This window comes from Equus przewalskii, chromosome 2 (genome assembly GCF_037783145.1).
Source record: "Equus przewalskii isolate Varuska chromosome 2, EquPr2, whole genome shotgun sequence".
NCBI lineage: Eukaryota > Metazoa > Chordata > Mammalia > Perissodactyla > Equidae > Equus > Equus przewalskii.
The window spans coordinates 77,481,426-77,553,514 of NC_091832.1; the positions used below are offsets into that span (position 1 = coordinate 77,481,426).

The window sequence follows — 72,089 nt, forward strand, 5'->3', positions numbered from 1 at the left end:
CAATGGATTGTGTCTTAAATCCCATATGGTTTGAAGAGATTTTCCATTAACTACAATGGAGATATATTTTTGCATATGCAAGCATCAGCGTGTGTGTGTGTGTGTGTGTGTGTGTGTGTGTGTTCATAGACAGGTAGAGAAAGCTTGAAGGAGAGAGAGAGAACATGAAGGAGGGGAGACAGAGAAGCCGAAAGAGGGTGTGTATGTCTAGATAAATTAGGGATGTTTCAACACTACTCTGACCTGTCAAAAAGATTAGTTTTTGAAATAATAAATGGACAATTTATCAGTACATAGAATTTGCAGAGTACTGAGAAGTTTTAGCATTCTATATTAAATCAAGTTACAAAAATAATAATCTAATTTGTTGAAATGTTTTAACTATATTATCTTACAATAAATTCCTAGTACCACTTACTGTGTAATGGTGATACATCAGTCGCAGCATCATTCTGGGATGCTCCAGTTTAAACTATTTAGCTACTCACAGCACTTTTTAATCCAAGCTCAACACATATGCTCAAGCATTTGAAGAGGTAGTATTTTTAAAAATAAAATTTAAGATTTTGAATACTTCCATGCCAGATTTCATAGTCTTTTAGGAAAAAATTGGACAGGATTTTACCTGATGTCATATGTCTGCAAGCTATGATTTCTTGTCAGGAATTTATCTTTAGTGAAGAGATAGGTATTCAAATAAATAAATACCATATAAACTGTGTCAGGTTCAAAGAGGCCTTGAAGGTGGTTTTGTGTGAGGTAATTCCAAGATTCTCTTTAATTTATAACAAAGTAAATAAAGTTGATTTTTCATCAGGGGTATCAGAGTTGAGGTTGAAGAATTATATGTTGAGAAAAAAATATATGTCTTCTGCATTTCTTTTCCTTTTTACTTGATTACTGCAATAATAATGATATTCTACATTTATTGAGAATGATTTTGTTTATAACAACGCTTCAGAAAGAAACTGGAGACAGACTTAGTAAATTTGTCTGCGTGGATTGCAGTTTACATTAGAAGTACCTGTATATTTTGGGTCTTTGCTGAGTTACTTCTCAAGTGCTTTTTGGAAAGAGATAAATGCACATGCGTTTTCAGGGAGCAGAAACTGGGAATTAGGTCATCTTGGCCATAAAATAAAAAGCAAATTAAGATGAGCCATCCTTAAGGGGATCCTGGAAGACTCCTTCAGTAAAATAATTTTTTCAACATCCCAGTCATACTACCAGCAATACCACTGTGAGAAAATAGGTTTAGTATTAAGAATCCTTAAGAAATGAAAACACCTTTAATACAGTGAATTCAGTCCTCGGTGGGACACTGTAAGATGGCCCTTCTTTTCCTTTTGTAAACTTCCACTTACTGAAATGGTAGGTTATCAATCACTCTACCTTCTTTCTTGCCACAGGAATGGGAAATTGACGTTTTTCCCGTCCCACTGAACTTGATGACTGTCTAGCTTGGCCATATAATCCACGCAGAACCAACCAAGGCTCTTTTAGGGTAAATGTTGTGTATGCTAAGAGAGAAAGTGTCTTTCTCCTTCTGTGATCGCAGATACTAAGTACTGTATCAAGCTACAGATTTCCAGATCCATTTTTGTTCTTCATGGACAGAACCTTCCTGAAAAAAAAATGTTACATGTAAAAAATAGAGGAGTGAGAGAGACATTCCTAATGACATCATTTGAAATCCTGGATCCAGTTGTGCTTGAAGTTTACATAACCACTTGGATTTTCCAATTAAAGCAGCCAATAAATTCTCTTTTTGCCTAAACTAGCCGACCAGGGCATTTGCCACTTAAAAAGAAAAGAATACTTACTACTATAGATATTTTATCCCAAATAGTCAGCTAAATGCTGGCTCAGATCCAAAAAGTATAGATTGGAAAGATGGGAAGAACAGAAGGGAGAGGTTGTTTCGGAACATACATTAATGCCAATGATCGTATGTCTGGAGAGGCCACTGAATTGGGAAGCTTGAAGAAATTCAGGTAGAATATGGAGATACTCATTGGATTCGGGGTACCAGAAGATGGAGAAGAAGTACAGAAAGGAAGGGTGAGAGGGATGAAAATCAAACTTTGCTGTAACTAACATGTTGCTGGAAAGAGCCTCAGAGAAATCCTACAGGTTTTGCTTTCGCTGTATTTTAGAGCCTTGTCAAATAGTAAATAACGAGCCCTCATAGCTTGTGCATTTAGATTTCTATAGTTCTCCAAATTTTGGCAAGAGGAAAATCAGAAATGTAAAGAATGTAGACTGTAACACTGTACTCCAGAATTTTTGTTGTTTTAACTTCACTTTATAACTTAAGCAGTTTTGACAAAGTAATTGGGTAAATTCTATTGGCTTTCCTGTTGAATAAAATGGAACTTTTAGTATTGCACTCAAGCCTGACAGTTTTCTTACATATGAAGACTTATTCAGCTGATAAAAATCTGTCAACAGAAGGTATTGTGTGTATTTTCCCCATAGTTCAGAAATAACCTAATCTCAGTAATATAGAGATTTCAGTGTTACACTCACATAAATTGTCACCTTTGTTATATAACAAATCTTCTGAAACCAATTTTAAATTGGTGGCATCTGCTAAGGAAATACTACCCCTTAGTTTCTTTCCCCCATAATAATTTGGTGAAAATCATAAAAGTTGCTTTTTTCCTTAACTATAATAAATTCCAGAAAATATGTATAGCCATTCAGATCTACCATTTGTTACCGTGCATTATGTATAGTGCGTCTAATTGGTTAGAGGTTAAGCAGAACACATAACCACTTGGATTCTCAGAGTACAGACTTGAGCAAAGGCTGAGATTTCATAGGGAGTATTAGCATTTGTGGGAACACTGTGAGGGAGTGGAAGATAATTAAAGCAGAGCTAATAGCAACAGACTTAAATTTCAGAGGGCCACCTGGATATCTTGTTCTCAGTCACTTTCTCTCACGTTTCATTTTCCTCATTGGAACAAGTCAACAGTCGTTAAATTTTTTCATAACATCTGAGGCAAATCATTGCATTAATTTATTTGTAAGGTGTTTAGAAACCACATATTTTAGTTTTAGCATTCAAAACATTCAGCTTCCGACATTTTTTCTTTTCTTTCTTTTTTTTTAAGTTGAAATAGTCTGGGAATCATTAAGTGCCAAATGCTTTCATCAGGCCCATAAACAATACAAGATTCCATAGTAAATGTAGTTACGTCTCGGGAAATTTCAACAAAACACATTTTCACTCATTCAAAGCAAGGGGGAATAAATCTTGAGGTCTTTTAAGAAAGGCGCACTTTAGATCCTAGGAGGCTGACACAGTACTGGGTTTCACACAAAAAGATCACACAAGCTATCCTGCAGGCTCAGTAAATTCTGGAGGTTCTTGGAAGAGTTGACACGCATCTCAGTACCGGAGCCATTCCTCTTTGTCTCAGTGTTTATCTCTTGACCTAGCAACTTGGATAAAATATGAGAACAAAAAATAAGCTTTCAAGAAGCTACCTAGTTTTAATCAAAGAGAATAAAATGGAAACCAGGTTATCTTCTAAGGGAAAGGCCAATGACCTATGATTTTAGACTTATTTTTGTTCCCCAGAAATATATTTCTACTATGTATTTATATTTGTGATTTATTTTATATTATAATAATTCTTTGGGCTTTAATATGCAAATTAATGGCCTGTAAAAAATTTACCTGCTGGAATACGACTTAATTATGGGCATGATTAGGCAGTAACTGTAAAATTAAGAAGTAAATACCAGTAAACAAACTATTGCCAGTATATATGCTGACGTGACTAACAGCAGAGAAATGTACCCTGAAAGTGGATTCTCCTCAACATTCCTTCGTAGTTACTTGAGAAAGAAAACTCTAGTGAGTCTCTACGGATAGAATCTGTATTGATCTCCTTAATTCACAGGAATAATAATGAGAAACTAATAAAAACATGATGGTGTGCAGCACAGATGGAAGGCCAGTAGTTTTCACAGTATAATAATCTAAAGACCACCTGTCTCAAAATAATGTGGTGAGGGGGCACTTGTTAAAAATTTAGAATTCTTGCCACCATTTCAAACCATTTGATTTGATGTCTCTTGTGGTGGGTGTGAGGAATCTGTATTTAACAGTTTTCTCCATGTGATTCTGATTGTCCTTGAGGTTTAAAAACTACTGGTGTGTTTTGGCGATAGAGTTATCAAGTTTGGTTGGACCTGCCATGTCTTGGAGCTGAGGAAGAAGTGGACTGGAGAGCAGCTGACTTCAAAGAGTCATGGTTCAGTGACTTGTTCAGACATGTCCTGGAGTGGTAGTTCTGGATTTCCTCTGTGGTAGTAAGGTGAACCTAGGAGGCACTAGCCCAGAAAAGGACACCAATGACCATGCCCATAATCACTTCTCAGAAGTGCTCTTTTCCTCCAGGGAAAGTTGGTGACAGGTATAGTACAGCTGATCTACCCAGTCAGGAAGCCCAGACTGCAGAGAAACTCAGAGTCTAGGAACATAGATGTTCAGGATTGTTCACCAAGTAGTCCTACAAGAAGACACAAACATGAAACATTCAACTGAAGAATACATGATTGAGACTAATTGTCCTGGGTTGCAGCCAAAAAGGTCTCAAAGGTTAGCTGAGGACCCAAAGAAACTCATCACTTAATGCATCATCACCAGACCGGCTGGGCACATAAAGCAAGAAGTCTTCAGAGAAGTGATAGTCCACTGAACTAATGCTTAAATTTAATTCAGCCTGTAACAATTTGTAGAAAATGTCTAGCCCGTTTCAGGCAGAGAATTGGGGTTGAGGGCAATGCAATGGCAAGTTGGTTAATAAAAAAACACAAGTAAAGAAATTTTGAAACTGGGTACCTGTAAATATTCAATGAGAACATGGTTACCCTTTGACCTTGTTCCCCAAACAAACACAGTTGAAAAGAAGTTAATCCACACATCATTATAAGCTTGTTAATTTGCTGTTTTCTTATTTAACCTGAGAGGTGACTCAAGGGTCACAAGAATTTATTAGCTTGTTTTACAGAAGAAAAAGAATGCCTTTAAGGAAGTTACAACCACCAGATAACCTGCCCCCAGCTGCCACTGATGCCCAGAAGTATGGCTGCTCGAGGCCTTATCTGGAGTGAAAGAAATGCAGACTTCCCCTTTGTTTCTCTGAAACTCTGAAATCCACAAGTCCCTTGTCTCTATAAAGACCTTCTGCTTTCTTCTTTCATTACAACACATTTGAGAGACTCTATCCTCCTGCCTTCTCATTTTGACCAATTGGAATAAAGCTTTCTGTACCTCCAAGCACTGATGTCTCAGTGATTGTCTTACTGCACATCTGGCACATGAATTTGAGATTAAGAGGTTCAGTATCAATTTCACCAAGTGTGTGTGGAAGTGTGAGGTGTGAAGCGTGGCAGGAGAGAGGCATCAAGAGATTTTGTGCTTGTGGAAGGGGTAGATGTTGGAAAAAATGGTCTCTAACTTGTAAGATATGTTTGCTCCAAAAATTTGCTGGAACTTGAAACTCTGTATTTGCAAAACCTTCATACCTGAGAATGCATTGCAGTTAATCTTACTATTTTGTGGGTTTATTGTTATTATTATTATTTACAGTATATATCTACTCCATTGGTTGCTGATTCTATTCTTGGCTATAAAAGGTTCTGCTTTTTTAATGTGTCAGCCTCAGGTTGGGTGCTTGCCAAATATTTGATAATCCGTTATAAAGTCATTTATATTGAAGATTGCCACCATCACACCCTAGGAAATGGACATTTGATGGGATACAAGTGACTATACTGTCCAAATGCAATACCAGACTTGAATGAGAGAATTTATGGACAGAAGAAAGGCCATATTCAAAAGCAGTAATAGATGGAAATAACGTCCACACAGGAGCTGACACATACTTTGCAATATTAGTAAGAAGGAGCTTCTCCACTAAATGGGACTGGTAACTGGGCCTGCATCTTGAGTTTGCTTAAAGAAAAGAAAATAACTCCTCCCTTTCTTTCTTCCTTCCTATGTCTAGTTTTCTGAAATATGACTCTGTTTCATGGTTCTAAATGTGGTGGGTGATAAATTAGCTCCAGATCAGGAGTCAGAGGACCTGCATCTTCCCTGCTAAAATTCTCTTATGATTGTGATCAAGTTTAAGTTGACTTCCCCATAAGTGGAGGAAGATTTGAATGACTGTTCCACCAACTTAGACAAGAACTTACTAAGTAGCAGGTCACAAAGGTGAAAAGTTAGAGAGCTTCCTTCAGGGAAGTTGAAGTCTATTAGAGGAAGTAAACATGAAAGTAAATGTAGCTCATGTGTCTCATGAGGAATATTCTATCTTTTGGAAATGAAATTAAATGGGTTCAAGCCTCTCATATCGTATCCCATGGGAAATCTACTGCCTCTTATATTTCTGAAAATTCTTGGAAGATATATGCCAACATGGTCAGTCTGGGCTTTGGGTTTGGGGTCGGAGTTCCTATTCCTGCGGAACACTTGATTTAACCTGAATTTAATCTCCTGTATTTATTCTGTCTACTGTAGGACTAGACATGGAACTCGACCTCTTTCCTTTTATGGAGACAGCAGAGCACAGAGGTTGCTTGGTGACAACTTCAGAATTGAAGTTGGGCTATGACACTTACTACCTATGCAAATTGGACAACTCCCTTAATCAGTTTTCTGATTTGTAAAACGGGATAACAATTGTTTTAATTCATAGCATTTTGCGAAAAGTAAATGTGATCATTTAAACAAATATTTAACAAATAGGTTGACATAAATACTCACTATATTGTTTGCTATCATTTTATAAGTCACTTATATTGGCATTTGTGTGCATAATACATACTCTGGAGGTCTGGATGTGTTGGGGAGAGTTTATTACATTGCAGAAACAAAAGCTGTTGATTATTAGATATGCTTGGTTGCTAAGAGCACACTTGTTGAAAACATTTTTCCACTACACTACAAAAGTGCACTGTAATACATGATAATAAATGCAATATTACTAGATAGAAAAACAGAGAGAAGGTAGTGATTAACTCTCTCTTGGGAAAGGAGAAATAGAAAGATTCAGGAGATATTTGAATTAGGCTTTTATGGGTGATAGGAGTTCATCAAATCAACAAGTTACAGGAGGGCATTACAAGTAGAAGGACAGAAATGTACAAATGCTCTAATTTTTCATTCAGTTAATCATTTCATAGAATACGCATTTGGCATCCTGTACAGGAAAGGCAGTACCTTAGGATGTGGGTTTACAGGAGAAGATAAAACCAAATAAAGACAAACCTTGGAAGAGGGCAATGTGTTTACAAGGACAGGTGTTAGGACCCCTCGGAGTGTATACCAGGAGGTCCTAACCTAGTCTGACATCAGGTTTCCTTGGGGATGTCACACTTAAGTTGATACTTTTGTCAGGCTCTACTTTTAAAATTTCCAGAATCTTGCACAGGCTCACTACCGCCACAGCCACCACCCTCCTCCAAGTGACCATCATCTTCACAACAGGCTCCTCATTGCTCTCCCCTCTTCTCCCCTCCCTCCCTACGGTTTATTCCCAACACAGCAGCCCGAGTGTTCCTGATGAAATCTGGAGTCAGTTTACGCCACTTCTTAGTTCAAAACCCTCCAAAGACTCCTCTCTGCTCAGAGTAGAGTCAGTGTTTCTAACGGCCATCAGGGCTCCACAGGCCATCTGGAGTTGTTACCTCTCTGAACAGACCCCCTATGCTCCCTGCTTGTGCCTCTGCTCCAGCCATTCTGGCATCCTTGCTAATCCTCAAACAGGTCAAGCATACTTCCTCCTCATAATCTTGGTGACGCTGATCTCTGTTTAGAATGCTCTTCCCCCAGATATACACACGATTCACCTCACGTCTTCTTCAGATGTTTTCTCAAACGCTATTTTGAAAAACTACCCTTTGCCTGGACTCTATAAGAGTCACCACCACTATCTCGGTCTTCCACTTCCTCTCACCATGAATTATTGCTGCCCATAGTACTTATTACTACCCAACAGACTTCACGTTATTTGTTTAGTGATTGCCTCTATCTCTTTCCTGTAATGTGAACCCCGCGAGCTCACTAATGGACCACCTACGTGTCCAACAGTGCTGGGTACCTAGGAAGCTCTTCCTAAATGTTTGTTGAATGGATGGATGAATACATGAGATGTACTTGACAAGTAAGCTTTAGACAAGTGATGGGGACGGCTGCTTGGGGAGGCTTCCAGGCAGGGGAACAGGAAGTTCATTGTCTCTGAGCTGGGAAAGGCATAGCGAGTTGGAAGGAATAAAAGAAGTTCAATGTAGATGAAGTATAGAAAGCAGAGGAAACTGGAGCTAGACCATCTTTTCTTTTTTCCTCTACGGTTTTACTGCAGTGATTAAAAATGAGATTCACTTACCATGTTTTAGACTTTGTGATGAAAATGGAAGTTACCTCAGGATTATAAAATGGTTAGATTATAGCTATACAGTCAAATATTTTGCTGTAAAGAAATGATGCCTTTTTGTGTTGAAGTTGTGGAGTCAATAAAGTTTCCTGGAAGAATCTGATATTCTTATTTGATGGAGAATGCTCTTTTGGGAACAAATCTTTTAAGTTGCTAAAATGGAAAATGTGGCTTTATAATCCACCTTTTCCTTCTGTACAGTTTTAGAGACTGTCTTTTCTTTGCATTTTGTAGTCAATGTCTCCAGACATTTTTGAAATGCTTTTAAATATTATATTCTCTTTTCTTGGATGTGAGGTTTTTTCTTTGGCTCTTTCTTTCAAGCAGCCTTAGGAGTTTCCTTCTGGTGAATGCTGCCTTGGCTGAGTGACGAGTGCATCTCATCTGGTTTGGGGACCAGAACTCAGAGCCCTGCCTAAGAATCATGGAACTTGGGCTAGCTACTGTCATACACAATATGAAATGGAAAGTTCGCTTTTGAAAAACACATGTGGTGAAAGAAAAAGTTCATTTGTTTAAACATGGGAATAAAACGTAAAAGGAAATATATTCCCCCAAATGAGAGCTCTGATGAAATGGTTGAATTTGGGGAAAAATAAATGCATATTGTGCATGAAGCTAGGGAAAGTTGCTAAAAGAAAATATACTGAAAGCTTTTGAGTTCCATCATATTATTACTTGTAAAAATGCTTATTGGCTCCCTTATGTGAGTTTAAACCATTTCTACATGAGGCAAAAAATTCTCTTCGATTTGGAGCTACTTATCGTTTAGCCAAGAGGAGCTGGAGGGAACAAAGAAATTGAACATTAAGTTCTAATTTGTATAAGTTTGACCCTGAGGACCCCTGGGGCCTTACCAGCATGACCGCTGCTTCCACTGGCGGGATGGTGTTTGTGGAGGAGAACATGAACAGCGGGGACAAGGCCAGGGGAAAGCAAACTGGAATCCGGCTGTAGGAGGGGAGTTGAACTTTTGCTCAATGGTATTAACTCAAGGATGTGGCAACTCTGATCTTCCTTCTGACAGATTTGCTAGATTAAAAAATCAAGAATTGCATATAGAACACAGGTTCAGAATATGCTGGATAACGATCATTTGTGAATTTTTAGGTAGAATTTGCAGCTGTGCAATTCGTACATCTGGTAATAAAGCCTGTCTGCAGTGTGAAGGCATAGTTCTAGGCAAGCTGGCCAGGACTTGGATAAGCTCTAAGATGAGCAGGAACGACATTGTAAAGCAGGAAAACAAACATAAATACTGAGGTCTGGGGGGACAGGAGATTCATATGAATTGCCACATGATGGGAGTATAGAAAAGCTAATCTTTCCGAGGAAATCAGCATTCATTGAAGTGAATGTCATGATCAAGTCTCCATTTTATTTATTTTTATTTCACAAACAACTCAAGGACAGGTAAGTCAGTACAGAGAGGTATAGAATGAAAAGCAAAAGTCTTATAACCTTGTTCTACTCTCCAGAAGTAATAGTTTCATATTCCTCTTCTTATATAATTAAGGTTTAAGACATACTCCTTAAAACTGTTTAATATATAGAGATTTAAATGTTGTACATAAAGTTAAAAAAGGAACCAAGAGAAAAATCATCAAATAATAAAATTGGTAACAGAGAGGCATGGGACGGGGCAGGAAAGTGTCTGACTGTTACCTTTCATAGCAATAAGTCAAGAGAGAAAATTAGGAGTTTATAGACTAAGATGTAGAGGTGAAGTCTAATTATGTGGTTATAGAGAAGCCAAGACCTGAAGGACTGTACATTAAAGTGCTTGTAGATAGCTAAAGTTATGTTTAGAAATCAAAATGGAGAACGGATTGGAGAAAGGAGGAGGAAACCTGAATCAAGGAGTTAGTTTGGAGGCAGTGACAATAAGGCGAGTTGAAAATGGACATCTTGGCCTGTGGCAGTGTAATGCGAACCGATAGGTGGAGGCAGGCACGGTGAAATTGTGCAGAAGTGTTGGAACCAGAAAACCAGGGCATTGACATGGTCATCTACCCAAATGATGATGTAGCTCAAGATGTTAGGAAAATAGAGTAGGAAAGAGAAAGACTTTGATATGTTATGGAATGTAAGGAAGTGACATATAGTTAAAAGGATGCAAAAGGATGAGAGAGAGTGATGAAGAATTTAAAAAAAAAAAATAGGAAGTGGGGACGGAAGAAAGTGCCAACCCTTCCACTTACAACTCAGAGAGAAGACAATTACAGGTGGCACTGCTTCCATTTCAAAGTTATGGGAAAATTAGCACATTTCTTGGGTTACTTAAAGCAATAAAGTAGAAAATGCTTATAAACTAGGGTTTCAGAAATCATAGTTTTGGACTAAAACGAGAGACTGGGTAAGTGTTTGGAAATGGGACCAGGAATGAGATAAGGTGGAGCATGGCTGGATTCATCTGGAGCAAGAGTGAAGTACACACAGCATGTAATATGTATAAATCAGAAAGCAGAGAACTTAATCTGTAATCCTAACATAATCCTAGTGTTTTGTCATTAAAAATGCTTCATATATATATACAACATGCACTTATATTTAAATTATTTATCGGTTATTCATTTAGCAATCTCTTGATTTTCAAATTCTTAATAATCTTCCTTTTAATATTGAACTATGCTTTTTTCACTTAATTTTCCTAGGCTTTAGGATGAGAGAGAGATAGAGGATGAATGAGGGAGCTCGTGCACACAGACAGGTACTGTAACTACCCTAAGAAATGAATTCTGTGACCTTTCAGACAGGTAGACAGACATGTTTTACTGGGTATGCTCAAACTACTTTTCTTCACGTTCCATAAATTAAGAACAAAAATGCTTAGAAGATTTTCACTGAATTCAGCTACGTTTTCTTTCCTCAATGGGATGCGAATCTTCCTAAGTCTGAAGTTTATAGCTTTGGCTCCATTTGATTTACATGAGCAAAAAGAAAAATCTTAGCAGTATTTTTTATAACTGGAGAAGTACATTTCTTCTATTTTCACATAACTCACAAATAGCTAGACAGGTTTTACTTAAGCCCTCAAAAGAAATTCCATTTTAGACTAGACACTGATGTGGAAAATTTGAGGCCAAAAGATTCCACTTTTTAAAGTCTTATAACTAAGAGAGAGAGAGACAGAGACAGAGACAGAGACACAGCGAGAGACAGAGACACAGAGAGGGAGACACCAAGAGAGAGAGCCGGGTAGGGGGAGGCAGACAGAGACAGAGAGAGGTAAACTAATTTATAAGTTAATTGAAATACTTTTCTGGATCATTTCCCTGAAGTTTATACGTACATACATTTTAAAATTTACCTTCCAGTTCTATGTAGTGGTTTTAAGCACTATTTGCTTAATGCATAATGTATATTACTAATTTTAGTTGAATAATTATTTTTGCTTCTGGAAAGCATACAGATCAATATTTTCTCTGGATTATACAATTTAAATACAACTTTTATAACATTAGGAAACAAAGCAGAAGATACAGCATGAATACATGTTAGTTCAACACTAAACATTTGCAATATGTGGGAGGGGGAGTAAAAAAGCAAAGACCAGAGTCACCAGACACAATTTCTTCTGCATGTAGAACTCCCATGGACTTCAAAGGGTTTACTACTCAAAAACCAGACTCACAATATGGGAGAGGGAATGAAAATCTGCCGACAATTGCCAGTTGCCAAGTCTCAGCCAATTTTTACAAACTTGGAAGTTGTCCCCTTTGATTTTTTATCAGTGAAAAATGTCTGGAATGACTGGAGACTCTTCTAAAGTGTTTGCTTCTTTGCATTTATGCAGACTAAAATAAGTTGAAAAAAATGGATTTTCATTAAATGGATCCCAATTATACTCTATAGACATAAAGTATTAATCTCTATATTTTCTTCAAAACACTAAAACTTTTTTGATTTCTTTGTATTCATTTGAAACAATAAAAGGCTTGGTTAGGCTTGGAAAGCTTTTGGCAGTTACAGTGTAGAGTTAATTTCTTTTATAGGAAAAGATGTTTTGGTGCGCATTTTTACTTGTGTTTTTTCACACTGTTCCATCTTCCTGCTCAGGCTGTGATGTGTTTCCTGACTGTAGTCTGCTTTCTACCGCTGAGATAGGAGTCTTCTAATATGCTTACCAATGGCTTTCCTTGCATTTTTCAGCCAGTTCCTTGACCACATTAGGAAAAGAAATGTGAATTTGGGCTACAGGCCACAGAGAACAAACTTAGCTTTGATGGAAAGTATCATCAAAGAAGTGCAGCACAACCACGCATGTATTCTACTTAATTCTTTGGAACACAAATACCTATAAAAAGACCAAAGAAGTCCAAATATTAAATGCAAGCAATCCTGAATAGGCGGCAAAAATAGACACCATCATTGCCAAATGATTGTCTTATTATTTACCGTCAAATTTGCTGGATGAAACCTGGATGAGGGAAATTTTTTGAGTAGTTTGTCAATAATGCTGTTAAATGCAAAGGTGTCTTACTGTCTTTTATTGTTAAGTGCTGCTGCATGTGTGTTTGTAGATGTGTGTTTGTGTGTAAGATTCAGAATATCTTAAAGGTAGATCTGTGGTGATGGCTTTTACAGAAGCAATTGATCTCTCTTGCCCACCAGCCTAGAACCTAGAATCATGCAAAGCCAATGGATAGACACACAAAAGAGATATGTCTCTATTTTTTATGATGCCAAAGCAATTTTTTGGAGCATAATGAACTATTTGTTAGTTTAGTCCATACATTGTAAAACAACCAGCTTACTTCAGTTTTGTCCCTTGAATTTAGAATTTCTTTTTCTAACATGCATATATTGTAAAATATTTCTGGTTTTTTGTAGACACAGCTTTGGTAAGTTTTTGCTGCCCCTTCTGTTGTAGCCTGACAGCTGCAATGAGTACACACATCTGCCATATTGATGTCAAGTGGTACACACTCATTTATCCTGACAGCTGTTGTTGGCAGATCATTTAAGTATCCTGGGGATGGAGGGAATATAAATGATCATTGCACATAGTATACAAAGCTGAGTTTATTGGTTTTGACACTGGTTTCTCATCAACATATTCCCTGTTTTTCTCCTAGTACTTCTGTAATACTAAAAACTTGGTTACAAAATGCAAAACAAAGTATTTCTTGTTTAATTATGCAAATATTCAAGAATTCAATATGTAATGTTGCTGATATGACAAATCAGTGCCAGAAAAAACAGTTTTGTTGAAAGAACAGTTTTTGTGTATAATACCTACCTGAATTTATCACAATCTGAACTTAAAAAATATATAAACTATAATACATATAATATGCTATATATTATATGCAATATAGTATGTAACAATATACAAAGTAATGAATTGAGTACATTGCTCTAATATTGTTTTTAAAGTCTCTATCTATCTCCATCTCTCTCTCTCTCTCTCTCGCTATCTTGTTCTCTATCTTTCTGTGTTAGACCAGATGCCATGTCTCCTAAAGAAGCAACCTGGGATATTAGGTCTCCCAAGTGCTGTGTGTGTTTGGTGACAGTTTTGTTTCTACAAAATCAATGCTTTTGAACACAGTAAAAAGAGTGTTTGAAGATTTCATATCAAAATGGAAATGTATTAAAAAACACACATTCTGTAGGATTTGTAAGTAAATTTGTTCAATCTGGTGAGAACTAAAGAAGGCGCCTTAAGTGAAAGGAAATTATTGGTTATGAGGAAGAATTACAGAGATAAAGAGATTTTTTTTTTTTTTTTTTTTTGGTAATTATCAAATAGGGAAGGGGTATCAGAGGTAATTACCTGGTTTGGCACTATGTGATTCTTCTTTTCATTGTTTACCATTCACCATTCCTTGTTGCTCTGACCTCATCACAGCCAACCATTAATTTCTGAAAAAAACTTCCATGAATAGAAATCCCCGGATTTAAACTCCAGACTTAACTCTAGATTAAACTCTAAACTTCTCTATCCAACTGCTTGTGAGACATTTTTTTCTTGGGTATCTAAATGTTGCTAATCAAGCTATTCACTTCTTCACCTGTCTCACTATCCTATGGTCTTCCCTAGATGGAAAAAAAAAAAAAAGAAAAAGAAGGAAAAGAAGGTAACCCCAGTCTACCAGTTGCTTGGGCAAAACAGTTTGAGTTATTCTTTATTTTATTTTTTTTATTTCATACCTCTCATCCAGTCCACAAGCAAACGTTGTTGCCCTTTCCATCAAAACATATCCAGCATCAAATCACTTCTCAGCTCTTGCATCCTACTACTATCGCTTCCCAGACTATTTCAATAGCTTCCTAATGAGTTTTCTCCTTTCAACATCCTACAGTAGAATCTCAACATAGCACTCAGATTTTTAAGAAAAATTTGAATTTTAAAGCTTGAGGCAGATTGTGTCACTCCTCAGCTTAAAACCATATATTAACTTCCAAGAACTCCACCGTCCTACATGATGTCATTCTCCATTCCTCTGAAACCTCATCTTCTAAAACTTCTCTTGTCATCTTGGCTTCTTGCTATTCCTCAAACATGCTGGGCATATTTCTGCCTGAGAGTCATTTTACTTGCTCTCCTTCTGCCTGGAATATTCTTTATTCCAGTCATGAACAGATATATGCATGACTAACTTACTCATTCCTTTGGGCTTTCACTCAGCAAAGCTTTCTATGACCATCCCATCTAAATTATCTCATCTCCACTGTTATGCTCTGTCTTCTTACCTAACCTTAATCTTCTCATAACATCTTTTGTATTACCATCTGGTGTTATATAGGTTGTATTTTTTCACTAAAGTAAAAGTTCTGGATTTGTTTTGTTCTCTAACATAACTTCAGAGTGCATGGCATATAATAGACATTCAATGAATATTTGTTGACTTGAACATATTTCTCTGTCATTTGTAAAGTCTCACAGAGTAGTAAATGTATTCACAAGATTGCTATTAGAACAAGAAGAAATAAATAGTTTTTCCAATTTCTCTTTTATGATAGAACAGATGTGGACTTTTTTCTAACAAGACGAGTGGTCTTAATTCAATCAACACTGTTCTAATTGGCAAAGAAAGGCTTTCTGTGCAGAAGGAAGAGGCAATATGACCTCTAAAAGATTCCTCTTCCTCTCCCCAAGAGACACAAAGGAAATGTATCAAAACATCAAAACAAAAAAACAAAAATGTATCTCTGATGGGAAGTTGAGATAAAATGTTTTAAAATACTAAAAAGAGTCAATATATTCCTATTTTCTTGAGTTAGTTTCCTGTTAATAAGATAATTTATGGTTATTTTATCAAGTACATCGTTTTAAATTAAGATCATAAAGAACCATCTTTATATAAGAAATGAGAAAGAGGAATAAACATATCAGAATATTGTAAGAGCCAAGATAACTGTATGTTACATTTTTTATATTTTATAGCCAAAAATATTTGGATTTTTTTTTCTCTTTTCTCTGCCATGGACAATTTCTGAGAAAAATCCAGGAATAAAATAAGTCTGAGGTGTGAGGTCACAATAACCCGATTTCGTGCAGAAGGTGAGCAATCCAACAGAAGATATGTTTTTGAAGATCCAAATTGGTTTTTTCCAACAAAAAGATGCTTTCCTCTTCAGACACCTTCATACGCGTGCTGTGGGGTGTTTTGGATTTTGTTGCAGACTGATGTAGCAATTGTTGGGCAAGTTACTCATGACTTCATCCAGAATACAAATGACAGTTGAGAGATTAAGTATGAGTATGTAATGACTTGCCACATATGCATGAAATTAGATGTCCCAGGCTGCTCTGATGTTCCATGTAGGATCTGTTGTTTTGATTGGTGCTTGACTGTAGAAAGTAGCAGAGTTAAGAGATTTTAAGAACAAGTAGAAACAATCCTAATGACTTCCAGTATGTGAAGAGAGTCTCAAGAGATGACTGATAAATGCATGAATGAGCACTGATCTAGGAATCTGAAGACATGAATTCTGGGCCCTAGCTCCCTTACTTCCTAATGACATGCCTGGGTGACCCTCCCTTTCAGCCTACTCAGCCTCATTTTCAAAATGGGAAGAATAACCCTTGTCTTGCTTAAGTACAAGCTGTTGTGAATATTAGAAGGCATAATAAAACAGTCGGTAAATGCCAAGAAGAGTTTATATATTTTTACACGGATAAAACGAATGTTCACTACAGACAGTATGGGAGCAGGATCAAGGAAACACTAAAATTTCAAGTTAAATGAGAAAGCCAACATAGGTGATAAAATTAGATGCATGCAAAAGGGAACATAAACATGAAATATTTCTAGTGCTGGAACTAAGAAAAGCAAGACAATGCTGGTCAATTTAGCATGTTTAAAGCTGGTCAAGAGTGGTTCTTTTTACAGTGTTTAAAGAGAGAATGTGTTCTGTAGAAAAGAGAGTCTTAGAGCGGATTTCCCAAAAACAGACCCTGAAATGAGGCTTCGGATGCAAGTTACCTATTAGGAAAAATTCCTTGAAAAATATTAAAGGAGTGGGGAAGGGAAGTAGGATACAAGGGGAAGAGGTCAAGTAAAGTTATGCTGTCAACTCAAGTCCCACAAAGGGTACTTCTGGCTGAATCCCACAGGGAAGATCTTCAGATCTTGTGGGTCACACCTAGGACTTAGGGGAGGAACAGAGTAAGAGAGCAATGCTGTCAGTGTGCATCAAGGATCCGTCCTGAAGGGACACATTGATATACAAGTCTGATCAATTGAATTCAGAACCCTATCTTGAGCATGGTTGTAGAGATGAATGGACATTTTTGAATACCCACTTATTTAGTAATCCATACATTCTATAGAATATGTATAGACGTCTATTATGTGCCAAATTCTGAGTCAGACCCTGATGGGTACCTCAAAGAGATTACCATATGGTGAGGAAGACAGAAGTGGAAGCGAATTTATAATAAACGAACATGAATGTTGTGGTATCTCCAGGGCTGTAGTTGGTTCCTGACACGTATTACTGAAGAGACGGCAAAGCGGAGAATAGTCTTTAAGTGCCCTCCTGGTTTCAAACTCTGGCTCCATCATTCATCACTGAGGGATCCTGGACAAATTACCCAATCTCTCTCTGTCAGCCTTTTCATCTGCACTTTGGAAATAACAACTCTACCCAACAGCTAGTTTGTTTTTGTGAAGCCTAAATGAGGCAATACACAAAAAACTTAAAAAGACTGTCAAGAAGTTCACATTTATTTCTATCGAACATTCAATTCATACAAGCAATCTCCATTTTCCTGATTCTGCTTTTACCAAAAATCCTGAGTATAAGTTGGCTTTTCATTTAGATCTGCAGAGAGGAGGAAAACGTACTGGTGAACGTGTGCGAATGGCTTAGTCTCCTGGCAGTTACGTTTCACACTATAAATTGAACTTCTGTTTTATGGACCTATAGGAAAAGAACAACAGATTGTTGTTTAACATCTTTACTGCCATTTAAAGCGGGATGGAGTCTGGTGACTGGAGGATTCTTTTCTTCTTCTTCTCACAAAGTCTTCTTCGCTGTAATGGCCTTCCCCATTCTTGAAGTGGTACAACAAGTGGAATGCACATTTGGAGATTAGAAGGAGCAGAGCTCTAATTCACATGCTCAAGAAAGGCTGGAAGTCAGAATCCTTGAGATGGATGTGCTGAAGGGACAGTGTTTTATTTACCTCCACTTCACCCCATTGGTGAGGGAGGGATTCCTGCCCTAGACTTAGGTGGATGGCTGAACAGATGGCACTGATCCTGGATAGAAAAGATCAAAGACCAATGGCAGTTTGTTAGTCACATATCCTCATATCCCAGGGACAATGACTCTGCATGCCGTAGAGGGCCACATGGGCCTGCACTCAGGAACAGAATGAACAACCAGAGGCTGTAGGAGGCAGGCTTTGTAGTATCAAGAGAGTGGGCGCCCCCTGGTTCCTGTGGAAGGATGTGATTAGCTTGTTTGAATAATTCTGCAGGCTGGCAGGGAACTGAAACCGGCTACTCAGGGTCAAGCAGGAACTGCACCTGGTCCCTTTGATAAGGAGGGTTGTTTGGCTCTGAGATCTTATCTGCTGGAGCAGAGTGGGGAGGAGAACTTGTGGTTAGGTCATTCCAGGCTCTCTGGATTTGAACAGTTGTCAAGGCAGCACACAATCTTGAACCTTAATTTTAGGCCACAGATGGTGAGAGAGGAGGAGTCAGAGAGATGAGGAGGCCCCTTGGCCAGTCAGGGTAAAGAGAAATTTTGGGGAAATTGAATGTTTGCTGGAGATGTTGTGCACTAATTACTTTAGGTGTGCAAAGTAAAGGCTCTTGGTCCATCTCTGCTCTAAAATCTCCAAGAACATCTGCTTCAATAATGCAGGATTGATGCAAGGAAATCCTTAAAGTAAAAGTACTCCTGAGTCTAGCTCTAAGGTTGGCGCGGCGTTAGAATAGAGGCTGCCTAAGGGGATAGTGGTCATGAATCACATTGATCAGTATTCTGTGAGCTTGGTTTTCTGAGTTCATCATTGTCTTTCCAATTTTGTCAGCACCTTGAAGCTCAGACTTGGGCCTTCTGTCATTTGCCAAAGTAATGCCAATCAGTGGGCCTCCTCAGAGGATATCAGCTACTGGACCATGTACTGTCCGTATCTGACATACGCTCGGTCTAAAGTTAGTTTGCTAATACTGAAGTACACTGCTACTTTTCCTCTCTGGTATTTTTTTCCGGTTCTGATTTTTTTCTTTTCTTTTTTTGTAACTTCTTTACAGATTACACAGCAGGAGAAAATCTTTTAGAAAGTTAATTATTTCCCATTCAGCATTTCCACAGAATTTACTTTGAGTAAAATTTTATCCTTAAACAGATTTTTATCTTTCAAATATCCATCTTTGACCTTGTGTTGGAAAATTCTCTTAAAAAACATCATTAACATTTCCAAGGAATGCATCTGTGATTGCATTGAAGTAAACAAGAAAGAAAACGAAGGACAGAATATGATTCTGATTCTTACTCTCTTCAAAAATATTCAGAAATAGATGAGAGAGAGTGTAGAGATCTATGGTCAGCCTAATGATTTCATGCATATTTATATAATTATTTTAAAAATCCTCTTGAAAAGCCAACAGGTGTCTCTAGGCTATAGATAATGCCTTCAAACCATATTGAGTAGTAGATGGAGGAGTAGAAAGAGATGGAGAAAGGACATAGAAGTAGAAATTCTAAAGCACAGATGTCAGAGGGAGCTCAGCTCAGAGACTCAGAAAAATGTGGGTTTCCTGGCTGTCTCTTTTGATTCCTTTTACCTTTCCTGCCAAATTGCCAAAGAGATTTTTTTCAGGTTTATTTGACTCATCAACATTTCTTTCTAATTTCCCAGAAACTCAATAAGTGGTGAACTCTGTGGTATATAGCTGACACACAGTATAATTTAAAAACCTGTTGGTCTTAACCTTGACTTACTTTGACCTTTCCTCCAATTCTTTTCTGAGGATGTGGTGAACACTTGTTGTTTTGAGACCCCAACCTCCTCACCTCTTTGTGGTAACAGTACCTCAGCTTGCCTTGGGTGAATGACCTCTCGGCATTTTCACCCAATAAGCCACACTCTGCCTTGCACTTATGCTGTGAATCAATTACATTTGTATAATTCCCATGAATCTCTGTTTTACTTGTATTACACTAGTTTGTAAGTTATACTCTAGAGATGAACTAACTCTTTTTGTCCCATTTCTACATTTTAATATTAAGTGACGGGGAGAAAGGAGTTAAGGCAGATGATCTGAGATCCTCTCTCTCTCTTTTATGGACGGTAGGAATGCTCCTGGGAGAAAGAAAAGACGGTAGGAACCCTGTCTAATTTGCTTGTCAACTTGATCTCTTGGTAAGAAGCTAATGTTATTTACTAGGAAGAAAACCTCTAACTCTGAGCTGCCTTTATTAGGATGATCTTAACTAAGGATTTCGTAGAAAAATAGAACTCAGGATCCATAATACATGACTTCCTGGGTAATGTAGGCAATGCCACTCCCTGAAGTTGTTTCATATTTTAAACATTCCACATGTATGAAGAACCCCATGAAAGCCACTTAAAGAATTCAGCTGTTCTGAGCCAGAATCTGGGGAGCTGTCATTGACATCCCAGATGTCTCTTTGTTTTGTCCAAGCCTTATGCTTGCCTTCACTCTTGAAATTATTTGGTAAAGCTTGATAACCAGATAAAATCTCTGATTCCTGTGGGTCTAATTTGACAAGCAAGTTCTGTAAATTAGTTCAATGACCTAAATTGGTAAAGAGAGGTTTCACTGTGTCAGTAAAGATCCCAGCCAAACATGGCCCACGAGGTAGTTCAGAAAGGGTCTCTCTCAGAGTCTTGCATTAGTGCTAGAACATATTTAATTTGTGTCTCATAAGAGCCTGGCTGATTCATATGTATGACTTCTGAATCTGCTTTTTGAATATATAACATTATAGAGCAGTTTGTTAAAGTGGGATTCCTATGGCCTCATTGTTGAATGAACCTTAAAGATCATCAACAAAACCATCATGGCAAGTATTACTACATTCCAAAATGGTATGCTGGACCCTCTATGCAAGATTTAAAAAAGAAATGAAGAAAATTGACTTGGAGCGTCTAATTCTTCACTGATTTTTAGAGTACATCAAGTTGGAGTTGAAAAGGCTGAGTATACTGGAAATCAAGTCTTTCTTTGGAGATTATTGGGGTGCTATGAAATCCCATGGGAATATGTCTCCTCATCTCAAGCCTAGTGAGAAGGGCTTCACAGAGACTAATCAGAGTTTGGGAACTAACTGAACAGATACATGCCTGAAGTGGCAGAGCATTGAGAGAGAGACTAGCTCAGTGGGCAGAAGTTATACTTCCATTTACACCAGAGTCAACGTTCTAAGAAAGTTTCCTGAGACCAGATGGAGCCTGTGTGGAGTGAGAGAGCTCGCTTGCAGCCATTTTAAACCTTCCAGAGGATGGACTGGAGTAATGAGGTCAATAGATGTATGTACCTTTGGATTCCCAGGGATCTGGAGACAGAAGTATATCTAGCAACTCAGAAGAAATTTTGTGCTCATGTCATAGGAATTGACTTCAACTGTGGGATGGGGAGTGGCACTCTGAAGAGCGCAAAGCATTATGCACAGCGTTCAGGTTTAACCATTTGCAACAGTGAGAGGAAATCAATACTAGCTCTCTGCCAGCCAAGTGAAAATTTCCTGTTTGTTTAACTCTTCTCCCTACTAACCAAACTGCTTCCCAATTCTCCCCACTTCCTGTCCCTTTCATCAAAAACAGAAGCAACAGACATCCTGGGGTATGGGTGGGGGAGAAGCCAGCCAAGTGGACAAAAAAAAGAAACCCACTAAGCTTCCTTTCCTTCAGGCAGCTAGTCTGAAGGAGATAAAGTCCTGCAAAGGGGAGAATTTCAACCCTACATTAATTCCAGGGTGTTTTTTTAATTGTTTGGATCTTACTATATTAATTAGTGAAATGAAATTGAAGTGTAACAGTAACTAGAAGTGACCAGAGAGCTTTTTAATTTTACTAGGGTTGAGTGGATAGTTATGGAGCCTGGTTGAATTTTCATTCAGCGTTGAGGGCCAGCCCTTAAAATGAATTTGAATGAGCAATGGCGGTGGTGGGACTAAGATGGTTTTCTGACCTTAATAAGAGTTTTTTTCTTAATATCTCCAATCAGCATATACTTGTTATATTTCTCTTTCCACAATTGTTGGCAGCGTAGCTGTGATAAAGGACAAAGATGAACTGTAAGTGTATCAATAGGAGTAGAGGAGGTAGGCATGTCTGAATCACTGCTTCTATTTTAAGGGCTCAAGGTCATATCTCCTTTGTAGGGAGGTCTAAGTCCAATGACCGATAGACATGGGCTATAAACAGCTGGGCTCCTTGCCCCAGTCAGGAGAACTGTCAGGGTCATCTCAGCCTTAGAGCTCTGCATAGGACTGACTGAGGGCTTTGTTAAGACTGCATGGCAGCCCATTCTATCCCTCTGCCCACACTCGTTCCTTCTCTTGCCTTTATCGGGTGTGGATTGCGAGGTCGCTCCCTCATAAACCTCCTGCGTGCTAACCTCTAACCTCCGTCTCAGAGCTGGCCTCCCAGGGACCCAGCCTGTGACAGTAACCATCGTGGTTTTTGCATTATGCTCAAGAAGTTCACAAAGAAGCAAGAGGCAAGCACAGCTATTTGACTCATAGGTGTGTTCGATAACGATTTGGGATCACTCATTTTTAGGATTACATTTATTTTCTTAAATATGTTCAAACACAATTCCTTTAAGTTCATGGAAGAAACACATTTTATTGTGTTGGCATAAATTATGTGGAAATATTTCACAGGAAATTTAATACTGTATCATGTGAAATAAAATCATTTTTACTTTCATTGCTTTAAAAAGATGTAATAGTGCACAAACCTAATAAAAAGCTTAAAATTGTTTATGGTTTATTAGTTTACCATCTACCAATTGTGTTAACTTAAATTCTTTACATGTAGTTTTTCATTTTGGTGGATATAGTTTCTTGTGATGATAATACTTAGATGTCTTTTGACAAAGAAACAAAACTAATATGTATTCTCTCTTGCTTTCAAGGTAAAATAAGGCATTTCTCATCTGTTGGATTTATTTATTTTTTGGTTAAATATATCTCTATTGATTTAAATCATTTGATTTAAATTTTTGTAGAGATGACAGAAAATTTTAAAACTAGCTGCTTTTTTAATAAATGTTTACCATTTTCACGATGTTTCCTGAGAGCCTGCAGATAGAAGACAAAGTAATTTCTTTTCTGTATTTTCCAGACTTGTGGCAAAAAGGTGAGGGGAGGGTGGGAAAGAGACAAAAAATTAAAGCAGTGCTGGACTAATCCTGAAGGAGAAGGACATTTAAAAGTTCTTTCCTCTGTGTCTAGAGTTCACAATATGGAAAAACATAAAGCTTTCTAAAAATAAGTACTGATGCTTATGAAAATTTCCATTTTATTTTCAAATCAATTACATTAATTACACATTTACTTTGTAGTCAATAAGAATCACATAAATAATAGAGTGAAATATAGTTTCCTTGAATAATAATAATGATAAAGTTGTAACTAAGAGTTTCACTAACAAAGGAGGAGAGAATAGTCTTCGTGTTGCGTTTTATTTATTTCTGGAACAGTAGCTCCTCTTGAGCTGAGAACCATACCAGAATTAAGGAAAGATATTTCCATCCCAGAGACCAGACACTTGGAGGGCAGCCATGGTGAGTATAAAATGTGAACCGAGCCAAGTATTTTATTTCTTATTGGATTCTTAACTGTATCTGATTCTCGTCCTTTAGTGAGTCATGACGGACAGCGTGTGTACACATCTGCCGTCATTGATTCGGAGAGAAATTTCTACAGGGATCCCCACTGCTTTCTTTTGAACATATCAAGAGGGAACATTCTTTCAGTCCCCAAAGCTGCTGAAGCAGGAAGGAGAACCCTAGACTATAGGGCTCTAATTTCACCCTGCACATCTGAGGGTGCAAATTGGTTCCAGGTCAGGGTTTTATGAAGAAAAGTCTGAACTGGGGGCCTCCAATCACTCCAGAATTGTGTTGGATTGCACACCTGTGATTTTGAAAACTTCATAGGAAACAGAATAGAATTATGCAAAGCACACAGGACTTGAAGTCAGCAGTCACAGGTTTCAGCCAAGACCCAGACTCTTCCTAGCTGCAATATTTGGCAAGTCATTTAAATTCTCCAACCTCAGTTTCTCTTTTGGAAAATGAGAGAGAGTGATATAACTCTGTGTAGCCAGACTAGTGGACATTTCAAGGACAGCAGGATTTTTATGTGAAATCATCCAATTTTAAATGCTCTACTAAATTTTACTTTTTTTAATTGTATAGACTAAAAAAACCCCCCCAAAAATTGAATGATTCTTCTTCTCTAGGATAGGCCAAGCACTATTCCATTTTCCTTCTTTGACCTTCCCTGCTAACGTCTTAAAAAAAGTTGTCTGCTTCCAATCCATCTTTTTCTCTGTTTTTCAGTCCTCACACCATAAATCCAATGCTGTCTTCTACTCCATCACTCCATGAAAAGGATCTCTATAAAACCCTTAGGAATCCATGTCACTAAACACAATGAAGATTTTTCAGTCCATGTCTTACTTGACATCTAAGTAGCATTTGAAAATCTCAGGCACTCCTTCCTTCTCGAAATCCTCTCTTTCCTTGGCTTCATTGACACGCATTCTACCTTCTCTTGTCTTTCTGGATGCTCTTTTTCAGTATCCTTTTAGAAAGATGTCCTCCTCCTTCCTCTGACCCTTAAATTTTATATTTTTAAGGCTTCCTCCTGTTTCTTTTTTCACTCTATAGTCTCTCTCCATGGGTAAATCGTATCCACGTTCACGGCTTCATGTAACCTTTATTCAACAGATGACTTCCAAATGTGTATCTCTAGCCCAAATCTTCCTGTGGGTTACTGGAGTCAATTGCTTTTTAAATATCTCATTTTTAGGCTATTCAAACTCAACATGCCTAAAATTCATGATTTTCCCCATTAAACTTGGTTTTCCTCCAAGATTTCATATCTCAGTGCTTGTTATCAACATCTATCCACTTGTGCACACTAGAAATTGCGAAGGAAACTACCATTGTTATTTCCCTCTTCCTTAACTGGAATTTCTGATCCATATGCTTACATGTCTCTTAAATCTTCCATTTCTCTCCATCTGCATGGCTGTCAAGTGCTCCAAGCAACAGGCTCCACTCTTGAAACCACCTCTATTCTTTCCCTTTCAATACATTCAACAGAAAGATCAACTTATTAAATGAAAAATCTGACGACATGTCTTTTCTGTTTAAAACCATTCATAGATTGCTAACTTTTCTGGGTGAAAGCACTTTTTCAATTTTATGCTTCTAAGACCTGTTTACCTATATGATCTGGCCTTCTTTCCCCTGACTAGCTTTATCATGGATTGCTTTTCGTCTTACGCTTTACTCTCTGGCCTTTTTCTGTTCCTAGAATTCACCATAGTTCTTTCTGTCTCAAGTCTTTGATCTGGACCACACACACTTTTCCTGACACTCCTCCAAATTCTCACTCCCTTGAACTCATCTTATAGATATCAGTGTAAGCATTACTTTCACTGGAAAGACTTGACTGACTGACCCTCTGACTTGGCCCGATTCTCCCTTAGTTTGCACTAGCATGGCTTTCTATCTTACACTTCCTGGCACTTACTACAGTATGTAATCATATTTATGTCATTGTTTGGTGACTACAGTCTACTTACTAAACTGTAAGCTCCACAAGGAATGGTATTATATTTTTGGTTCATAATTATCTCCCAAATGCCTGGTGTAGTTCCTGGTATTTAGAAAAGGTTTAATAAATACTAGTTGAGTGAATAAATGAATAATTTTGAATGTTTCGCTTTTATATTTTAACATTTTACATATCTTTAGAAATTAAAAAGATATGTTTTGTGATACAAAATAATAATAACAGCATGTTCCCTCTTCCATCCAGGCCTTGGAGTGTGGCATCATCAAATCTACTCTGCTGTCTATGGGAGGCACAACACGTGGACAGATCTTTATCTGAACATTGGCTTTGGAGAAGTTGGAGAATCATTTATTTCTTTTTTATTAAGGAATTGGCCTTGGAGAAAGTGTTTAACCATGTAATCTCAGAGTCTGGGATAACGTCATTGCTTAGGGAAAGAATCACGGAGGGCTGTTTATTTCCATCATCTGTTTCAAACAAGCTACTTTCAAATCTCGGTTTCAATCTGATCTGCCCTTCTTCCCTCTCCTTTCTTCCCTCATTGTCTTCTTTCTTCCAAATGCTTTTCACTCTGTCCTCTTCAATTGCTATCTTGATTAAAAACTTTCATTTACAGACAAACATTTTTGCATAGAAATGTCCAGGCTCTTGGAACTCCCTTATTATCTAACAATCTTCTCACATTACTTTGTTACAAACCCAGCACAGATCCTTGGTCCACTACTTAGAAGACCCCTGTAACCTCTGCTTCAAAGTTCTGCCCTTCCTCATCGCTAAGGCACATTCTTACTGTAACCCCAACATCTTTATTCTTGTGGTCGTTACCTTTGAGTTTATAGAAGAACTCCTGACAGCATCTTCAGACTCATGGATGTCAGCCTTAGCTGGGATCTCAGTGTGGCCGAAAAATGTCTGTGCATGGCCCAGGTTAAGCTCTTTTGATTGTTCCTGTAGTGCTTATTGCAAGTCTTCCTGTCATTCCTCAAGATCCCTACCCACCCCATTCCTTCCCTCAGAAATCTGACAGGCTCACTTTGTCCTCTATTTCACAAGGAAAATTGCATATAAACTTGATTAGGTTTCTTCCATGTTAAAAACAAAGACACCTTCCTGGAATCTCTGTCTATAGATATTATTCTTTATTCTTATTTTACCCTCTGATAGGACTGTGTGTGATATTTAACTACATTTATTAATTTCACATTCTGTTCCCCACCAACTGAAATCTGGCATCCCCTATGACTTCACTTTTCAGTAGAGGTTGCCTATATCCCCCTAATTGCTGACTCTTAAGGATGAATTTTTATATATAAATATAATTTAAATAAATTTAAATAAAATATAATTTATATATAAATATAACTATATATGTACTTTTCTTTCTTGACTTCTAAGTTATTGTTAACACTTCTCCCAATCTACTTTTTTGAGTCTCTCCCTTCACTTGAGATCTCTGACACCCAATCTCTTTTAATTTTCTTTTTAACTCTCTGCCTCCACTTAGTCCCCTTAGAGTGTCTCTTTTCTCATATTTTAAAATATGGAATCACAATGATTCATTCTCGGCTGTCTTTTTGTCTTACTTTCACACAGCATCCTAGCGATTTCACCTAGACCCCTGTGTGTGATTACTACCTGTACACCACAGCTCTGTAGTGTGGTGGTGAGGAGCTTGAGCTCAGGGGATAGACAGCTTGATCAGAATTCTGGTGCTTCTACTTCTTTGCTGAATGCTCATAAGAAAATCACTTTATATCTTTAGACTTGGTTATTTTATTTACCTTCCCAGTACCATTGAGTAGCTTAAACCTATAGTTCCTTAGGGTGAAAGCCAGAAAACGATTTTTCTATTATATTTTTTTAACTAACTGCAGGTGCAAGATATACCCCAGTGTTTGTCAATCTGACTACTTGTTTAAGCCCAAGATTTGGAAGCTAGTGACACGGAGAAGTAGGAGCATCTTGTACTGGTGGGGTTAGGGATAGCCAGCTTCCAGATACACTGTCAGAAGTTCTAGCAATAGCATCCATGGTCTGGGTTAGGTGAGGAACGATTGGGTGTTTGCATCCTCGTGGCAAGAGGGCTGTCTCAAGGGGAGCAGTGTCTCCAGTGAATTCTATGCCTTTGAGTCTATGCTTTTCTGTGTAGATTCCATGCCTTCCTGAAACAGTGGTAAGCTAACCAACAGCCCTTAATAGATTCCGTCCCTGCTAATATAGCTAGAATGGTGTTGCCACAGGAAGTTGTTGTTGTATGTATTCTGTCTAATGAGACGGTTTCTGCCTTGTTTGACGGACCTAGAATGGCCTTGCCTAAAGCAATAACTTTGAAAGGGGAAAGACAATTCTCCCAATGATACCATTTCCCTAACACTATGACAGCATCTCCAGATCTGTAATTAGAATCAGTGCCCTCAAGTGGGTGTAGGGGTATCTACAAAATAAAACCTACGAGGACAAGGCTTACCCACTTAAGGATTGCACAGCTTTGCTAATTTATTTAACAGGAACCTAGAGTTAATGCGTGGGAATAGATTCTGTAAGTATTAGATCAAGAAGAGAGAAGTATAATTTTAGATTAGATTGAATTTACTGATATAGGTTCATATACCAGTAGTTAGGAGTGGTTCTAATTGTTTCCATTGTTGATTGATTGAAATCTGGCTTTGGTGACCAATGCTAGAATAATTTCATGTGCCAAAATACCTGGTATGATCTAGACTAGGGGGTCATCAAATTATGGCCCTGGGAGCCAAATCTGGTCAGTAGTCTGTTTTTGTGTTTCACTTTTTTAATGGCCCACAAGCTAAGATCAGTTTTTGTGTTTTTAAATGGTGTCAATTTAAATGGTTATATGAGAACCCACATTTTATTCTTGATTTTGTCTCTTTGTCTAAAATATTTATATCTTCTCCTTTAAGATAAAGTTTGCAGATCCCTCATCTAGGCTCTAAAGAAAAGAATCCCAAATTTGTGGAACTAAGAATGGCGGACTCGCTTTGTCCTATACTACCTAATAACTTCCAGCTCAATTTGTCCCCTAAAATAGCCTTCTGTCACCTGCCATTAGTGCAGCTGCTATGCACTGGGGGCGGGGAGAAGTATGATTAGATCACAGGCCATATCATGAGCTATTACATCCAATGATAAAAATTAATAAAAGATTCTAGCATAAGGGTAGGATCTCTGGACTCAGATCTCTGAGGAATAACGGTTTGGATTATCGCACTGGGTAAAGAACCCTAACCAACTAAGCAACTAGCTGAGGACAAAAGGAATATGGTTTCGAAAAAGGAGGAGAAATGTTATACATTCTAAACGCAGACTTGGGACAACTTGCAGTATCTACAAATTTTCTTCTTTCGTGTGTCATATATACATTTGACTATTCTAATAAATCTTTCCTCCTGTTCTCTTTCTCTTCTATAGAGGATATTTTGATGGTGGGAACATTACATCCTGGCCCATAGTTAAAGACTGTCAAGCAACAGAGCAGGATCGTGACAGAACCAGAAGGGTAATGATATCAATCAGAGATTCCAGACATGGCATTATCTGCTGTCCTGATTAAACTTTGTGATGGCTTCCTTTGGGGAGAGTGTAAGGAAGTTTTCATTTGTAGAAGTGATGGTTGAATTATATTAGGAGGAATGTACTTGTTCTTGTTCTTTACAGGTTTAAGTAAGAAAGATAGGTGTATATATGAAGGAGTAGACTCTAATGGACATTGATATGTCCATTTTGACTGCCCAGCAGCTTTGGACACTCTACTTTGGGCATTTCTTAATTTATAAGCCTGTGTTTCCACAAAGTCGCTCCCCTTCTACTCTGGCAAGCCTATTACCTGACTCTGCAAATCAGGCAGACTCACTGGAGGCTTTAATTTAGAAGCTAGTGATGCAAATAAAGAGGTGACATATGGGATCTATCATGATGAGGTGGGCAGCAGTTACGTTGACTCTCCCAAAGTTGCAGGGGTTCTACCAATAGCATCCAATGCTCAGGGTCCAAAGTGAAAGATGTAATTTTGTGAGGCTGAAACCTGTGGGGGAGGCAGTGTTTTATCCGGTAGAAAGTTTCTGCAGAATAATTTGGACTTTGTTTCTGGCTCCAAAGTCTAACGATCTAGCCCTCCTGGGGAGTCTATGAACTGTTTAATATTTTATTTAATGGGATCCTTTCTTGTTACACTAGCTAGAGTCAGCTATGCATTCTTTTCTTTTTTTTTTTTTTTTTTTATTTAAGAACCCTGACTGGTACACTCTTCTATAGCATCTCAACTATCACTTAGCTTTGCAGTGTAATCAACCAGACCCCAAAGCTGGTGTCTTAAGAGAACAATAATTTCTTAGTTCATGATTCTGTGAGTCATAAGTTTTTTCTTGTTTCGCCTAGGTTCGTCTGTGTGACTGCAGTCACCTGGCTGGTCAGTTCGGGACTGGTTGGTCTCTGATAGTCTCACTCACCTGGCTGGTGGTTGGTGCCGGTTGTCAGCAAATGGTGGGCGGGACTCAGGCACGTGCTTAGAGTAGGCCCTCCTATGCTTATTCCTATGAGAAAAGTGCAAGCACTTTCAAACTTCGGCTTTGTCACATGTGACTTTCTGTTGACCAAAGCAAGTCACACGGTCAAGCCCAGATTTAACGGGTAAAGAAATAGAATCTACCTTTTGCAAAGTCAGATTGTAAATGGGAGTGCAAACGGGGGTGGAAGAATTTGCAGCCTGTTTTGCAATCTCCCTTAGCAACATAAGATGTTTTTTGTTTGTTTCATTCGACTCGAAATTTTGAACCAAGTCTCTTTGAAGTGTCTATATCTTTGAACGTGCTATTTTCTTTTCTAGATGATGATTTCTTTTTAGTGTTCTTTGGTAAATCCCCGTGCAGTCTTGTTCTCATAGTTCGAGACCCCATTTCTTCAGGCTGAATGAGTTGGTCTATATCTCAATTCCCACAAAATGTTGTAAATCTATCACTTACAGTTCTTATTAGATTGCACTCCATCGTTAAAGGTCCATTTAACAATTGCCCAAGGGATAGAGATTTCCTAGGGTCTAGCACAAAGTTTAACAAAAGAAACCCAGAACCAAAACCAAAAGAAAACATGTAGCTGCCCATTGCTAAACTGCTGTTGAATCTGGTTTCCATCCACACTGCTGAGTTCCTCTTTCCTCTAGGGCTCATTAGCAATGACCTGTGTCCTGGCGAAATCTGTCTGCAGAGCTGAAGGGGGTTTAGGTTTCGTGAAGTCTTTCTACGTAGAGGCAGTTATAGCTATGTGAGGCCTAGACCGTCATTGTGCTGCTCACTGTGTTAATCCAGGTTCTGAGCAGTAGCCAAATCCATGAGCTAGAGATTTTAACTCTAGAATATTTCTGAAGCATGTTCTAATACCATAATCCCTGCCTCTCCTTCCTTTTACTAAGTCAGAAGAGAATATAAAAGGCAAACCTGCTGGCATACACTAGTCTGGACTATTTGGGTAGTCATGGCTTAAGTTTAATCTGTTTTTTGCCTTGATGGAGTTCAATGCTTTATATTTCCTTTCTCCCCTGGAACAGTGGGAAATAAATCATCCACTTCATCCAATTCATTTCTTTTAATAAGCAGGACAGCATGCTCATAAGCTGCATCTTTACTCTTTATCCTTTCACTGAACTTGTTGAAGTTGGTGAAATACAACTCCTTCCAAAGAATGAGTCTAAAAATAAGATTGCATATATTCTGGCACCTCTCTTACCCCAAACAAAGATGAGAAAACTTTCAGAACTCAAAGGGCTATTTAGGGACTTTCCCATTATCCTAGCACAGCCAAAATATTTTGTTCTTTTCCCTGCCCACAACTTTTCTCCAAATCTGAGCCAAATCAGATAGTCACGGCCAGGGAAGATCTCTTTCCTCACCCTCTTTGTGGTAGGAGAATGGAAAATGCTCTGTTGGTCAGGTTGGAGCTCCTGGCAGCTGCTGTGTTGGCAACACTTAGGGGAGATTTTGAACTAAACGTCTGGCTGCTGAAAGTTTTTGGATTTGGAATTTGATGTTATCAAAAAAATTCATCTGGTCAGATGCAGAAACATATTGTTTAATCTAGAAGGAATGCGAGCAGGTTGTCCTTCACAGTGCATTTCGGAGTGCTCTGTCTTTCTTTGTGGCGAAGTCTACAGCAGTTGCTCTGTGTAATTCGAGAAGGGTATGTCTGGGGACAGAGTACTCCACCACATTTCTGTTGAGTCTGTTTCAACCCTTAGGCAGATTCTGAAAAGATTTCCCAAATGAATGAAACAGTGGTTAAGTTTCCTGTTTTTTTCTGCGGAGTTTGTATTGTTATACCAATCTTAAGCTAATTCTCTCTTCTAATAAAATTTCAAACATTTAGTTCAGGAATCGTTTTCACACATGCATACACACGTAAAATGACTTTAATATAGGGATTTATTTATTTTACTCAGGCAAAGTACTTTTGTTGGTTGAAAAAATATTATTTCTAATAATAAACTGTTTTTTTGACCAAAATTGACCAATCTCTTTATGTCTGTTCTGTTAATTGTATCATTTTTAATTGTTGATTAAACATAATACAGAACTCACCGATTTTGAACATACTGTTCTTAAATTTTTGAATATAAAGATTATAGAAAGTGAGTTGGACAAATATTTCTTCTAAAACACTGAAACACATCTTAATTTTAGAGTCTTTATTAAGGGGAGAAACATTGCTAACCTTATTTATAGGGGAAATATCTTGTCTTGATTAAGATATCTTCAGACATAAGATTGTTAGGGACCACCAGACAGCTGGTTTCAGTGTGAAAGAATGTCTATGACAGGGGAATGTATTTATTGTTCCATCTTCTGAACACAGACTGCTTATCTACCTTCTCTATTGCTTATTTTACTTGTCTTACCATTAAAGTCATATCACTGGGCTAATTGATTCTTTGTAATTTCTATAAGCAAGTTCTTTTGTTGGACAGCATCTGCCTTCATGCCTTTCGGTACGGTTTATTTTGTAGTTTAGGCATAAACTACACAACATCTTTAAACTTTCTGAGGCCATTTAATTTATGGCTTAAGAATTGGATTAACTTACATAAAGGAAAAATCTGCAGGCATTGTTTTTCCCATTTTTATTTAACTCTGTATCATTCTTTCTGTTTATTTTTCTAATAATCTGCTATTTGATAGTTTTATTTGATTTATTCATTAAACAACCTTAATTAGTCTGCCCTTGATATGACTGTCTGTGTTGGTTCATATTACTGAAACAGTAAGATCAAAGTCATCTGAGGGTTTTTCTCGAAGTAAGTAACTTTCATACGGCCAAAGATGTTTTTAGATTCCTTATTGCTGAGTCTTCATACCAACGGCCAAATAGGATATTGTGGACTGATCTGAGGATCTGTTTCAGCTGTGACTATAATTTCTGCTTCCTATATAACGAAAGAGTTAAAGCATAGAAAAATTGGATCAATACCATTCTTTGATCTCTCTACTGCTCCTATAGTAGTATGCAGCAAGACTAAAAACATAAGCTAATGGTTACTCAAAACATTTAGAAGTATCAAATGTCTGGAGAGTTTCCAGAAGCTGAAAATCTGAAATGGAAGCTTTCATGGGTCTCCCTATATTGTACAATCTTGAAAAAAGAAAGTATATGAGTGTAAAATAACTTTAGGAATGCTTGATTGAGGTTAATTGTGGTTGCATTGTGCAACTTGACATGCCCAAATTTGAATTTATCTTTCTCCCATTTTAAAACAAGCTCTTCCTTATAGTAAATTCCTTACCGCTATCAGTGGACCACAAATTTCTCTAGCTTAAAACCTTAGATGTGACTTTGATTCTGTGACTTATATTCATTATAACATCAATTCTTGTTTTAAAATATATTTTAGATCCTCACTTCTCTTCATAATGCCCCCCATCTATCCAGAACTCTTATCAAGTCTTGCGTTCATTAGCATCTCTCCATTAATTCATTTTTCTGTCTTCACTGCTTGCCCTTTTATGATCATTCTGTTTGTACCCCTCCTCCAGTTTACTCTTCCTGAAACACTCTTTCAATAGGCTACTCCACTGGAATGCTGGGGTCACTTTTGACTTTCTGCCCCGCTACTTTGCCTGATAAATCTGGTTAGTTGTTAAGCTCCATCAATTTTACCTTATTCCTGAGGACGTTCTATGAAGTCATTATGTTTGTATTTCACACCACCACAGCACTGTCAGCTGACTCTTTTCAATCATTACGGTAATATGATTTTCCAACTAACAAACATAGAGTACATTCCATTACCTGATGCATAAAGGGCATATGCAAAAAAGATGGAGGCCTGGGGCTCCGCTTGGTGGTGCAGCCGTTAAGTTCACATGTTCTGCTTCAGCGGTCTGGGGTTTGCCGGTTCAGATCCCGGGTGCAGACCTACACACTGCTTGTCAAGCCATGCAGGGGCAGGCGTCCCACATATAAAGTAGAGAAAGATGGGCATGGATGTTAGCTCAGTGCCAGTCTTTCTTGACAAAAAAGAGGAGGATTGGCAGTGGATGTTAGCTCAGGACTAATCTTCCTCAAAAAAAAAAAGTTGGAGGCCTGAACTTACCTCTCTAAGTGTACCTTCCACTGCTGCTCTGTATAGACTGAGCACTTTAGTCAAAGTAAACTCTTGATTTTTCCCCTTGCTTTCTCACCTCAGTCCTTTTGCTGGGCTATTTCCTTCACCTGGAATGAGCTTCCTTCCAGATCTATTGTTTTTCTTTTAACGTCTATAAAATGTCAGCTTTCATAACGTGTCCCCCTATCATCTTTAAAAGTCTCTTTTTTTCCTGAAGTCTCATAACATTTATTTTTACAATAATTGCATTCTGTGTTCTATTATAGATACTTGTGATTAAGTTATATCATTCCTATAAACTCCTAGCTCTTAAGGTTTTGTGTATTTTAATCTGCTTTCTTTCCATAATTCTTATAACGCCTTGAAATTATAGATATGAAATACATTTGATTGAGTTTTTGAATTAATATTTCACAATGCCTCTCCACTGCCAATGAAGTTTATTCTGTTCTTCATGGCCATGTCTATCCTGTCTCAAATCACCTCTTCAACTTTACTTTTTTCTCTTCTTCAACAGAGATGATTTGCTACAATTAGGAAAATCTACTAGTCTCATTGTTCCCTGTGTTCTCCACTCTTACTCCTACTTGATGCTTTGCATACAATGCGTGTGAAGCACTAGCATCCTATGTTCTCTTTGGAAGCATTTAACAAATGGCGGTTAAGGTACCTGGCATTGAGGTACCTGGGCTCAATTCCGGCCCTGCCGCATGAGAGCTGGTTAATAATGACCTAACATCCCCAAATTGTAGTGTCTCCTTTGTTAAAAGGGGAAATTAATAGTATCCACATATTATAAAGAAAAACAATTTGTCACAGTGGTTGGCATATATTAATAATAAATGTTAACAATTTATCCTCCTGGTTCTTTTTCTCCTCTTTTTTTTCCTTCTCTATTTTAATGACAAGAAAAGATTGAAAAAATATTTATTAATGCTATGTCCCAAGCACAATTTTATCACTAGGTGTACAAACATGAATGTCATAGTTCTTGTCCTCATTCCCACCCTCCTTTTCTTTCTTTTCTTTTTTTTTGGTGTGGAAGATTGGCCCGGAGCTAACATCTATCTCCAATCTTCCACTTTTTACTTGAGGAAGATTGTTGCTGAGCTAACATCTTTGCCAATCTTCCTCTATTTTGTCTGTGGAACATGGCCACAGCATGGCTTGATAAGCAGTGTGTGGGTTTGTGCCTGGGATCCGAACCCATGAACTCTGGGCCACCAAAGCAGAACACACAAACTTAATCACTATGCCATTGGGCTGGTCCCCACCCTCCATTTCTAAAGGCTTTATACCATCAGCAAGAAATGAACACGTAAACCATTTGTAAAGGAAGGGCTTGAATGTAAAGACATTTATGGTTGGAGGAGGGAGTCAAAATATAGGAAATTAAAAGAATATCTATTTTCTTTGCATTGTAGGATACTGAAAGAATTTATGTATGCACTGAAAGTAATAGAGCTCCGTTTGGGCAGAAGCACTGAAGACAATAAAGCAGAGTCGGGAAAGTCTCTTGCTAAGAGGAACATGGTCTGACTAATAACTAGGAAAGTTCACAGGCCAATGTGGAGACCACAGCAGAGTTGGAGATACTACACCAAGCCATGTATGAAGTGTCACTGAAGGGGACAGAAGGTGAGTGAGTGATATGCCTTACACGAAAGAGAAGTAAAGAAGGATTACTGGGAGGGAGCTCTAGGTTTGACGAAAAGTTCTCAAGATTGAGTACGTATGTAATGGAAACACTAGAGTGTTACATAAGGAAAATTGCGTTTAGTTTAACAAACATGTCTTGAGTCACCTCGATCTTCTAGACACTGCTTAACTACAATGTGACACATGCTATATTACTGTGTGGCTGTGGTGATGCGGGACCTCAGAGGAGAGAATTCAGTGCAGCCTAAGGGTTTAAGGAAGGCATCCCGGAAGAGATGATTTTTGAGCTGAGTGTTCAACATGACTGTAGTTAGACAGTAGGATTTAATACTTTGGTGGCGGAGCAACCCTGCTAACGGCGCTGTCTCAGCACAGTTTCACAGTGTGTTCTTGAATAGGAGCAGAGATTGCTACAGCCAGGAGGACGGCATGGCTCAGTGAGAGAGGCACTGTCCTCATGGGGGCTAACGTTTTCTGGTTGGGGTAAAATTTATTTTGCGAATTAGGTGACAAAGTCTCTTATAGGAGGGAAACTTAGAATTTGAGAGGGAAGAATAACACACAGTGGAAAATGGCCAAATGACATGAGCCTCAATAGTGATGCTGTTTTTGTTGGAAGGAGTGTGGTGGAGATTCATTGACTTTTGGTGCTTAGATTGATTTTCTTTTTTATGATTGAGCACAGTGTCTCAGTTACGCTCTGGGGAACTACCTCCTCCCCTACCTTCAGGCTTCATGCTTCAGGTGAAGTTTCTTCTAGGTCAGATTCTGTGGGAGGACGTGTACTCAGATCCAGCTAATCTTGACTCTGTCATCATGCTCATTCCCCTTCTCAAAACTCTTTCCTTCACCAGACATTTAGGAATTTGATTATATTGAATTTTTTACTGCTCATGCAAGTCTTGTACTTCACCTCCATAATTCCCAACAGTTAAAAGAGTGCTTGCAATAAAGTGAGCAATCAATTAGTAGGAGATGAAAAAATAAAGGCAACTGAGGAGCCTAGAAAATGGAGTTAACTAGAAATTAGGTAGGAACAGAGTTAGAACTAAAGGGAATGTTTAAGTTCTAGGAGAGATTTACAGATTTACTGAGTAGGAATGAGGTCCAGTCAGGCTTTTCTGGAAAGTTAACAGTTCTAGGATCAATTGTGTGTCTTGCATGGTAAAATATTCAATAACTGAGGTGAAATTATGATGAAAAGTGTTTGAGAATTTTGTTAGATATACTTGGCTCTGTAGAATTGCCTTTCATGGAGATATGTGAGGTTTCATTAGATAGCTATCAGGGTTAATTGGATGTTCTCATCCAAGACAGTGAGAAATAAACTAGATGTTCTCTTGAGTCCATTAGCATTTTATTGTGAATAAATATATGAACACAGGATTTATAATTTACATTACTAACTCTGTGTTTTCCAAAAAGTATTTGCCATCCTCCTTTTATTTTTCTGAGATAAACCCAGATTTATTACCTCTTTAGAGCCTTGATCTTCTGGTATGAAAATTGAGACTGCCTCATTGCCAAGTGAAGTAATTGTCATTCATTAAAATAACTGGATGAGTTATATGATGACATACCCTTTTAAAATGGTAGCAGGTTTTCCTCTAAAGTATTTCTGCCATACCTCATAATTCCTTCTGAAAGCACAAAGTAATGTATCTCGCTTAGTTGGCCACTAAAATGCTCTTGATTACATTGTAATGACCAGTACATCTACTTTATTTTTCAAAGGATGACCTTGATTAATTATTCTTTCCCATTTGCACCTCTTAGACATTGAGTTTATGGAATCATCACTCACTAATGAAAGGGAGGTTCTTAGTTTATTTTAACCTGAGTTCCCTATTTCTGAGTGACTCTAAGCAGGTCTTACTATCTTACTTTTTCCTCACCTCCAATTTAGTAGCACGTGCTTTAAAGAATAATGTAGAGTTTACTGAATGTTTCATGGAGAAGGAAAGAGGTTTACATGTCACACTGTCTACTAAACTATCTTCCCCCAAATCATCTTTAAGCATTTCTGCTCTTTCCTAAAAGTCTCTCTCCCAGGGAGAGTTTCCCTCACCTTACCCCAGGGGTTCCTTCTTCCCAAGTCTCTTCTACCATTTCAGCCATAACACATCATACTAGTATTCAAATCTCTGAACTTGACTGCATTATTCAACAAAACAAAAGTCAAACAAAGCCTTCTTATTTTTCTTTAAGTATGCCATTGAAAGTCTTAATTCTAAAAATTTGTTTATTTTTAGAAGATAATTCTTTCCTTTTGTTTTAGTTAACTATTACTACACAACAATTATACCAAAAGTTTGCATAAAACACTTATTAGCTCACACTTTGTGTGGTTCAGGAATCTGGGCATAGCTTAGCTGGGTGCCTGTGGCCAGACTCTCACAAGGCTGAAGTAGAGGTGTTGGTAGGAGAGCAGTGATCTCGAGGTTCAACTGGAAAAGGATCCATCTCCAAGCTTGCTCAGGGGGTTACTGGAAGGAATCAGGCTGTTGGACTCAGGGCCTCTGTTCTTTACTGACTGTTGACTGGAGGCCTCCCTCAGTTCCTTGCTAAGCAGTTCTCTCTTTGGGGCAGCTCTCAGTGTGGCGGTTTGCTTCATCAGAACAAGCAAGTGAGAAGAGACAGAGAGACTGCAAGTAAGACAGAAGTCACAGACTTTTATATCTAATCTCAGAAGTGACAGTTCATCATTTTTACCATATTCTATTTCTTAGAAGCAAGTCTTCAGGTCCTGCCCACACACAAATCGAGGGAAGGACAAAAGGGTGTGACTACTAGGAGGCGGGGGTCATTGGGGTCCATTTTAGAACACCTGTCTACCCCCAGATATGTTCCCCTAGCTATCTTGGTCACTGTATCTATTTATAAATTATTTTATAGCTCTCATACACCTAGTAGTGCTTATTTAATTGTCATCATTCTTTCATCATTGTCTCATGTTGTAATCAGCAAGAGAGAAATAATTATGTTTGTTAGCTCACTTTGTACAGCTCTTATCACAACTTTGTCAATTCTATTAAAGGAGGAAGATGATAATTTCTTTTCTTGTCATCATAAATATAAACGCTGAAAACCATAACTTGGAGGAATAGATATGGAAATACTTAAATAATGAATCAAAATAAAGTAAGATTCAGCTAAGAGGGAATGAAGAAATCTGGGGGATGGTGTATTGGTCAATACCCTTTATTCTAAACAACATAATCCAATCTAAATAATCTAAGCAGAAAAAATGTTTTATTACAGGTTATTACCAGGATGACCAGAGAGGCAGATTTCAAAAATACAGGCAAGATTATACCCAACCATGATATAGAGGATCCCCAAATGAAACCATACTGCTGCATCCATGAGAACTGGGTCTGGACACCAGAAGCTGTGCCCCTGCAGACCTGGACGAACTTGGTATCTCCAAAACCATTTCTGGAAGATCAACATCCCATACAACATCTCACTCATGAAGCAAGTATCACCTGGGTAAGTCTGATTGGTAGGACCTAGGTCCTGTGCAGCAAAAGAGCTCGAGGACGGGAGCTTTCTGTTTTCTCCTTAAGATGGTGGGACTCACAATGTGGGAAGAACCCAATATATAAGGATATTATATTTCAAAGACATTGGGCAGCCTCCAATGATGAATGTAACGCTTATCAAGTGAAACAGGAAGTGGTAAAATTGCTTCACGCCTGCCTCTCACCATGTTAACACACGTGCATGTGTAAATGTCATCACTTTGGTGTTCTGCAGTCTTAAAGAGGGCTATCTGACCTGATCGCCTGTGCTAAACCCTCTTGAGCTAATGGAACCTCATACCATAAAGATTCTTTCCTAGGTCCCTTAATCTAACTTGAGCTGTCCTCTGTTTTTCTAGTGTCGGTTTGAAATCTGATGAGTTTTTTTTGTTGGAAGCAGTTCTGCTAAAACTAGATAAAAGAAGAGTGCAGCATGCTTGGAAGAGTGAAAGTGTTCTTGCCCTCTGAGCAGCCACAAAACATAAATAATATTGGAAGGTGAGACAAAGCTCACCTGAAATTACATAAATAAAGGAAAATGCTGAAATTACATAAATAAAGGAAAATGCATGTGAAGTGTGGTAGAACATTCCAACACTAGCTATGAGAAAAATCAGTAAAATTCAAAATCTCCTGGATTCCTTTTAGCTTCCTAGACTCAGAACCCAATTTTTTGGTCCCTGCATCAGCTGATGTACTTGGCCATGAGGAGCAGAATACAGAGGCGCTGTCTCATAGCTCAACTACTGTAGGAGAAAGAAACCAAGAGACCCTTTTGTAGGACTTTTAAGCATTGCATCACAGATCAAGTGCATACTTTCTTTTTTTGCCCCCCTTTTCTTTTCTCTTTCCCTTTGCAGAGGTAGGTAGGGGCCTGTTAAACATCATTCAGTATGTCTTGAGCTTTACAGAATTTCCACTGGGATGTTAAATTCTTCATTCAAGCACATTTTTTCATTGCTTTTTTTTTTCCCCCTTTCACTTTCATGACGAGCTAGGGAAAAGCCTGCTAATCATCTCTCACAGCCCCTAAATTTTCCAAAGTAGTATACCAAATATGTCATTTTCTAAGCAGACATTTTTCTAAGAAAGGAATGATTTAACCATAGAATAATTGTATTACATGAAAGATTTTACTATGTTCTTAATACAAGAAAAATGGCTCTGCCATGACTACAGAGTCCAAATACGGACAGGAATGCTGGGAAGAGAAACAATAATTCACTGAGATATCACATTATCAGGTGTTCTCTTTCCAGCAGATTTTTCCAAGGTGGACTTAGCTGAATCTACTATGACTCATAAAGGAGAATAGAGGCAATTACAGTTGAGGGCAAGCATTTCAGGCATAGAGATTGAAGAGTGAAAAGATAACCTGGAGAGAGAATTTAAGGAGCAGAAGAAATAATTTAGCATTGCAGGGAGATTCTGCCCTCCAACATTAACCATTTTGTCTGTAGCCACTCTCACTTCTTTCTCTGCCCCTTTCAGCTCTATTCAGGATTAGTTTCTCTGAGTTCCCAGTATGTTTGATCTCTGAATGAGTTCTGGATCCCTCCTGGAAGGATCTGGTTTTGTCTGACTCATTTTAATTTGCTGGAATTGCTGGAGGATTATTGAAGAAAGAAACAGAGAAAAATGGTTCTGAAATGGTGGTGTTTCAGATAGCAGAGCAGATGACTGGTAACCTGGGTACAGGAGCTCTTTTCTGACCCCTCCCCTCCATCACACCTCATGGCAATGGCTTCTCCCATAAGATGGGTACAGATAGAAATACTTCAGTGGAATGGATCCGAGAGTAACGTGACCAGGAGTCGTTTAGTAAGGATACAACCTGGTCTCTTAAGTATGAGCCTACTGTGCTCAAGCTCTATCTCAGTTTTCCTCATCTAGACTAGTTGTGGAAACCTAAACTCAGAAGAGAGAAGTAAGCACAGTTGAGAAATGTGCTCATCTTTCTGGAAGGAGTTTCTTTTGAATATCTTCAAATTACGACAGAATAAAGAAAAATAAAGTAGTAAATACCTAAATATGTAGGTTTCAAGGGAAAATATGTCAGTGAAATGTATTTGCTGTAGTTAAAAGCAAATAATTAAATAGTTAAGTATCTTTATTTGGTAGCTGAAGAATAGATTTATTCTCCAATATCAATTAATAATTAATAAATTAATTATTAACAATTATATAATTGTTATTAATTTATGATTAATGTCTTCTGTGGACCATCTTCAACATGGGGGGCAACCAATTGTTATAACTATCATGGTTTGACAACTAATAGTGATCAAAATCAACTTGCCCTGTAAACTCTCATTGTAAAGAGTCCACTACTCCTACTTTTTAAATGTTGATTTTCCTCCTGATTTTCTGGCTAAATTTTTCAATCATAGCACAGAAACAGCTTTTTTCTGCTATATTTCAGTAGTTTCTTTTCCTGTCACAAGTTGAGACAGGACGTGCTGGAGACCATGGAAAGATGGGGGGAACAAACAAAAACAAAATATTGTCTGAATTTCTGGAACATTTGCAAATATTTAGTTTATGTCAAGATTTGGTTATTGGCAGACTGTTTATATGGACCAAACCTTCTTTAAAAAGATTTCCCTGAATATGAGAAAATGTCTTCAATTGAAGGAAGCCATAAGTCTCTTTAACTTATAATTTTGTTAATATTAGATCAATTAAAAGCATCAGTTTTATGTTATGGGCGCATACTTTCCATACAAGAAATTTTTATTGAAAATTCAGAATAATAGTTTAAATGTGAACAAAACAGTTTGTAGAAATAACCAGCTTAGAAAATAATGGCATGTAGAGATCATGGCACCCAAATATTTTGTCATTTGGATGTTGCATAATCTTTCTTACTAAGCCCCTTAGTTATTATTACTTTTTTCAACCTAACATTACACTGTCAGACATTCAAAAGAAAATGATCAATATATTTCTTTCTGCTCCCTGCTTCTGCCTAATGTTCTTGATGGAAGTGATGTCTTGCTTTATTCTCAGAGGATTATTCTTGAACATTGTATTTATTATTGAAGCTGAACAGAGAAATGTAAAACCTTATATATTATTGCAGATACAACCAGAAACTCCAGCAAATATTCCATTTCACATCTAACATTTATTTTCGACTTGGGTCATTTCCCAAGTATGATATGAATAACTCAGATGAGTTTCCTATTCTCTTTAGGAATCAGAATTTTCTATTTAAAGCTCTACCATAGCTTGTCTCACCTAGAAAATTATTTGCTCCTATCTCGACTCAGATATTTCCCAGTCAAATTATCTTTGAAACACCAGACAAACCAATGTGACAGAGTGGCTTGAAGCAAAGGATAAATTTTCTTCTGAAAAATGTCTCTAAGTAGATTCCTAAGTGGAATCAGAGAGAGACAGAGGTCAAGGGAAGCAGAAGTGCTACTTGAAACAAGCAGTGACCCTTTGAGGGTGGCTTGGGCGCTTATTGAGACTCCAGACACACTGCAATCAGAAAACCAACATTAGCCCAGACAGGATGTATGAGTCAAGGATATCTAAAGGAGATGGAAAATGTGGCATCCAGGCGTTTGCAACTTTCCAATTGCTGAGCTCCCCTTGCGGTCCCCGTCACTGGTCAGAGTATATTGGAGAGGAAACATAAACAGTTTAAACTGAGTATCAGACTTAACAACTCTCATGTGACTTTCTGAAATGAAGAGGGATAGACCTATCTGAACCACTGGAAGTCCTAAGTCTGGCAGGCAGGGAACGGAAGAGGGAGTCTCCGTCAAATGAACAGAGAACACAGGGGACTCTGCCATATACGGGTGAAAGGCAAGACTTTCAAGCAAAATTCCTAGGATCTCAAAACTTGTGCAGACAGCCGTATCAAATTCCATTCAATGTCGAAGTAGTACCTTAAGCTAGTTTATCTGGTTTGGCTTTGAAGTGGCAATAAAAACCAGGAAGCCTCCTGACCTGGGTCATTTCTAAAGAGTTGTTTTCTTTTAGCTTTCCCCATTTTAAAAGCAGCTACACTTATAGGTACGTATGTGGGAGAGTGTAGTAAAGAGGACATTTACTAACACAGGAAGTATGGAAGTCGTCCAGGAAGCTTCCAAATTTATTGTAGACTTGGGCTTAAATCACAGCATAAACAGTGAACACAATAGTGTAAAAGAAACGTCATTTTCACTCAGATACCACATACCAGGTATGCTTAGAGAAACCTCATCGATTTTATTCTTTGGTGACCTTGTTCCACCCAAATGACATTTGGATTAGAAGCTCCATTCACTTGGAAACAGAGCGAAGAGTGCACGCCGTGTCCCATTTTGTAAGCAGAGGTCTTTCAACTTTTTGGCAAGAAGCTTTCCTATTTGGGCACATTCTCCTCCAACTAGTCTTTCTGGAAAACCTAAAGTGTCAAGAGTTACCTTTCGTAGAAGTTTCAAAGAAAGGCCTCATCTCTGAGATGGTTGAAAGTCAGTGTTGAAAAGGCTTGTTCAACAGTAGTAATTTTTGGAAAATCTAATAGCCATAATTTGTTTTTGTGGCACTCAAGGTACCGCTTCATGTATTTTAGAGGTTTTTTAATTCTTCAACTTGTTTTGATTCTGCTAAAAGCATCTTGGCCAATCTACTACTCATTATAAATAGCGGGCAAAAGAAGAAGAGAAATTAAAACCAAGTTAGTTTCTACGTTTTTCTTAGCTATATGGAAAAAATACGCAAAGAGATTAAAGCAATCAATTAAAGTAAGTTCTTTTGTCCTTAACTGAGAAATTCAATGCCCAAGGATTCCTATGGCAGTCTCTCACATGGTCCGCTTTACCTGGACGAGGAGGCCCTATGATGTTGCAAACCAGATCTGTCCTGTCATTAATCCCGTTTCCTCAGGACTCTTACAAGATAATTTGATGAGATGTTCTATGCTACTTAAAGTAAAATTCTTCAAAATGGGAATCTTAGGATGCTTTAATTGAAGACAAGACTAGGCATTTCCAGTGCCCTGCCAGTCGGTGGAGTATATTTGACTGGATAGCAGGATTCTGTTTGGTCTCACTCAACCAAGTCGATGTTGTTCTCTAAGAGAAGGGCCTATTGTTTTGGTTACTTGCCTTCCAAATCATAGACAATGTAAAATTGGTTAGAATTTGTTGCTTTCAAGTTTGCGTTAACCTCATCAGCGATTGTTAACATTCCCCTTTGCCCTCTTCTTCTTGATTCTCATATTGATAGACTAAAGAATACAAGCATTTTCCTACAAAAATTCTTTTAGTATTTTCATCCAATATACTTATTTTCCAAAAAAAAAAATCACACCGCAAAGGGCACTGGAAGAATCAGCATAGTATATGAAATTCCTTTCAGCTGACTCTGATTTCCATTCGGCTGGTTCTAGCTTCTTTTAGGTTCTAAGGATGAAAGTCATTTATTGTCTTTGTAGCTTTAAGCGTAGGAGTGCTGGATAGATAGGTGAATGAGAAACTTGGACGCTGACCTTCTCTGTATGTACGTAGAAGATGTTGAAATCTCTGCTGACCTAGAAATAAGATCATTGTTGCCTATAAAATCTGTGACAGCTTCCTTCAGAAGGCATCCAATGAGAGAGTCTAACAAAAATTCTCTTTACTCAGAAGCTATTTACTCCAATAAGAATCAAACTGCCAATGAATTTATCTTCTGGGCTACTAATTTTTGAACATCATTTTGATTTTGCCTGACAGTGTCATTGAACAGCGAGAAGTTTTCTTCCATGTATGCACTAGATTTATTTTTTGAAGCAAATTAGAATTCATTATAGAAGAGAGCATTGTGGAAGTTTAGAGTGAGTTAATATTTTGGCAAAGAGTGCATGAGAAACTTTCTTCTTGGGTCTTTCCGATCCCACAGGGAAGGAACACCAGAAATGTGTCTCAATCTGTTGTCAAAAGGCTTGAGACTTGAAATTCACACACTCACAAGGCTTTGATAAGAGTCTACCAAGAACCTGGTCCTTGTGGATGATTTTCCAAGGCCTAAGAAGCATTTCCACCTTTTGGTGGGTCTACTCTTCCATCTGTGCTGATATCTGGGCATTAAAACTCTTTTGTTAAACAATGAGAGTGATAGAAAAAAAAGTCAATGAATAGCACACCTTGTTTTTGCATATTAAAAAAAATTTGGGTGAAGATGTCAGCATACAATAGATAGAACTTCCACTGACCTGATTTTTTCTTTCTGGTGAGATTACATATAATCCCTTTTTGGAAGAGAGTTGCTGCATGTAGATTCTAAATCCCTTTTTCCTCTTGAGTCTTCTCTCTTCCATCTTTTGCTTCATTAATCATGTAAAAAAGCCTCTCTAATCTCTCTTTCAACAAATCAAATCTTCAAAAAACTGGTCATGTGCTTAGATTGTCTCAATGATACAATTAAGCTCTGAATGGATCTGAGTAGACTTTTTAAAAGAAATTTTTATTTTGTTGAGATAATTATAGTTTATAACATTGTGAAATTTCAGTTGTACATTATTTGTCAGTCACCATATACATGTGCCTCTTAACCCCTTATGCCCATCCCCAACCCCCTTCTCCTCTGGTAACCACTAATCTGTTCTCTTTGTCCATATGTTTGTTTATCTTCCACGTATGAGTTAAATCCAGTGCTGTTTGTCTTTCTCTTCTGGCGTATTTCACTTAACAATACCCTTGAGGTCCATCTATATTGTTGCAAATGGGACGATTTTGTCTTTTTTTTATGGCTAACTAGTATTTCATTGTATATATATATATACCATATCTTCTTTATCCATTCATCAGTAGATGGGCACTTGCGTTGCTTCCACGTCTTAGCTATTGTGAATAACGCTGCAGTGAACATAGGGATGAATAAGTCTCTTTGAATTGTTGATTTCAATTCTTTGAATAAATACCCAGTAGTAGGATAGCTGGATCATATGATGTTTCTATTTTTAATTTTTTGAGAAATCTCCGTATTGTTTTCCATAGTGACTGCACCAGTTTGTATTCCCACCAGCAGTGTATGAGGGCTCCCTTTTCTCCACATTCTCTCCAACGTTTGTTACTTTTTGTCTTAGTGATTATAGCCATACTAACAGGTGTAAGGTGATATCTCATTGCAGGTTTAATTTGCATTTCCCTAATTATTAGTGATGTTGAACACCTTTTCATGTGCCTATTGGCCATTTGTATATCTTCTTTGGAAAAATGTCTGTTAATATCCTCTGCCCATTTTTTGATCAGGTTGTTTGTTTAGTTGTTGTTTACCTGAATGAGTTCTTTATATATTTTGGAGATTAATCCCTTGTCAGATACATAATTTGTTAATATTTTCTCCCACTTGGTGGGTTGGCTTTTTGTTTTGTTCCTAGCAATGTTGGCCTGTAATTTCCCTTCTTTGTGTTGTCCTTGTCTGGTTTTGGGATCAGCATGATGTTGGCTTCATAGAATGAATTAGGAAGTATTCCATCTTCTTCAATTTTTTGAAATAGTTTGAGAAGGATAAGTATTAAATCTTCTTTGAATGTTTGGTAGAATTCTCCAGAGAAGCCATCTGGTCCTGGACTTTTATCTTTTGGGAGGTTTGTGATTGCTGTTTCAATCTCTTTACTTGTGATTGATATATTCAGATTCTCTATTTCTTCTTGATTCAGTTTTGGGAGATTGTGTGAGTCTAAGAATTAATCCATTTCTTATAAATTATCCAATTTGTTAGCATATAATTTTTCATAGTATCCTCTTATAATCCTTTGCATTTCTGTAGTATCTGTTGTAATTTTTCCTCTTTTGTTTCTAATTTTGTTTATTTGAGCCTTATCTCTTTTTTTCTTAGTGAGTCTGGCTAAGGGTTTGTCAATTTTATTTATCTTTTCAAAGAACTAGCTCTTAGTTTCATTGATCCTTTCTACTGTTTTTGGTTTGTATTTAATTTATTTCTGCTCTAATTTTTATTATTTTCCTCCTTCTGCTGACTTTGGGCTCTGTTTGCTCTCATTTTCTATTTCTGTTTGGTGTAGTTTAAGATTACTTATTTGAGATTCTTCTTGTTTGTTAAGGTGGGCCTGTATTGCTATGACTTTCCCTCTTAGGACTACTTTTGCTGCATCCCATATGAATTGGTATGGTGCATTTTCATTTTCATTTGTCTCCAGATATTTTTTGATTTCTCCTTTAATTTGTTCAATGATCCATTGGTTGTTCAGTAGCATGTTGTTTAGTCTCCACATATTTTTCCTTTCCCAGCTTTTTTCTTGTAGTTGATTTCTAGTTTCATAGGATTATGGTCAGGAGAGATGCTTGATATTATTTCAATCTTCTTAAATTTACTGAGGCTTGCCTTATTTCCCAACATATGGTCTATCTTTGAGAATGTTGCATGTGTACTTGAGAAGAATGTGTATTCTGCTGATTTTGGATGGAGTATTCTTTACATATATCTATTGAGTCCATCTGGTCTACTTTTTCAGTTCATTCCACTATTTCCTTGTTGACATTCTGTCTGAATGATCTTTCTGTTGATGCAACTGGAGTGTTGAGGTCCTCTACTACTATTGTGCTTCTGTTAATTTCTCCTTTTATGTCTGTTAATAGTTGCTTTATATACTTTGTTGCTCCTGTGTTAGGTGCTTGCGTATTTATAAGTGTTATGTCCTCTTGATGAAGTGTCCCTTTTATCATTATACAATGCCCCTCCTTCTCTCTCACTGCCTATTTTTATCTTAAAGTCTACTTTGTCTGATGTAAGTATGGCAACACTTGCTTTCTTTTTTTGCCATTAGCTTAGAGTATCATCTTCAGTCCCTTTACTCTGAGCCTGTGTTTATCTTTAGAGCTAAGATGTGTTTCCTAGAGGGTGCATATTGTTAGATCTTGTTTTTTAATCTACCCAGTCACTCTGTGTCTTTTGATTGGAGAATTCAATCCATTTAGAGTGCTTATTGATATATGAAAGCTTACTGCTGCCATTTTATCACTTGTTTTCCAGTTGTTCTGTATTTCCCTTTTTTCTTGCCCTGTATATTTCCAATTGACAATTCAGTTTGTTGTCTCTCTATGATGGGTTTCTCGGTTTTCTCTTTATTTATCATTTGTTTCTCTTTTCTTATTTTTTGTCTAGTGGTTACTGTGATGTTTGTGTAAATGGTTTCATAGATGAGATAGTCCATTTTCTGATAGCCTCTTATTTCCTTAGTCTAAGCAGTTTCCATCTTTTTCCTCTTCCCCATCTAAGTTATTGTCAGAACATATTCCATTTTGTGTTGTGTGTTTGTGATTAAAATAAAGTGATTATAATTATTTTTGATGTTTTTCTCCCCTTTATCTTTAATGTTACAATTAAGTGTTTGCTAACCTGTTCTGATAAAGAGGTGCAGTTTTCTGATTTATCTCTTTTCTCTAGGTTTTGTAAACCCTTTTGTTTTTTTCAGATATGAGGGCCTTCTTGATCATTTCTTATGGGGAGTGTCTTATGGCAGTGAACTTCCTCAGGTTTTGTTTATCTGGGAAACTTTTTATTTCTCAATCATATCTGAAGGATAGTTTCACTGGATAGAGTATTCTTGGCTGAAAGTCTTTGTCTTTCAGAATTTCAAACATGTCATTCCACTCTTTCCCTGCCTTTAAAATTTCTGCTGAGAAATCTGCTGAATGCCTGATAGGGGTTCCTTTGTAGGTTATTTTCTTCTGCCTTGCTGCCCTTAATATCTTTTCTTTGTCGTTGTTTGCCAGTATTACTAACATATGCCGTGGAGGGAATCTTTTTACATTGGTGTGATTAGGAGTTTTATTATTTTAATTTACTTGTAATTCTAGCTCCTTCTCCAGGTTTGGGAAGTTCTCAGGTGTTATTTCTTTGAATAAGCTCTATGCTCCTTTCTCCCACTCTTCCTCTGGAATAACTATAATCCTTATGTTGTGTTTCCTAATTGAGTAGGATATTTCTTGGGAATTTCTTCATTTCTTTTTAGTTTTAGTTCTCTCTCCTCGCCATATGAAGCATTTATATATTTCTATCCTCTAAATTACTAATTCTGCCTTCCATAATACCAGCTCTTTTTTTAAGGATTCCAGATTTTTCTTCATCTCATTCATTGTGTTTTTATCTCCAACATTTCTGATTAGCTTTTTCTTATGGTTTACATCTCTTTTGTAAAGAATTCTCTCTGTTAATTAATTTTATTCTTGAGATCATTGAACTGTCTTTCTGAATTTTCTTGTAACTTGTTGAGTTTCTTTACAATAACCATTTTTAATTCTCTGTCATTTAGATCTTAAATTTCTGTCTTCAGGATTGATTTCTGGGTACTTGTCATTTTTCTTCTGGTCTGGAGTGTTAATATACTTCTTCATGTTATTTGATGGCGTGACTTTTGCCATCTCATAGTGGTAGTATCTGGCCACAGATTCCACCTGCCACCACTTGGAGCAGGCAGGCGCTGTGTTTTCTGAGCCTGCTGTGACCCCTGACAAATGTGCCTGTCTGTTAGAAGCTATGCTGGTGGGTCCTGTTTGCATTTGTCTGTTGGCCGCTGCTGTTTTACACATGTAGGCACAGGCACTCTGGTGAACATCCCCTGCTCTGGCTAACCAGTTGAGCTGGTGTGCCAGATTTGAGGGGGCGGATGCTTTCTTTTGTGTGTGCAATCCTGCATCCTCCTGCTCTGGTTTCACTGTCTACCTGTGTGGGCTGCTTGGCTTGATGTGGATGCTCCCACTATTGCTTAGCTGCCTCAGTGTGAAGTGTTTCCATAGGCTGGGAGGTGACCCCAAGAGTGCAAGCATTCCCACTGAGGGCTACCTTTTCCCCGTTCTCCTCTCAGTGTTGTGTGCTGGCCACCATGTGAGGTCCCATGCCCTAGATCACTGCTGTTTGGGAGGGAGAGGAGATTCACTTATCTCCTTCCACTGTGTCCCAGGAAGGTCCAACACCCACACCTTCAGATGCATGACTGTGAGGATCTCTCATACATCTATTGTTTTGTGTGAATGTCCTCTCTGATTTATGACTGTCTTTTTTGTCATATCTTAGGGGGCAGAGACTAAGGGAAGAGCTCACTCTACCATGATGCTTGTGTCACTCCTGAGCAGACTTTTGTTTTTTTAATTTTTTTTTTTTTAAGATTTTATTATTTCCTTTTTCTCCCCAAAGCCCCCCGGTACATAGTTATATATTCTTCGTTGTGGATTCTTCTAGTTGTGGTATGTGGGATGCTGCCTCAGCATGGTTTGATGTGCAGTGCCATGTTCGCGCCCAGAATTCGAACCAACGAAACACTGGGCTGCCTGAAGCAGAGCGCGCGAACTTAACCACTCGGCCACGGGGCCAGCCCCCCTGAGCAGACTTTTTAACATGAAACTATTCAATTCAGAGTTTTGCTGAAAGATATATTGAGTTTAGACAATGGGATGTGCTTTAGCTTCAGAACTACTTACTTCTGAGAGAATCAATTATGTCAGGTGGATCAGATGTGGAGGTGGGGGAGACATATGTTTATTGAGCTATGTCAGGCACAATGTTAGGTGCTGAAATAATGAGAATATCTCATCTTTATACTGCAATTAGAATGTAGGAGGTCATGTTATAAGTACATTATTCTTCACCACAAATCAGATAAAATATCACTGCCATTATTTCCATTTTGCAGATAAAGAGAGAGAACAGAGATTAAAATTTTTTTATCAGTTCACTCAGTTATAAGCAGCACAGTTGTGATTTAAACCTTGCATTCTGGCTCCAGAATTTACACTCTTGACTACTACCTTGTGTTTGTTTTTTGTTTTGTTTTCTGTTTTGTGTGTGTCTGTGTATTTTGTAAATAATTTTATGTCATTGTTTGAAAGAAGATATTTATTTTTGTCCCTTTTAATTCAGTTGTTTTGTGTTATTGATTGTATTAGTTATCCTTTGGTGTGTAAAAAAATGTACAACTAAGACTTAGTGGCTTAAAACAATGAACACTTATCATCTCTCAGTTTTTATCAGTCAGGCATCTGAGCACAGCTTAGCTGGGCTCTCTGCCTCAACGTCTCTCACAAAGTTGCAAGTAAAGGATTGGCGGGGGCCACAGTCTTATGAGAAGGCACAACTAGAGAAGGATCCCAAGTTCACTGTCATGGTTGCCAGCAGACTTCCGTTCCTTGAAGGCCATTGTACTGAGGGCCTCAGTTCCTTCCTGGCTGTTGACCAGGGGCCTCCTTCAGGTACTTGCCATGTGGGCTTCTCCACGATATGTCACAATATGTCAGCTAGCATGAGTATGATTTATTACAACACATTTGAAATGTTTGCTTTACGACAGATCTATTTTACTAAAATGAATTTTTTATTCTTTGGTTTTTTACTCCATTGAACACAATTTATATATTATAAGTCTTGTGTAATCAACTACTTGGTAAAATAAAGGTGTTGGAAGCTGATGTTCAACTGCAACCTATCTGTTTAAAAAGTCTTTTATTACCTTTTATCAGAATAGACCACACAGCACTTGTGTAATCAACCCTTGTTAATTAATTAAATTCACTAATACAATATATCCTGACTGAACTCAGTATATTTTAGATAATGAGGGAATTACACTCTGTAAAAATAAAGACTATTTATTTGTTTACATATGTATATAGGTTAAATACATAATGAAAAGGAATTGCTTAAAGTTTTGTTTGGCAATCTCAAATATTCAAGCATTACTCAGGTGCTTTAAACTTATTCATCCTGTACTCTAGATAGCTTTTTTTTAATTGTGTGTGTGAGCTTGTGTGTGCATGTTTCAGCACTGCATAACCAGTTATAAAAATAATTTTTCAGAGAACATAATGACAATATTATTTGATATATAGACTAAGAGTATCCTCAAGTAAATATTTATTTTCTTTCATTTCTTGAGAGTTTCTATGAGTGAAGATCTATGCTCAGCTCTGTGGGAGATTAAAAAATAAATCAAATCTTTGCCTTCACAGAAAGGGTTTGGGCTTTGAAATCAGAGAAGCACAGTGTAATATTTTTCTGGGCCTCAGTTTTCTTGTCTATATAATAGAAATAATATTAATACTTAAAGGGCATATAAAAGGCTTAAATTGCATAATATACATGCTGTCTCTTGAACATCATAAGGGTCTGAGAAGTACAACAATGCTGCCTTCCATCTCCATTCCCATCTCTACTTGCCACCATAGGATTTAGTAGGGAAGAGAAAGCAATGGCTCAGATAATTGAAGTACAAGGTACAGAGAGGTCAATGCCATAAGAGGAATAGATGAATTGCTGTAGGGGGTTAGAAAATGAGAATACCTTTTTTGAAATTATTTCAAGATGGTGGACTGAGCCTATTACATAGACTCTGGCTCCCCCAGTAGACCCTGAGAAAACATAGAAAATATGTTGTATGTAGAAGTTTCTGTTAAAATTAACTTTAAAATATTTGGGATAATTGGGAAGGGCTGAATAATTTTATTTCTGTGGCTTTTGCAAGCTGGATTTCCTGTCTGTCCTTCTGATGAGGAGTCTTCATAACATTGGTTACTCTGCTTCTGCCCTGAATGACTTAATAACATTTCCCTCCTAACCCCAAAACAAGGTATAAGCATTGTAGATATTTATTAGAGAAATGAGAAAACAAGAAAGCAAGCAAACACAAAACAAGTAAAAACAAACATATAACTTTGCTTTTGGACAATTTATAAACTCAGTTCAATGAAAATTAAAAATTTCAGTGTTTGAAGTGTAACCTACCATCTCCCGTCATTTGCAATTTAATAATAAATAAAAACATATATGTGCTGTATAAGAAATAAAGTAAATTTTTGAATTGCAGGTTAAATCCATTCCCGAAGAATAAATATAAGACAAAATTTTGAAGACTCTTGCCTGTTTTCTCTGTGCAGTTGCTGTGCATAGTTACTGTATAAGTAGAGAGCTGAAAGAGTCTTTTTGTCCTTAGAATTAGTGTAAAGGGCTTTCAAATTTCAGTCCTTTTTCTCTGCAGCTTTCAAGTCTTAGGAAAGAAAAAGCTGCGTGTTTGAGCTGATTGTCAATAGTAAAGTCTGATTGGAATTTATAATATTCTGCTTTGGGTTCTTTCCACACATGATGGTGGTGTGATAATAAGCTTGTTTTGTTGAGTGTCAACAATGAGGTATGGTTTGAAATTTTGAGCCGCTGCTGTCTATAAACCTGAAATTTGTGAAAGATGGCTTAGTACCAAGGTGATGATGATGATGACAATAATGATAACCATTTTTGAACACTTGCTATATGTGTTAGGTACTTTTCCAATTGCTTTAGATGTAACTTAATGCCTATATTACCCCTAGGAAGTAGTTAATATTATTGTTCTCATTTTACAGATGAAGAAACTGAGGTGGAGAAAATTTCAGTATTTGTCTTTAAGGTACTGATTTGGTAAGTAGCAGACCAGGCAATCTGGTTCCATAGCCAAAGCATTTGACCTCTAATAAACTCCTGACCCCTACACTATACTGCTTCTCCAGTGAAAAGAGATCTCACTAAAACTTCTTTTGGATTTGGGGTCACGTTCCTCATATCAAAGCTTCTTGTTATCATTGCTAAATATTCCTGTGACTTAGTATATTTTTCCACTCTAGAATAATGAAATACCAAAACACCACTGGGATTTGCCAACATGGATGATCATGTATGGAGACTATAATATACTTCTCCCTAACATTTATATCCCTTCCATCCAGCTGTTACAGGAGAGCACTCAAATTTAGAGAAATGTCTTCTTGTCCTAGACACGTAACACAGAGTTCTCTGCTCTTGTAAGAACTGGGTGGTGTTGAAACTCTTCCTTCCGTTTTAGCCCAGCTCAAATATTCCTTATGCCTCTGTAATGCACAGCCACTAGCTGCCTTCCTGGGCCTACTTAGTACGGTTCTAAGATGGCAAACACTACCTATGGCTTAGTCTTTTTATATGACCTCCTCTCCATACTTGTGTGTCTGTGGAGGAAGTCTATGTCTCTCACTCTGGATTTCATCTCTCCTCGTAGAAGAGCTATGATCTTAAACACTTAGAAATGCATTCTGTACTTTACGGGTGAGAAAGTCTGCTTATTAAGTCTATGTCTTAAAAGTCCAAAATAAATCTTTTTTCCTCATTTGGATAGTAGAATATAAGATCTAGAAAACCCTTGTTGAGTAGGTTACCCTGAGGATTTAAGCAATGTCTTAACTTGGCAATTATATCCGAAAAGCCATATTTTTGTTTTAAAAGCTATTATTGTCAATATACTGAATAAGATACTGAAGATATGATCTTAGCCTTTATTGATATAGAATATAAAAAGATGGACCCTTATTGATGTAGAATATAAAAAGATGGAGACAAATGTAACTAACTTCACCGTTAATCAGTTTATTACAATTGTTGGAAGTGCTACGTAGGACGTGTACACAGTTCTGAGAGAAAGTCTAATGAAATAAAAACATATAAAGCAGCACCATGGTTGACACATACAGGTTTCCCCCACTAGCCGAAAGTTCGCTTTATGCCACTTTGTTTTTACAAAAGATCTACATTAGTATCTGTTTTTGCTAACCAAAAGAAATCTGAAGAGGATTTTCAGTTTTACAAAAAAGGCAAAAAGTGAAAATAGTGTTCAGCCTTTGTTTGGCAGAGAGCTGTCACAGAGGCTGAGCAGTCAAGCACACTGTCGTATTTCAAGTGTTCCACATCAGCCACAGCAGATGATGAACCTCAGTCTTCAACGTTGAGGCAGGCAGACAGAGAAGAAGGTGTAAATGTTAGTGACCTGCCTGCCCTGATGAATTCACACAAGGATAAGATGTTAATAGATGGGCCCTCTTCCTCTCTCCCCTGCTCCCCAGTGTCCCATCCCTCCTACCACTCCAACCTCCATCGACTCAGCCTAACACACCATCACCACCACCACCACCTCTCAGCCTTCCAGTGTGCCTGCTGTCTTCCCAATGCTGGTAAGTGAAACTACGCTGTATATACATTATTTCTACTTTATGTGGGCTGTGTATTTGCTCTATCACTCCTGCTTTCATTATATGTTAGTGTTATTGTAGGTTTTATACGTTATTTGGTATGATTTAGTAGGTTATATTTTGGGTCCGGGAATGCTCAAAATTTTTTCTCGTCTAAGTTAATAGTAACTGCTTCTTTGCTTTATGCTATTTTGGTTTACGAAAGGTTTCCTAGGAACGTTCTACTTTCAGATAGCGGGGGAAACCAGTAGTAAGCTCTCAACAAATGTTAACTATTGTTATTGCTATCTAGGTGTTGAGCTAACTCCCTTAAAGTGTAGAGTTATGAATGTTCAACATCAGTCTACATTGTTGCTATTTTATCTTAATAACCAAGCTGAATCCATTTATTGTGATAATGTCAATGTTATGAAAAGACCTGGACAATTGGGTCAGGAAGGCATTCTGAAAGAACTGAACTTTGAGTGAAACATGAAGAATTAAAAAAGCCCCTAATAATTACTTACTAACAATTAGGGAAGGAAGATTTTATTCAGAGGGAACGGGCAAAGAATGTTTGGCAGAAAGGGGCATATTCTACTCAGAGTGGCTGGAGAAATAGGCAGGAAGTGCCGTTAGATTGTGCTAATGACTTGATTTTAGAATAAGATAAATGGGAAGCTGTTGAAAAGTTTTGAGCCAAAGATTGAAAAGTTCAGATTTCATGTTTTTAAAAACCTTCTGAGGGCTGGCCCAGTGGCTAGTGATTAAGTTCACATGCCCGGTTTCGGCAGCCTGGGGTTCACCAGTTTGGATCCTAGGCACAGACCTATGCACTGCTCAGCAAAACATGCTGTGGCAGCACCCCACACAGAACAACTAGAGGACTTACCTAGGATATACAGCTATATACTGAGGCTTTGGGGATAAAAAAAAAAAGAGGAAGATTGGCAACAGATGTTAGCTCAGGGCCAATTATCCTCAAAAAAAAGAAAAAAATCTTCTGGTGCAAAGTGGAGAAAATCTTGGAGGGAGATAAGAGTGGAGGCAAGAGACCAGTTACGAGGTAAGAGTTTGAGGCAGTCTGTCACAAAATGATTAAGACAGTTGGAGTGAGAATTTGTAATCAGACTGAGTTTGAATTTTAGCCTTATTTTCTGTTAGTTGTCTGACCTTGAACAAATTGCTTAACTTCACACAGTCTCCATTTCCCAATTTGTATAACGGAGACAGCCATACTAACCACCTGATATAAGAATTAAGAAAGACAATGCATGTGAAGCCCTTACACAGTGCCTGGCAAGTGCTGGAGGTCATCATTAATGTGATGGCAGTGGAGATGGAGACAGAGGCTTGCACATAGATAAAACCAAGAGGGTTTTGTGACTGATTGGATTTCGAGCAGGGAAAAGGGAGGGATTAGGGATGACCCCCAGCTCTCAGATTTGCAAAACGGAATGAGAGAGGGAGCAGAGAAGGGCCAGAATAGAGGGAAGGATGGTGAGTTCACTTTTGGATATTTTGAGTCTGGGGTGCCTTTGTGTCTTCCAAGTGGGGACGTATGACCACATCAGTAAGGGTCTTAGTTACGGACAAAAACTTGAGACTTGCCAGCTTACAGAGTATGGAGTGAAGAGAGGAGTGACTGCCCCCCTCCTCTAGTGCATCATCACTGGCCACTTTAGTGATGATGAGGTTGTGCTTACAGCCTTTTAATAAATAGCCAGAAATATTGGATTATTATAAAAGGATTTAATTTTCAACTCTATTTAAGAAAATTAAAATTAGACAAAATTGATGCTGTTCTTTGTCATTCTATATGCTCAAAATTTTCTCAAAGTAAAAAATAAATATAACTAACGAATGTCATGCGAGGAATTGAAAAGTTAAGAATTACTTCCAAAAGTGCCAGAAGGAAGTTTCTTCTCCTTTTGAATGAACAAATAATTCACTTTCTACAGAGACTGATGGAGTATATATTTGCATGCCTACTTTGGAAAACATATTGAGATCTTGCAAAGCTGAAAATGCACATGCTCAATGATCCAGCAGTTCCATTGGTAGGTACATTCCTAGAGAAACCCTAGTAGCTGTGAGCCAGGAGACGTGTACAAGAATGTTCAAAAGAGCATCATTTATAAAAGCCCCAAACTGGAAGCAACTTGAATATCTATCAATAAGGGACTAGAAATATTACTATTATCATTATTATTTTATATCACTGGATCAGCAAAAGCAAATTTCAAAGACAAAGCAGAGCAAAGTAAGTTGCAGAGGAATGCATTTGGTATAATACTGCTTATATAAACTCCTCATAGATACAGAACTTAAAAACATATTTTGACGTCAAACATTTTTGACGATCCATATATGTAATGAAAACATAACCAAAAGGGAGTCATAAACAAAAAAGTATTCATAGTAGTGTCTACCCTTGTAGTGGAGGGAGAGTGCTGTAATTGTGCAAGGGCACACAGGGGCCTCATGGGCATTCGAAAGGTCCCATTTCCTAAGCTGATGGTGGGTCCAGGGGTGTTTGTTTTATTATTCATCAGGCAATATGTAAAATATAAAATAAGTTCTTAATTTATCTCCTGTAATCCTAAGGATACTACTTTGAAGTATCATAAATCTTCATTTTCCATGTGGGTATATACTTTGAGAAGATAAATAACTGGTTCAAGATATAGTGTATAATGACAGGGTTTTATAACTCCAGAGCTGATGGTGTTTCCACTATACACAGTGCCCCTGAATTTCTAATTTTGGGAAACCTTCTGAAATTTCTGATTTCAGGAAACCTCTGAAATTAGAGTGCCTGCAAATAGGCTAATATTTAGCATTTTTTAAATTAAGAAAACTGGAAAATGGAGAAAGTTTCAAGAAGTTTTTATGAGGAAGTTTAGAATTAAATGGGACTCAATGATCGCGTGGTCAATGGAAGCCCAAGAGAAGGCCGGTATCTTTCTCAAGGACAACGGCCAAGAATGCACAGCTCAGTAGTGGCACAAAGTAGACTAACAACAAAATCTCTAGACTCCCAGTCTACGACTTTTTAATACACAGAAATAGACTAAATGTGTTTTAATAATATTGTCTTCATTTTTGTTCTATTTCATAGTTTTGTATGCCTGGAGGCGGGTGGGGGGGACTTGAAAAATATAAAGGACATTGAGTAATCTTTTTTCTTCAGGTATTTCTAAAACGAAGTGAAATTTACAGATTAACCTGAGCATACTAACAGGCCTTAAATATTCTGTTTATCCCGGGTTTAATACAATGGGCCTTTCATAACTTTCAAGAGGTATGTGGAAATCGTAAAGAGTTATGCTGGCCTGTTAAGGAGGAATGTTTTTTCTTAGACAGATAAGGATCAGGTTAGCATTTGTGGTGCCAGAAATAAGATAAAATTTCACTTCAAAACTTGAGCTATGTGGATCTACCTATCCTCATTACATGTAGCCATTTATAGCAGTCGGGGTCAGCAAACTGATCTGCCGCAATTACTTTCCTGCCATCTTGAAAATGCGATTTCTCCTAAGCAGCGTGCGTGACATGCAACAGCACCTCAGATGAACTGGTCATATGGACATTAACACAAATGTACCTGCTGGCACAATGCTGTATGTTTTTCAAAGGAAATAAGGCAATTATAAGGCTTCTTTTATAAAGTTAGGTATTTTCAGTAAGTGGTATTTGACCTAAGGTGAAAACTTTATATCTAATTGAAGTATAGAAACTTTTCATTTTTTCCCCCTTTGCCCTACTTATATTTATTTTTTCATAGAGCTCATGGCAGTAATGTATTCCAAGCAGCAAAAACACATTTTCCTTTGACCTCTTTCTTTTCTTCCTATTAACTTTAATAATAATTATTTCAACTTTTGAAAAGTACCATGTTTGGTCCTTTGCCAACATTGACATTTGTTTGGGGCAATTAAAAAAATTATTCAGTTCATGCATATGCAGGAACTTTAATGTTCATTTTGTCAAAACTTTTTCAATGAAGAAAATTTCCTTAAGACAAGACTCCTTACCAAGATCCTTTCAATCCTGTAAATTCAATTTCTCCAAATTCAAAATGCAAAACTGGATTTTCAGATAAAAGCTTTCATAGTAAGTTAGTATTCTGTCTGTGTAATAAGATAGAAGATCTTGGATTGCATGCCTTTCAACAATCTCACTAAACAGATCTGAAACCCGAAACCTGGGGCAGGTATGAACTTCTGGAAGACTTTGGCAAAGATAGACCACACCTGTTCCAGCTTCTAGTAAAATAAATCACAGTTGTAGAAAGAACTGACCATTAGCAGTAAGAGTACACCCTTCAGTGCACTTTCTAGCATTTAAGTGGAAATGAGAACACTGATTCCCTTCTGCATATCTTCACTCATATACAGGGTGTTTTTGTTTTTATAAAAGCTATTTCTTAAATATGACACATAATGATACTCATGCTACATTTCTTATTATCTTAGCAGTGTCAACTAAAAACCTTTAAAATACTTCAGTAATATTCAAAGTGTTTGGATGTTCTGAGACGATAGACCATATAAATGTAAAGGACTGTATTGTCATTTGGGATCCAGTCATCACCGGTATAAATCTCTCACTCAACTTTTCAGGGTTCCTAGTGACAAATTGGAGAATGCAATGACGGAGAGAGAAATAGGCAAGTCTTTTTTATTTCAATAATGCTACCTATTGTATTTCATAGTGCTCACCAGTGGGGTTCTATAGCTTGTTTTCCCTTTGACATTCTTTATGAGAGATGGTGATAGAGGCCAGAAATAATTCATGAACCACAGAACAATTAATTTCACTCAAACCTTTCTTAGGCTAAAATATTAAACAAGATCCTTCTTAAAATAAACCGCATTTTCCAATTCCGAGGAACAATTTCATTAAAAATAAAAGACCAAATCGTTAGCATAAACCAATCTATTACAGTAACTGTTGAGGAGCTGTGTCTCAAACACATCAAAGTTCGTAAAGCATATTAGAAAATGAAATTGTAACAAAAGTCGCATGGCTCTTTCATTATATTCACAATGGAGCAATTACATGATTGCTAGAGGAATCATTCTTTTTACTATGTCTGCTGTTACAGTAGTACATTAAAAAATCTATATAAATATAATTCCACTACATCATATACCTTGGTACTAAATCACCCAAAAATGAATGTCAGATGCTAACAATATCAATAGGAAAAATCTAGAAAGTGAATATAGTATATTTAATTAAAGAAAAAGTCACTTGTACCTATTGACAGTGATTAATCGGTATAAGTGAAAGAAAATGTATGGACAAGGAAGGCTAACTTTTTTTTTAAAGATTCCTTACCTTACAATTTGCTTTTACCTTTTTCTATCCCTCATTCTATTGGGTAGGCTTTCTTAATTCACTAAATAGGAAATAGAATGTTCAACAAAATCTAGGTATTTTGCTTTTGTTGTAGTTCATTATTTCTTATGTCTTAATTATAATAAATCATTACAAACTTCACCACGAGGATGAAAATCATTCTAGTTATTTAAGCACTATAGTCGATTACGGAAACAGAGAAATTTCTTTAGGTTCAAAATGCCTAAGTGTATGCCCTTGCCCTGTTGATGTCTCCCTACAATGCTTACTTTGAGGGTTCAGTCACAGGAACTTTATTTTTGGCATAATTTCCTTCTTTTAAAACCAATTGGCTCATCCCCAAACCTGCAGCTCTTTATATAGCATATTTGAAAGGTCAAATGAAAGTCAGAATGTCAATATATTTATTGGCAAAATGACAATAATCTATTACTTTTTCTGCAGTGCTTTCATTTTCTATAAGGAATTCAGCGTGATTTTGTTTGTTTGTCTTTTTAATTTGTTTTATAAGAGGCATTTCGAGGAAAAAAATAATTATATAGAATTTAAAATTCTCAAAGCTCCCCGAGAGCATTGGATCTATATGTTTCCCAACGGCCAGAAGTAAAATTACTGATTTAGTCTTAGGAGTTACTTTACTGAGTAACCCAGATTATTGGCCCCACTTAAACCACAGGCACTCCTGTCATACTTCCTGGTGACCTAAGTTTTTAGGGAGATAATTGAAGACATATGAATTTGCTTTTGCCTGTATTTGCCTAAAAGGTACTCTTAAACTTCTGTTTTGAAAGAATTAAGTAAACAGGAAAGATGTTAGGCAGTGGAGAGCATGTAGCAGTGAGAAGGAGAGTGCTGACCCCTGATCTCAGTTTATACTAACCATTGGGGAAAACAAAGAATTTAACTAATAATTGCAGTTAAGTGTGGTTGTTTTAATAGTGAAAGTGCAGAGTATTCTGGTAAGACATATGAAGAGGGGAGGAGTCTAAGCTAGTCTAAATGTGTTGGAAAGTTCTACTAAAGGAATTACTTTTTCTAGGTATAATCTGAAGGGAGATTGTTGAGTAGAATGTAGCCAGCAAATTGAGAAAGGAGTAAGAGAAAGAGAGTTACAGGCAGAGAGGCGACAGTGTGGGGAAGCCCAGACTGGAGAGAGGCTGGCAAGGCTTGGAACTAAGCAGGTCCAGTGTGTCTGGAGAGCAACCCAAGAAGAGACTACTAGTGAGACGCTGGTGTAGAAAGGCTTTGTAAATTACATTAAAGGTGGCCAGATGCCACTAAAGTGAAGGTGAAGTGATCAGTGTTTTACTAGGGTCAGTCTGATCAGAGTACAGACCAAACAGCTGAATGACCAAGCATTTTGATCATTGACCTTTGTCAGGATGAAATTTTGAACACCTCCCTCCAAATCATTTAAATATATTGATTTGTAAATTACATAACTGTGCTTTATTGGCCAATATCTCAAGACCCAATGTGTGTTTAAGCTGAAGTTCATTAATAATAATCATAATAGATAATTTCAAATTTTTTCTGATTCCTTGTCAAATTTGATTAGATCATCATTGTTTTGACCTGGTAAAACAGCTAAGAAAAAGCTAGGTTTAGAATTCTAAGCTGTGATATTTTCTTATTCTGGATCGATGATGGAAACACACACTTTCCAAAGTGCTGTGCCTAAATCAGCTGTAACAGAATCACCGGAAGAGATGTAAATGCAAATTTCTGTGTCCTACTTAGTTTTATTGAAATACAAATTTTTAAGATATTGTACAAAAGCTGAATTTTAAACAAACTTCCCATGTGAGCCTGATACACAGTTTAAGAGTTGTTGATATAAACAGAACTTGGTAGAAACTTCTATCGTAGAACCAATTTGGATGCGGAGAGTACTGGAGAGCTGCTCATCTATCATGCATGCCTTCTAGAATAACAGTTGCTTGATCAACTAGTTATTTTGCCTAAAGACTCTCTTGTCTTGAAGTCCTTCTCCTTCAAACTCTAGAGAACTTGGGGAAGATTTATCTCACACAACCTTTCAACAGCCAGGTAACTTAAAAAAAAAGAGGTAGAGTCTAAGGATTTAGCTATTATTATTTCATAGTGCAAGTTATTGTGTAGGATTTTTCAGAAGGCATAACTATCTTACTAACCACCCGTAGATGTATTATTAATGAAAACCAAATCCTACCAGGATAGTTTTATAGAGCATACTTGGTGCCGCTATACTCTGTATTACAATTAAAAACTGTGATTATTCATATATATTTACATACATTTTTCCCTGATAAAGGAGATTTCATTTTTGTCTACTCTGTTTTAGTTTGAGGTTTCTAAATTACCCCAATGATAAAATATGCACAACGTTTAAGAATATAATAGGGGCAGCGGTTAAGTTCACACGTTCTGCTTCAGTGGCCCAGGATTTGCTGGTTCAGAACCTGGGTGTGGACATGGCACCACTTGGCAAGCCGCGCTGTGGTAGGTGTCCCACATAGAAAGTAGAGGAAGATGGGCACAGATGTTAGCTCAGGGCCAGTCTTTCTCAGCAAAAAGAGGAGGATTGGTGGCGGATGTTAGCTCAGGGCTAATCTTCCTCAAAAAAAAAGGAAGAATATAATAAAACTATAAAAATTAAAGTAAAATCCTTGGCTTTCTTTGATGCACTTGAACTTTACAGAGATAAACTTAAGTAGTAAAATTCATTTCCACTTGCATTTGTTACTTGCTCCATATTTAGAGAGTTTAAGAGAGTAAATCCTGTGTACAATGGTGCAGATTTCTGAAGAGGAAAGGAGCTTAGTCATATTGGAAGGTGTTGAATGCAGCTCAACTTCACTCAGTCTTCTTTGGAGAACAGTTTGAAGTGTTTTAGAATTAATCATGAACTCTTCAGTTGCAAATGCTTAAAACACAAGCCCACTGGAGGTCTTTTGAAAATTCAGGGCTAAATCTCCAAAGCCTTTCGCTCAATTTTGCTCAGAGAAGCATATCTGAAACATGAACGCTATTTTTTCAGGTTGGTCTCTCAACCCATTCTTGATGGGATTAAAGAGGTCACAGTAAAAGTGGAGACTTCAGAATAATTGTGCCTGGGTTTGGCACTTTCAGTACCACTTACTGCCTGTGAAACTTTGTACAAGTTAACTTACTTAAACTCTGTGTGCCTCAGTATTACAGCTTCCAAGATGGCTGCTGTGATTATCATATTCTCCTCGTTTTTTTTTATCATAACTATTAATATATTAAGTCTGACCAAACATAAGAGTTGTCAAATCCTGTGCAAATTGTCCAGGAAGGAGAAAAGAGCAGTAAAGGATGGTGGGGGTTGGCGAAGGGGATTTCCTTTCCCAGAAGATTCCTTTCAGGTCTGTACTGCTGGGGCAGAGTCTGCCCATATGCCAGCTCTAGAAGAATACAAAATGTGTTATTTGTCTTGAGAATAAGAGGGAGGAAGAGACAGGGAAGGGAAGGAATTAGAAATGGGACACGCGCACAAGGTAAATTGAGTCATTGTAAGATATTTCGAGGCAAGACCAAATTTTCCAGGTAGGACCATCAGTCAAGTTCTGGCATTGATGGGTTTAATATAGGAGGTGTTGTTCCTGAGACTCTAGCTATAACCTGTTCCTACAAAATGTTAGTGTATCCTCTCTGCTTTGGTCTCATTACAGTCCTTAACCAAGTTTACTTGTTAAATCAATACCTCTACTTCTAAATACACCTAGGTGTGTATTCATTCTTCCTTACTTGCATCCTATTTCAAACAAAAGATATTTCTTTCCAATAGTCTTCTTACCTCCTCTCTTATATTTTCAATTATCCCTTCTTCATAGGCTTATTCCACTCAGCCTACAACTATACTTTCGTCTGTCTTTCTTTTTTTTTTTGGTGAGGATGATTGGCCCTGAGCTAACATCTGTTGCCAATCTTTCTCTTTTTGCTTGAGGAAGATTGTCCCTGAGTTATCATCTATGCCAATCTTCCTCCACTTTGCTTGTGGGACGCCACCACAGCATGGCTTAATGAGCAGCATATAGGTCCGTGCCCTGGATCTGAAACTGCAAACCCCGGGCTGCTGAAGTGGAGTGCGCGAACCCAACCACTATGCCACCAGGCTAGCCACTGTCTTTCTATTTTTTAGAAATGAAAAATTCTCTTGTCTTTTCAAACTAACGCATCACCTGTTTCTTCCCTTTCTCAAATGCACAACAACAACTATTCTAGAACTAAGCACAGGCTTCCTGCTGCACTCCTCACCTCTCATCACGCCAAGGTCCACTGCATTCTGAGTACATTCCACCCCAGTCTATTAACACCACCTCCTACCTGCCAAATCCAGGGTTTCCTTTTCATATCTCATCCCACCTGACTTCTGTACAACTTTCTACCCTGCTGCTTATCTTCTTTGAAGCCTCCTCTTCCTCTGACTTTGGGTTATACACACGGGGTTTATCATTTGTTTTCCTTCCCTTCTCTATCGGCTTTTCTCTTCCTGTCTCTTTCACTGGCTTCTCTGCCTTTATAAACCACTCTTGTCCAGCATCCCATCCTCTGTCCTCAAGCATTATTTTATATTACTTTCCTAAACTCCATCCCCTATGGTAAAGCTTTGTTCTTTGTCCCCAGTCTACACTTCACAGCTTATGTCCACCAGTTCTCCTCTATACATTTCTTTCTCCAGCACTGGGACTAAATTATGCCACTTTACAATTTTCAGCAATTCTCAAAGTACCACAAGATTTCACCTTCACTCCTTTCTGCCTTTTATTATGTTTTCCTCCTGCCTGAGGTGTCCATGCTTTACCTATCTGCTTGGTGAATTCTTATTTACACATTAAGGAAAACTTTTCCAGGCTTTTTAGCAGGAGGCCCTTTTCCCTAATACTAAAGAAAGAAATGTAGTATTTTGTTCTCTGTGGCTCCACATCCTCTTTCCTTTACTACTGGAATAGCGCTCGTTATATTGTATGATGGTTAATTACAGGAGAATATTTTCCTATGCCACAGTTTTAGTTCCTTCTGATAAGAGCTCTGTTGTGTTCATCTTTTATCCCTAGGAACTGGAATAGTGCCTAACAGAGGATGGCTTATCAAAATATGTTTTTGCATGTATATTATATATGGATTGGAAATAAGACAAGCATCAGATCTTGCATATTATGGCTCCTAGTGACAGGAGAAATGAAATTTCTAGTGTCAATCTACTTCAGATGGATTTAATTCAATTCAACAAATATTTATTGTGTGGTAACATTTAATTAGTAACATGTCATACATATTAGTTTTAAAAATAGAAATTCGAGAAAGAGAAATGAGATTTGCTTCAGGAAAGATGAATACGTTGTAAGAATTTAGATTACATTTATAAGCTATTTCTGTATTTCAGTCTATTAAATTACAAATTCTATTAGATATTAGATTAAATTTAGCTCATTAGACTTCTAATCTGACACTTTAGTAATAAGTATCTAGATATTGTAGTCATCTATATTTTCGTGAGTATCTTGTCTTTCAGTACAGGACAACAGAACCTATTTTCTATACATCACGCTTCTTTCAAAACAGTATATGTATGTATGTGTGTGTGTGAATATATATCCTAAATTTTTCCAGTACTCACTCATTCCTTAAAACATCATGTAGTTTACATTCTTCTTACTGAAATTGCTCTTCTTTTAATTAAATAAACCCATATACATGCATATATATGTGAAAGTACACAAATCATAAGTATATAGCCTGATGAAATATCATGAAATAAACACACCCACATAACTGCACTTAGGTTAAGAAATGGGACATTACCAGCACCACAGGAACCACTCGCATAATCCTCCTTAGCCACTAATGTCTTTCTGGTCCCTAAAGATAACCACCATCATGACATCTCATACTATAGGGTAGTTTTGAAATTTACGTGATTTCAGCCTTGGGGTGAAAATCATGGAGATGAACTGCTGAAATGGCCCTCCAGAAAGGACCACTTGCCAGCTGCCAGGAACGCGGTTAGCTGACAGCCTGTGTCTCTGAGACAGACCAGTTTGCATGATCTGTCTAAGCTTTCGGGCCAAGGCCACACTATTTTGGGGGATGCTCAGCTGATGACTAAATCATGTGACAGTAACTTAAGGACATGATCTCCTTGGAGTAGCCCTCAGGCAATTAATTCACAGCTGCTCGCACAAGGGCCCAACCATTTCTACCCAAAGGACATTGCACTACTTGTCAGTCTTTATCCCAGAGCTCCCCAGTGGGCGGGCAGAAAGTTTGCCACATAGGCATCGTGCTCTGAGGACACTCTTTGCTCAGTCTTGCTGCTCTCCTTTTCCTTGCCTATGTGTTACCCCAATAAATTTTGCTTTGACGCAGAATCTATTTTTGTCTTTCTTATTTTGTTCAATATTGTATTAGTAAGTTTTACACTCCCGATGGTGGACATTTGGGTCATTTTCACTTTGGACTATTATAAATAAAGATGCTATGAACATATGGGCAGGATTTTTCTGGACATATGTTTTCAGTTCTTTGGGCAAGTTTTTATTTACAAATGGAATTGTTGGGTCTAACAAATTTCCAGTAAGTAACATGTGAGAGTTCCAGTTTCTTCATAATCTTAATATTTTGTGTTGTCAGTCTTCTTAATTTTATTCCTAAAAAATATGAAGAGATATCTCATGGTGGTTTTAATTTGCATTTCCCTACTGACCAATAATATTCAACATATTCTAATATGCTTATTTTCCATTTTTATATCCTCTGTTCTTGTATTTTGTCCATTTTTACTATATTGTTTGACTTATTTTTAAGTTATTTGTATATTCTGGGCAAAATTCCTTTTTCTAATATATGTATTGTGAATATTTCACGAGTCTATCTTGCCTATTGATTTTCTAATGATGTTTTTTAATACACAGAACTATAAATTTTGATGAAGTCTAATTTATCAGTTTTTCATTTATTGTTAGAATTTTTGTGTGTTCTGTCTAAGAAATCTGTGTCAACCCAAGGTCATGAAGATATTCTCCTAGATTCTCTTCTAGAAATTTTATAGCTTTGGCTATTATGTTTAGGCATATCGTCTATCTCAAACTAATATTTTGTGCATGGAATGAGGTAGAAATCAAATATCTCTTGACAACATTAAATTTTTTTGTGTGATTTTTGGAACTTCTCCTTGAAGTATAGAACAAAAATCCTGCCTAATTTAATGTAAGGGGTAAAATTGAGTTGAGAGGTGGGGAGGGAATTCAAGGATGAAGTCTTGTTACTATTCATGTCTCCAAAGAGGGAAGCACACATAGTTATACCTTCACAGTCACTCACATATACACATACTTAAAAAGAAAAAATAAGTTAACTGGGGACAGAGCAAAATGTAGTTTGACCTCGAGTAAGCTGACTGAAGAAGTGAGTACAATATTTAGACCTAAAGGGGACATGAAAAAGACAAAGAGAGAGTGTAACAGATTATGCTAGTTCAAATAAACTGAGAGAAAAGACAGAGTAAATGGATGCTGCCAATATCATTCTTTAACATTCAGTATTGAGTTTTTGGATCTAATATATTTTCAAGCTAAAAATATAGTATCAGGCTTGTAACTGAGTAAAGTATCCCCAATTTGGGACTCAGAGATACATAGCTGTTTAAAAGGGGAGAAGTCATTTGATTTAAAGATTAATATAAAGTCAAGGCCTATTTATTTTGGAATTGTGCTTTTAGGAATTAACTTTTCACATAAAAGCAGTTTATTTATTTTCAGATTAGAGTGTTAAAAGAGTCATAAGGTTTATCCTCTCACCTTTCTACTCAAGAATTCCCCTTTAGAGATCAAAGAAAGAATAATGCATTTCCTGCCTTTGATGAAAAGCATGCTATTGCTTTGTCATCGCATAGACAAAGAACATTAGATTGAAATAATTGGGAGCAAATCCCTCTGGACAACTGCCACTTCAAACCTGATGCACTCCAGCTTTGATGAGAGATAGGGAGAGAGAGACAGAGAAATCAAGTAAATACTTGTGTGATCGCTTGCCCTGATTAATCATAGTCACTAAACATTCGATGTATTTAGAATTGTCTTTTAAATAAACAATGATTGATGATTTTGAGCAAAAATTGTAAAAATTAGTTTTCAGATTTTGTAGATATAGAGTAAAAATATTTCAAATCTTCAAAAGAAATCAAACATACAATTGTCTCCCCAAATGGAAAATGGATATTATATGATCGTGCTATATGCAAATTTACCTTATCTTTATGCATCTTAGAAACTCAACCAACAAGTCAGTTCTCTTTGATAACATGTTGTCCAAGTGTTCAACTAAGGATATAATGTGGTAGTAAACTTGTTATATAGCAATGTGGTCTGGCTTCACATACTTTCTTTTCCTTTTTTGGATTTCTGTAACAAAGCTGGGAAAAAACAAGTTAACAAACAAAAGCTACCGACATGATTGAGCCAGCTTGTTAGTAACCTTTACTATTTAATTTAATTCTTTTCAAATAAATATTTTTTTGCAGCTCTGGGCTTCAGAGACCAGAAAGGAAGTGATAGAATATAGTGTTGGGGTAGAACAATGAAGTTTGTCTATTAAAGCAACTTTCTTTTAATTTGAAGGAAAACCACTTTATAATTTTTTACATATAGGGAAATCACTTCGTAGTTTGTTATTTTTCCATCTTCTTACGCTTTTTCCTACAAGGAGATCAAGTTTTTAAAAAATGCTAATTCTATATTTTAAAAAATAAAATCGTAACCTGAGAAGAAAAAGTCATCAGTGCAGAGAAGATGTGGGGACGTAGGTGCAAGCAATTAGCAGGACGAGTATCATACAGTTGAAGAATTAGAGGAAGCTGGTGATTAAAGGCTACTGAGGTCTAAAAGGGGTGTGAAGAGCAGGCTGGTAGTTGGCACTGACCTTGGCATCCACTCTGCGCAGCAAAGAAAGGAAGGAAGAGCTCAGCTGAGAGCTGAAGGGCAGTTAATGGTCCTGCGAAAAATAGCAAGTAAATAGCGTTTGGAACTTGGTCCTTTGTAAGTCAGAAGTGCAAAAGTAAAACGTTTTGTTAAAATCAAGTTTCAGCTAAATATTGTGTAAACACTTTTGACATTGAACACAAAATTATATGGGGAAAATAGTAACATTCCTTAAGATGTTTTCTAGTTTATATCTTTACTCATATTTGAATGCCAGTATCACTAATATCTATCTTTATTGCTTTGGAGAATATTAAGCATAAATTGAGTGCTACTCTCTCAATTTATTCATACTTAGATTAAGCCTAACTGGTCAGCAGGGTGCCTTGATGCTGAGTATTCCATCCATCTGGAATAGTTGCTCGATTTGCAGGACTAGAGCTTAGAGGAAAGAAGACCAGACCTGCAGATCCAAACTTGTTAAATGTTGGCGTGTCTTAAGAGGAGCTTGTGATATATTTGGAGAAGTTAACAAAAGAAACTTGAAATACTTATGATATTAGCAAGATATTTATTGTCTGTTCCATTTATCTGTTCAACAACTGTCTACTGGGTGCGTTTATTGTACCAGAAAGTGGTCAAGACTCTGGAGGTACAGCAGCGACAGAAGTGACAAAACTCTCTGCCCCCAGGAAGTTCCCTTTCAGCATGCTAAATAATGGGTCTAAACTGAATTCCAAACTCCAGAGAAGAGGGAGATCAGGAAGAACCGCAGGGGTTAGGTAAGGTTTGGGGAGAGAAAGTAGAAAGCATCAGACAAAGAACTCCACAAAGAACAACAGATGAGATGATCAAGTGCATGTTGGTAATGAGTGAGCTAAGAGTCATCCAGGAAAGGGAGGCAGATTGCGAAGTGTCTGGGAAATCTAGCAAGCAACTACATCGATGTGAAAGAAACCGTAGTGCAATTTCAGTGTTGATTTCACACAATTCTAGAACACTAGAATCAATGGTTTTTAAAAAGCTGCTTAGAATTAATGACAATGAATATGTTAATACTGAATAGTAATATATTTTAAATAGAAGATAAACATATTACAAACATGAAGTAAAAAGACACATTTATGAGAAATTTAACATTAAGCTTAAATTACCATTTTAATAGAAATTGGAAATAATAGTCTTGCTCAAAAATTAAAAGTAAGTATTATATAAAATGTGAATAGTTTTGATAAACATGAAAAATGTTCTTTTATTAAAATTTTATCTTTACAAAACAAAGTATATCAGCAGTGTCATGGTTGAGTTCTTTGTAAATTTCTCTAGCTTAGAAAAGTACTTTAAAATGTTCTTTTTGAAATTACAGTGGTCAGAGAAATAGAGAGAAGATAGTCATAAGGTGAATCCAAACAGTTTATTTTGACTTTTTAATGCTTCAAATAATTTTATCTCCTTTTTTTGATAACTTTTAAGGCATATTTTGTGAATAACTATCTCCTCTTGCTATCATTTTATTGAATAGCAAACTTAGCTTTTGTTCTAATGAAAACATTACTAGTTTTCTTCATCTTTAATTTAATCATGCATGAAAGCAGATTCTTAAGTACAGTAAGTATATTGGTTTCAAAATCACTGTATTTATATTCCCCTTATTTGGAAAATCTTTGAAAAAATAAGAATTATTCTTCTAATAATAAACTCTTTGCTTTATTAGCTGTTATTCTCTTCTTAAAATTTAGTTATAGGGGCCGGCATGGTGGCGCAGTGGTTCAGTGTGCACGTTCCACTTCGGCAGCCCGGGGTTCGCCAATTCGGATGCCGGCTGCGGACATGGCGCCCGCTTGACAAGCCATGCTGTGGCAGGCGTCCCACATATACAGTAGAGGAAGATGGGCATGAATGTTAGCTCAGGGCCAGTCTTCCCAAGTAAAAAGAGGAGGATTGGCGGCAGATGTTAGCTCAGGGCTAATCTTCCTAAAAAAAAAAAAAAAAAAAAAAATTAGTTATAGAAGACTGCTTTCTAAGTTGGTTCACTTTTGCTTAATTCCAAATTTTAAGACAGTTAACTCTGGAGGATGTCTCAAGGTTAAAGTGGTTCATATTTTTTTAAATGCAAAATTTTCTGTATTTAAACATAATATAGTGAATGGGAATACCCAAAATTGTTAATGCAATTACTATTAGCCTTGCTGAGGTTTTAGAATTTGGTGCTATAGGAAATAAAGTAAAGTGTAAGTGAAAAAAACGTGATTAGGGAAATAATAAAGCCCTTTTAGGGAGTGTTTCAAGACAACGAATCTTGCAGTAGCATGTTAGATGAATGGGAGAGAAGAACGGGAGACCAATCAGAAAACAAATCTGAGTGT

General features: G+C 37.3%; 1 long non-coding RNA gene across 1 annotated transcript; it reads left to right on the plus strand.

Annotated features, from left to right (window-relative positions):
• Positions 1-35,691: 35,691 nt before the first annotated feature.
• LOC139081782 (uncharacterized) lies at positions 35,692-55,438 on the plus strand. The gene is made up of 4 exons (XR_011537095.1): positions 35,692-35,952; positions 39,235-39,465; positions 53,828-53,882; positions 55,331-55,438. It is a non-coding gene; the product is annotated as an uncharacterized lncRNA (long non-coding RNA).
• The last annotated feature ends 16,651 nt before the right edge of the window (positions 55,439-72,089 follow it).